We start from the raw sequence: 72,089 nt of genomic DNA on the forward strand, positions 1-72,089 counted from the left end.
TTGTTGGTTGACAGTCCTCCGCCAGATGTCACTGATTTAAACATGTTTGAGAAAGTTTTAATTCAGCTTGTGAAGCCCTTCTACACTGTGGTGCGGTTAGGTACTAAAACCAATTCCAACATGCAGGTCGGTACTGTTAAAGCTTTAGGGGAAGAGTAATTTATCTTCCAATACCCGTGGAGAGTAATTTGAAGATGATTCCCAAGACATTGCCCAAAAATCACGAACTGCATATCTTGGTTAATGGCGTTCCCACTGCGGACAAAAAGGTTTGGCAACAGGTTGTTTGCCTCGAAAAAGTGTTGAAAGCGTTCACTGTGCTGAAAAATATTAATCCTTTGTATAAAGACATTGATATTTCGGCAATAAACGAGGAATATATTTGTGGAACGCAAGAAATTGATGGAAATGAAAATTCATTGACTCCCCATGAATTACTGAGCGTAACAGATCCACTTGCGTTGATTAACGATGGATCTGATGCGGCGACACGCGCTTCCGCTGCGCTTCCAACAGAAGGGCCAGCGGATAGTCCTCACGACGTCCAACGTGTCCAAAACGCTTCGAACATGCAGGAGCTGGATAAAAATCAGTCTAGCCTTGCACCAGGCAACGTCTACAAAATTTTAACACAGCCCGAGGCTTTGTTGCGAAAACTTTCTGAGGATGAAGCCAATGATCTGTACGATCACTACTCTATTCATCCGGTGAACGTCCAACCACCGAAAGATTTATTGACCGCTTACCAAATGAAGCGCGTCGAAGCCGAGCCAGTTAGCACTTGAAACAAAAACTTGGAATACTTGAGCTTCGTTCATTTGTTCCCCAAGGGTCGCTACGGCAAACACGATGATAGACCATTTGGGAAATTAACTGAAACAGAGTATCGTTTATCTCGTCTTTTGAGCAAAAGTTCAATTTTTAGAAGAGATTTCGCCTATATGTTTCATTCTTATCAAGAATGCGAAATGAAGGCGATCTCTAGCAGTTTGAACTACGTTCTTCGTGTTAAAAAACCCATAGCAATTGCGGTTGAAAACTTGCTCAGTCGCGTTGAATCCGGCAATAAAGAACTTGAGAGTAATTTAGCCACTTTCTTGGGTCATATTCGAGGAACTAAGGACTACTGGTACAGGGTCCTTAGGTGCGTTTTGGCGATGATACGGGAATTTGGTCCTCCCACGTGGCTCTTGACTTTTAATCCGGCCGAATACGATGATTTGGAACTGCACGATCACTTGAGAAAAATTAATTCAGACGTTCCAAGAGTAGAATCGATGACGGTGGCTGAATTGTTGAATTTCGACCCACTTAGCGTCAATTTGCACTTTCACAACAAAGTGCGGTCGCTGTTAAACAACTTTGTCTTGTGTAAGCAAACTCCAGTTCTTGGCATGATAGAACATCATTTTTGGCGGGTTGAATACCAATCACGAGGTTTACCTCACTACCACATGCTATTGTGGGCCAAGGACGCTCCAAAGATCAGAACTTCTTCGACCGAGACTATTTTGGATTACGTGCAAAAACACGTCACGTGTTGGATGCCAAGCGCATCGGTAAGTCCGGAACTGCACCGGCTGGTAAAAAAATTCCAAACACACAAATGCACCTCCAGTTGTTATAAGAAGGTGAAAAATTCTAAAAAAGGATTGAAAGTGTGTCGTTACGGCTTCCCTCGAAACGTAACAAACGTTGCCACTATGAATTCCGTTAGATCAGTTACTCTTCACCGTAAAATGAAAAAGGTGCAGAAACGACTGTACGACTTGCCGAGAAAACAGCACGAAGTTTTAATCAATGATTATAATCCCGCGCTACTTTTGGCTTCCAAAGCCAACATGGATTTGCAATTTGTCGCTGACAAATCGGAAATAGTGGCAAACTATGTCACGGCGTACGTGACAAAGGGAGACCGGGCTGACATGGACCAAACTTTTGCCGAGTTAGGGCACGAAAGTTTGTCCAAAAGATTATTTGCCTATAGATTGAAATCACTGACTTCTAAGTCAGTAGGCATATACGAAGCTATGGATCTTATGTTTGGCCAAGACCTTTACAATAAATCCGACAGCACTAAATTTATAAACACAAACTTGAAAGAAACCAGATCGAGAGTTTTGAAAGGTTACAAGGAACTCGCACGTTTGAGGGAAACTGACCCCGAAAGCAAGGACACTTGCCAAAACGGGTTCGTCGACGACAAGTATCTGAATCGTCCCGACAGCTTGGAAAATCTTGGTTTGCGGGAATTTGGTCAGTTTTACGATTATGTGAAGCACTCTGAAGTTGCCGAGAAAAATGCGAGTGTAATCGTGTTGAAAAACAATCTGGGTTTCATGAGAAAGAGAATTAAGCCCTACATAGTAGAGCACTACATTCACGACCCGATAGAGGAGAAAGAAAAGTATTGTCACGCTCTACTGATCCTCTTCAAACCGTGGCGCGACGAAAATGAGCTATTGGGCGAGTTTGAAACCTACGCGGATGCTTTCGAAAACTCGCTTTCAGTGTTGAAAGACATGAGAGAATATCACGAGAAACTCTCGGTTTCCAAAGAAGTTGAAAAGAAACGGAAGGCTTCTAAAAAGGCGCAAGAGCCAGAAACCATAGTCTCGGAGATTGAAAGTGACGACGATGAAAATGCACTGCAAGGGAAGGAAATCATTATCGAAACGGAACATGCGATGGCTGATGTGGAAGCTGCCATGGAAATGAATTTCGAGACTGTTGTTGACAATGTGGCGTTACTAAACTCGGATCAAACGAGAATTTATGATCACATCATGGATCACTTCTCCCAAGAGGGAGAAAAATCTGGAAACAAGTGCCTTTTTGTGTCGGGACCTAGTGGCACTGGCAAATCGTTTCTTATAGACACTCTCGCCAACGTCGTAAGGCGACGCTTTCAAAATCCAGCTAGCTTGGCAATTGCCGCGCCAACGGGTTTGGCAGCATTGAATGTTAATGGCGTAACATTACACAGATTACTAATGTTGCCAGTAGATCATGGGCGTATCGCCGAATACCATTCCCTGAGTTCTGACAATATGAGCATTATGAAAGAAACTTTGGGAAATTTAAAACTGTTAATTATTGATGAAATTTCTATGGTCTCGTCGGTGTTACTGACTCACGTTCACTTGAGACTGAACGAATTTTGGGAAATGAACCAACCATTTGGTGGAGTTGTATTTATTCTTGTTTTGGGAGACTTTTTCCAATTGCCTCCGGTTCAAGGGAATCCCGCGTTTATCAAAATCACTTCCGAAGAAGCCAGACTCAGATTCAATTGCATCGGAGGAAGTGATCTTTGGAAGTTTTTTAAATACGATGAACTAACGCAAAATGTTAGACAAGCCAACGACCAAAGTTACGGCGACATTCTAAGCAGAGTTAGAATTGGAAATATTTCCGAAGCTGATGTTGCAACCTTAGAATCTAGATTGGTTGAGGGAGGAAGAAACATCGAGGTGGCTATGGAGCTTTTCATTAAGCTGTCCAATGAAGGATTTCAACCAACTTGTTTGATGCCTAAATTAGCCATGTGCGAAAAATTCAACTTTGAAATGCTGCGAAAAAGCGGCGAGAAAGTTGAAAGCATTCCTTGTCAGGATAGAATGGCAGACTGTGACAAAAAAATGAATAAAAACATTCTCGGGAGGCTGCAAAGGCTACAAAACGAACCGTCCAAAACGGGTGGTTTGGAGAGCAAGTTACTTCTTTGCGTTGGATGCCGAATAATGGTCAGAAGGAATATCAGTTTTGAAAAAGGCGTTGTAAATGGTACGATGGGTTTCGTAACTGGATTCAAGAAGGACGAACAAGGAAACGTTACTGGTATTTTTCTCAGAGTAGATCGCGAACCGAATAACGACGACGATATCTCCGATTTTTTAGTTGAGAAAATTAGCGTTAAATTTTTGCTCATGGCAAAAATTTACATTAAGCGCTCCCAGTTTCCCGTCATCCTGGCGTACGCTATTACGATACACAAAAGCCAAGGCATGAGTTTAAAATGCGCCATTATGGATTTAGGTCCGAACTTATTCGGAACGGGCATGGCGTACGTCGCTTTATCAAGAGTGACGACTTTAGCCGGACTCCATCTATTACAGTTCGATCCGACTAAAATTAAGGCGGATGGACGAGCCGCTATGGAGTACAACAGGCTTCGCAAAAAATATAGGCCAGATCTGCCTCTATTGAAAATAACGGAGTCAAAACAAAGCCAAGGTAGAAAAAGAAGTGCACCTACTCTATCTAAAAGCCTTTTAGAAGGCGAGGAAGAGAGATGTGACGATACGGCGCAGGAAATGCCAAAGAAGAAAAGGAAGGACCAACAGAGTTTGGATGGTTTTCCCGTGAAAGGTTTAAATAACGATGATCAAGTAACATGCTATTCAAATAGCGTTTTGCAACTACTGTTATTAGTGCCCGAATTAAGAGAATTGGTCAAATCTTACAACGGATCATTTGTAGAAAAACCAGTTTTACGCTGCCTCCATAACGCAATAAACGACATCGAGAGTTCTCAAGGTAGTTTTAGCCATAAAGGCTTGGAACTGAGAATAGCTGTTGGTAATCACTTTTCGCTAAATGAGCAACAAGATGCCAGTGAATTTTTGATGGTCCTCTTGACGACACTAAGTCAAGAAATGGAAGCCGATTACTCTAAGGCTCTAAAAGATCTTTTTTGGTCAAAGTCTCGAAACGTTACCAAATGCCCCAAATGTCAAGTTGAACAAAATTCGGAAAACATTGTTCAAAGCAACATTTTCAATATTCCACTAGAAAACCGAGATAAAATTGATTGGAAATCTTTAGAAAAAAGGATGAGATTAACAGAAATGCGATGCGTATTTTGTGATAATCCTACAATACAAGAGCGTGATGTATTGATATCCAGCGGAAAGTACGTATTTCTGTGTCTTCTACGTGGCGATTACAAAGATGGTCGACCAATTAAGATTTCGACCAAAATATCAAGTTTCGAAAATCAAAAAGTCACAATGAACAAGATGCTTTTTAAAACTAAAGGGGTGATTATTCATAAAGGTGAATCGTTAACCGAGGGGTATTATGTGGGCATTATGTGAACTTTGTGAGAAAAGACAACGGCTGGTACGAGGTCAGCGATACTATGATTAGAAAAAGAGAGAGATTCGTCAGTAACTTGACTGACGTCACTGTTCTGCTTTTGGAAAGAGTATAGACATTTTAAAGGGAATGATAAGCGCCCGGATTCATAAAAAAATGAACCCGTAGTAAACCCTAAAATTAAGTAACGTATCAGATGGTTTCACGTCCTGCCAGAGATGTACAGTCGCCGCAATTAAAAACTTTCTCTCTCGCGACGTCTTGTTTCAATCATAAGCCGCAAATTATTGATCTGATACAATGGGTATAAAAAAACGTATCTTATATTGTTGTTTCAATAAATTTTTTACTAAGCGTTTTTTTTCCACTCTCCACTTTCCATTTCCAACTGCTAAATAGGGGGTTTTGAATGATTGGGATGATTTTAAAGAGAAGGTGAACAGTTGAGCATAGCTCGTCCGAATTACCGAATGACATTCCAGTAAAGGGAGAGTGATGTTAATTGCAATTTTCTGAATACACGTCCCCCACGGAATCAATGCCTTGAGCCATATTTTTATGGATAGAGATCCCCTTTAATGTTGCACAAATATATAATCAACAATTGTGGAATGAAACTTCAAATTTTCCTCCGGTGAAGATATGGCCACGGGTGCGACATTCTGTTCCACTATGGTTCGCAAATGCCAGGGGGTGGAGAATGATTTCTATCTAGATTAGTGGGCGATTCTTGATGTCAGTTTCAACATAAGTCTGCACGAACGTTTGGTTGAAAACGGCGCATTTCGGAGAGAACCATCTAGAAATTCAATGGCCAACCAATTCCCTCAATATGTCACCCATTGAAAACCGCTTGGTGGAGGAAATACAGGTTCACTGAAAAGGAGAATACCCACATTCAAAGCATAGCATGGGTCACAAAGTGGTGCCTACATTTGAGGAAGTGGTTGTGTTCATTGTATTCAACTAATTGGGATTCGCCATAACGAAGATGACGAACCTTTCTCAAGAAACACTTTATTTACAATGCGAAATTAGCATTATACTAAAGTTCCACTAGTCTTAGCAGTGTATCCGATGGCAAATTATGGTCTTTTTGAGAATCAATGGAATCTGCTGAGCTGCACGAAGTATTAAATCCTTAAAGGTTAAGTAAGGACGCAATGTAGAGTGTGTATATATTTTATTGAGAACTACCCAACCAACATAACTAGTTAAATAAAGAATAAAGACACTTTGCTAATTACTATCGAACATTTATTCTTAATTATGAACATGGTTAGGATAAATACATTTATGCGTTTTCATTTTTAATTTCATTATGCGATTAATATTTGATCATCTTACCGTTGGCGTTTACAACCTGTTGCATTCTCTGCGGCATTGATGAAAACAGATTGTTTATATAATCGGGCCGCTCACCAACCTCTTCCCATGCGGCCTGGATGATGGTGAAAAGTTCGTCCTTATCATTGGAAATTATATTGTTCTGGGATACAATCCTTTTCATAATCGCCCAGACGTTTTCGATTGGAGATAAGTCGGGTGAATTTCTTGGCCAGGTAATTAGATCTATTTCCGGATGATTCTCCTTCAAATACGCCATGGTTGCACGTGACTTGTGTATACTCGAATTATCTTTTTGAAATATAAATTTACCGTCCGGAAAATGATTGTCTACAACATGAGGGAAAAACGTATGTTCCAATACATCAATATACTTATCGGAATTTAGGTGCCCTTCTATTCGTGCTAAGGTGCCAATTTCATGTTTTGAAATATAACCCCACACTGGCACAGAAAACCGTCCGCTATTCCGGATTGAATGAATGTTAGCCGCATCATATCGGGTCCCTTTCTCTCTCCACACTCTTACGTGATGGTCCGTAGATGAACAAAATGTTGATTCGTCGCTGATGACAACTTCATCCCATTCAAATGCTAGGCGTTCTTGTTCGTGCTCTGGTTTGAGATATGGCTTCTCCGCGGCGATACGACTGTGTAGCCCAACGTCACGTAATCGGTTTCTAATCGTTGTTTCCGACGCTTCCAATTCCATGATGGATTTTACAGATCGAACCGTGGTGGTAGGATTATTCACAACAAGAGCAGCAATAACGTCGTCTTCTTCTGCAGTGGTAAGGCGTGGAGTTCCAGGTCTTGGTTTGTCGGTCAATCGCCCATTTTCACCATAAGCGGCGATTATGAAAAGGATTGTATCCCAGAACAATATAATTCCCAATGATAAGGACGAACTTTTCACCATCATCCAAGCCGCATGGGAAGAGGTTGGTGAGCGGCCCGATCATATAAACAATCTGTTTTCATCAATGCCGCAGAGAATGCAACAGGTTGTAAACGCCAACGGTAAGATGATCAAATATTAATCGCATAATGAAATTAAAAATGAAAACGCATAAATGTATTTATCCTAACCATGTTCATAATTAAGAATAAATGTTCGATAGTAATTAGCAAAGTGTCTTTATTCTTTATTTAACTTGTTATGTTGGTTGGGTAGTTCTCAATAAAATATATACACACTCTACATTGCGTCCTTACTTAACCTTCAAGGATTTAATACTTCGTGCAGCTCAGCAGATTCCTTTGATTCTCAAAAAGACCATAATTTGCCATCGGATACACTGCTAAGACTAGTGGAACTTTAGTATAATGCTAATTTCGCATTGTAAATAAAGTGTTTCTTGAGAAAGGTTCGTCATCTTCGTTATGGCGAATCCCAATTAGTTGAATACAATGAACACAACCACTTCCTCAAATGTAGGCACCACTTTGTGACCCATGCTATGCTTTGAATGTGGGTATTCTCCTTTTCAGTGAACCTGTATTTCCTCCACCAAGCGGTTTTCAATGGGTGACATATTGAGGGAATTGGTTGGCCATTGAATTTCTAGATGGTTCTCTCCGAAATGCGCCGTTTTCAACCAAACGTTCGTGCAGACTTATGTTGAAACTGACATCAAGAATCGCCCACTAATCTAGATAGAAATCATTCTCCACCCCCTGGCATTTGCGAACCATAGTGGAACAGAATGTCGCACCCGTGGCCATATCTTCACCGGAGGAAAATTTGAAGTTTCATTCCACAATTGTTGATTATATATTTGTGCAACATTAAAGGGGATCTCTATCCATAAAAATATGGCTCAAGGCATTGATTCCGTGGGGGACGTGTATTCAGAAAATTGCAATTAACATCACTCTCCCTTTACTGGAATGTCATTCGGTAATTCGGACGAGCTATGCTCAACTATTCACCTTCTCTTTAAAATCATCCCAATCATTCAAAACCCACTATTTAGCAGTTGGAAATGGAAAGTGGAGAGTGAAAAAAAAACGCTTAGTAAAAAATTTATTGAAACAACAATATAAGATACGTTTTTTTATACCCACTGTATCAAGATCAATAATTTGCGGCTTATGATTGAAACAAGACGTCGCGAGAGAGAAAGTTTTTAATTGCGGCGACTGTACTAACATCTTAATTTTATAGAGGTTTAAAGGGTTCCAAAAGTTGCTTGCAAACCCTTTTAGTCGATCTCTCTTTTAGATTTTTCGTAGTCGTAGCGCATGATAGGTAGGCCTAAAGAATTTTCCCTTTCCTTTTTCAAGCAAGTTTTCTTCTTTTTAAAATGACGCGTGAAAAAATTTCAATTTGTTTTCAAGCTTAGAGGATAGGCAACTCTATCTCCGCTAATTCAATATATACTCTGTCTTGACAACAGACGAAACAAATACCGATTTTCAGTATTTAAAATCTCGAGATTTAAAATCCTAAAATCGGTTTTGCTTGCGTCTGTTGTCAGCACGTTCAGAACCACGTTTTAGATTATCCCTAACCCGCTCCAACATAGAGACCTAACTTTGCGCGTGCTGACAACCGTCGGTGGAACAGAGTATATATACTACAGGTCGGGTTGTTGAAAAGTCAAATGACCGAACGGCAGAAAAGCTATACCAAATTCCCCTCCGCGGGTGGGGGAAAAACTCAGGAGCTGGCCTACTAATCCGAATCGTGAACTATTGCAAACGAAATTCCTTATTTTCGGTGATTACGATTATTTGCGGTGGTTACTATAGTCTATCCCACTGATCTCCCCTTAAAAAAGATAAAGGTACGCCTAATCTTCAAAATTACGCATAATACCCACAAAACTAATTTGATTATGAACTAGCCAGTTATCCACCCCAAATAGCATAGTCTCTCTTGGCATTGCTTGAAGTCCGTTAACTCTCTTTTCAAACTAATCATTTGTTCAGAAGTTCAATCAGGTGAATTATGAAATAGTGACTTGCCCCTCGGGAAAATTCAACTTAACTTCTTTTGCTGGTATTGTATTGCTAAAATTTGTTTAGGTATGATTGTGGTAAATAGTTTCAAACTGGTCCATTGTTCAAACAACTAAACTTTGGAAGTTTGATGAATTGCGAAAGCTTAGCCGCGTTCCTTAAGTTAAGCGCCATCACTGCGTAAACCATGAAGCTATAAATCGCTCAGAAAAATGTGCTATTAAATATCATTGCAAATTATATATTTTTAACTATTACTGTAATTTTGCAAACTATTGCACTCTTAAAAATTATGATTTATTATCTTACATTAATTTTTTATTTCTAAAAAGTGGCTGATTTATTCTTCTTTATTTCACCTTCGTTAACCTTATCCCTCCACATAAAAGAAGGGAGTGTGGGTTCCGAAGAAGGAAATCTTCTCGACTAAGAAGGCACTCTCACCTCTCTAGTAATTTTCCCTCTAACCATAGTAGGTTTCGTTCTAAAGAAGGTAAACTCTCCTTCAGAGGCATGCGCCTTCTTTTCCAAAGAAGGGAAAAACTTCTTCTAAGGAGGGAAACCCTACAATTGAGGAGGGGGACCCCACTTCCAACCCTAGACCGTCCGCCTCTCAGAGTTACTCACCCCCTTCTTATATCTTACGCTTCCAACTCTTGGGCGGGTAAGGGAATGGTGAGAATTTTTGAAGCTCCTTATGAGAAGGTGAAGTTGGATTTGGTGGTGTCGCCCTCTGCATCAAAGAAGGGGAAGGTTGGTCGCGGGAAGAAATCGCCAAATTCCCACCACTGATAAGCTTGCGTCGTGATGCGCGTGATCGAGTGGGCTGTGATCAAAACTCGAGGCCGTTCAGGCTTGGGTTTCGGCTTCGGCATTGGCTTACATGAATGAAATGGGTGTGACCCAAAATCCCCCCAGCCAAAATCCCCCCGGACAAAATCACCCCAAATCATAAGTAACGGACAAAATCCCCCCAATGTAGGACAAAATCCCCCCAAATCATTATAACAAGACAAAATCCCCCCAAATCATTATAACAAGACAAAATCCCCCCAAATCATTATAACAAGACAAAATCCCCCCAAATCATTATAACAAGACAAAATCCCCCCAAATAATTAAAACAAGACAAAATCCCTCCAAATGATATTTAACGGTTAGGTTTGGTTAGGATAGGTTAGGTTTGGTTAGGTTAGGTTAGTAATATTTTATAAATCATTTAACAATGTTACGCCTTTTCCAAAATTTTGATGTTTAGCTTCATTGACTTCTCAAATAATATGCCTTTTCCAAATCATTACTGTTATGTTAGGTTAGGTTTGGTTAAGTTAGGTTAGTAATATTTTAAAAATCATTTAACAATGTTACGCCTTTTCCAAAACGTTACTGTTATGTTAGGTTAGGTTTGGTGAGGCTAGTAATATTTTATAAATCATTTAACAATGTTACCGCCTTTTCTAAAATATTGATGTTTAGCTTCATTGACTTCCCCAATAATATGCCTTTTCCAAAACATTACTGTTATGTTAGGTTAGGTTAGGTCTGGTTAAGTTAGGTTAGTAATATTTTATAAATCATTTAACAACGTTACGCCTTTTCCAAAATATTGATGTTATGCTTCATTGAGTTCTCGGTACAATTTCGGTATGAGTGAATAAGGTCAAAAATCATTTTAGAGCAAAATCAAGCACACCATTCGATAGAGCGTAAAATTTAGATCTAAAATGGCCGCCGCTTTTTTCAAATTTCCAAAAAAAAAGTCTTATCCACCAGAAGAATTGCCACCTTTTCCAAAATATTGATGTTTAACGTTAGGGTTCATTTTCACTTAAGGGCCGAATAGGTTAGGTTAGGTTAGGTTAGGCTAGGTTAGGTCAGGTCAGGTTAGGTTAGGTTAGGTTGGGTTAGGTTAGGTTAGGTTGGGTTACGTTGGGTTGGGTTAGGTTAGGTTAGGTTAGGTTTAGTTAGGTCAGGTTAGGTTAGGTTTAGTTAGGTTTGGTTAGGTCATGTTAGGTTAGGTTAGGTTAGGTTGGAAAAGGTGCCAAATTATTGGCCCTCTGATGTTTTCCACACTGTTTTTGACCTTGTTCACCTATACTGCAAAAAATGTTTTTGGTTTTTTTTTGGAAATTTGAAAAAAAGCGGGGAATATTTTAGATCTAAATTTTACGCTCTATCGAATGGTGTGCTTGATTTTGCTCTAAAATGATTTTTGACCTCATACCGAAATCCTACCGACTTCTCAAATAATATTTTATAAATCATTTAACAATGTTAGGCCTTTTCCAAAATATAAATGTTTAGCATCATTGACTTATCAAATAATATGCCTTTTCCAAAACATTACTGTTATGTTAGGTTAGTAGTATTTTACAAATCATTTAACAATGTTACGCCTTTTCCAAAACGTTACTGTTATGTTAGGTTAGGTTTGGTTAGGCTAGTAATATTTTATAAATCATTTAACAATGTTACGTCTTGTTATAATTATTAGGGGGGATTTTGTCTTGTTATAATGATTTGGGGGGATTTTGTCCTGTTATAATGATTTGGGGGATTTTGTCCTGTTATAATGATTTGGGGGGATTTTGTCCTGTTATAATGATTTGGGGGGATTTTGTCCTGTTATAATGATTTGGGGGGATTTTGTCTTGTTATATTGATTTGGGGGGATTTTGTCTTGTTATAATGATTTGGGGGGATTTTGTCCTACATTGGGGGGATTTTGTCCGTTACTTATGATTTGGGTGGATTTTGGCTGGGTTGATTTTGGTATACAATCGAATGAAATAGTGAGCTCAGATTGGGATAAGGTTGATTGAAGCCTTGAAGGCGATCGAAGGCTTGAAGGCGAAGCCCTTCAGGCTTGGGTTTCGGCTTCGGCATTGGCTAACAAGAATTAAATAGTGATATCAGTTTGCCATTTTTCAAACAAAAATTTCAATAATTTAGCCGAATACCGTGACATTATAATTAAAATAAGCCGGGAATTTTAAATTTTTCTCTCTAAGCCAAAATAAGCTAGATTGCACCGTTTGTATCAATCACTGTTGCTTTGTATTATGAATATATTATTTTCACCTATATCCAAGTGAAAACATTATCTTCACGTATAGCCAAGTGAAAACATTATCTTCACGTATAGCCAAGTGAATACATTATCTTCACGTATAGCCAAGTGAATACATTATCTTCACGTATAGCCAAGTGAATACATTATCTTCACGTAAGAGAGTAAGGATAGCCTTATAACCCGGGTTTTACCCCCCCAAGGGGGGAAGGAAGGGGGGGTAAAACCTGGGTTATAAGGCTATCCCTGGGGTTGGGGGGGAGGAGATGGGGGGGAATTGATGACGTCACGTGTTGTTGTTGGAGGGGAGGAGAAGGGGGGAATTGATGACGTCACATGTTGTTGGAGGGGAGGAGATGGGGGGAATTGATGATGTCACGTGATGTTGTTGGCGGGAAATTTGAATTGTTGAGCCACCTGGTGGTGGTTTTCTTGTTGACGTCACAGCTAATTTTTTATGACGTCACGTGGCTGGTACATGTAGGGATAGGCTTATGCTATTGTAGGCTTATGCTATTGTAGATCCTGGTTGGTTTATGCTATATTAGATCCTGCAAGATAGGCTTATGCTAGGTTATTCTAGGCTTATTATTATTACAATCAGATTTTATATCAAAAAACATTTAATTAGCGTGATAATAACATAAATAATTAAGTTAAATTAATAATAAATTAGTTAAATATTTAAAAAACCTCCTCCTTAAACTTGATTCAAGCCGTATCTGAAGATGTTTTTTTTCTATACCGGACTAATAAAGCGCCGTTGGTAGGAAGTCGAACCCTGGAATGGAAACTCAAATGTTGTTGAAACAACACAGAGCTGGACGCATTACCACCAGACAGCCACACGGTCTGTTAATAAGCTCCTTTTACACTTTTTTAGTCGCCGTACATGATTTTGAAATTGTTTAGCAATTTTCATATCGTTAATTTTTCGATTTGCGGTAAAAGCTTTTAGGAAAGCTTTCGTACTTTTCTTCTTACTTCTATGAATAAGATAGAGGGCGCTATACTGCCCGCAAACGCTACTTTCTAGCCTCTGAAGATGTCTTTTACCAAAAGTCCATTTTCTGCAGTTTAAAGATAAAAATCTTCGTATACTAGGCAGAAATGGCGGCAAACCGTAGCTATCTAAATAATACCCTACACGAGCTCCGTCTATAAAGACCGATACCCAGTGACTCCCCTTTTCATAGTGTTGATCTAAATTTATGATTAACGATGCGGGATATCTGGTAACCTTAGGTAACCTATTTGACGCGAAAACACCCAAAAAGTTGGGCGTATCTGATAAAGCGAGAATCAAGTCTACGGTGGTGGTTGCTGACATTTTTAATAATCTACAATTACGTTTTTATTTTTATCGATTTGAATCATGCTTTGAAATTCGGCGTATACAATGCAGACTGCGGCTTCGGGCAAAGGTTTAGCGAATCCCATGTCCAATCTTAATTGTCCTTGCTTAACGGGGTTCCAGTGGTTTGCTTCGCTAGCAGATAGGTCCGGTGTCAGATCAAAAGCGTAGAGAGTTAACCCGTTGGCAAACTCGTTGGGAGTAATATCGTTACCGTCGTCTTTATAATGAATACCCGTGCCCGCGAACAATGTTTGATAAGCTTGTATATACAAGTTTTTACCGAAATCAGGAGTCAACGATTTCGAAGGTATTTGCTCGTTATCGAGATACAGAGACAAAAAATTTAAATCCCAAGTTTTAAAGTTAAAGGGATTCAGAGTGTAACTGCCTTTGAACGCCGCGTTGGATACTATTCCAATAATGACGCGATTAGGCTGAGGGCCTAGATATATATTGTTAAAACTCTCGGTGCTACTTCCGGTAGAGATAGTTTTAGTTTTAAGTTCGGAGCGCGTGAAATTATATTTGGCAGTACCGTTATTAAGCGCTGCTTCATGCGCTAACAATATTTTAGGACTGAGTTTAACTTTACGTACCGCGAGTGCAGCGTCTAGTATCTTGACTTTACAGTTTTTGAGAGTGGCTGTTTCTTGGCACATTAAGGCAAACTCGTCCTTGTTGCGAGTAAACACGACTTTAATGTCCACCCCGTTTAAGAGATATTCGGGAATATTAAACACGTCACTAAACACGGGTGTAAAAAATTCAATCACGGCCGATTTAGCAGTTTTAGCCATTCGGGCGACGAAACCTTTATTTGAGAAGTCGTCGAACTTTCCGGCTTCGTCCTTTTCCCATCCGGCCATCATGAGGTGAGATGTTTTAGCCGCGGGTCCGTAATTTGAGACAGTTTCGATAAAAGAAGTGAAGGCGTAGTTTTGAGCGGCTGAAGAAACTCGGGTATTGTTCAAGAAAACATCGCAAGTTCTCCACAATGCGTGGGCAGCGTTGTTCACGAAAGCTACCACGGCGGCATCAGGAAGATCACTTCCATCTTCGTTGGTGATTTTGACTTTGTTGTAATGCATGGTGTGGGCTACACCGATGTAGTTATCTCCATTGCCCGAGATGAGGTATTCGAGGGTAGAGCTAACACCAATGGCCGCCAAGGGTTTGGCCCATTATTATTATTATTATTATTGTTGATGAGGCGGGGCTCACGCCCTAGCACCGATGCCAAAGGCATATTGTGCAACCTCCTAATCAGGCCTTGAATAGGCCCGTAGCCGCAGCGTAGCGAAGAATTCGCTCCACCGTAAAAGAGGAGACCCGCGAGGGCTCCACAGTGTGTGAATCAAAATGTTCTAGTCTAAGCGAGGCGAAGAAGTCGCACTCGCAAAGTACGTGAGCGGATGTTTCTTCCTTCTCCTGGCACGACCTGCAGAGGCGGTCGTCAGCAAGACCCATCAGATGGAGGTGCCTATTTAGCCGACAGTGTCCGGTCAGAAGACCGGTGGCCAGCCTAATATCCCATCTGCTGAGCGAAATTAGGTCTCTAGCACGAGACCTGCAGGGACCATTGACTAACTGTTTTGTCTGTCTCTGGCCATCCATGTCATGCCAGAGCTGGTTTTGTATGACAGTCATCCTGTCATGCAGGCTCCGTTTGACATGCCCGTAGGGGATGGGGACGGCCGGCTCCGGCCCCAAGAGCTTGGCCTCCGCGCCCCTTTTCGCAAATCTATCGGCTTGCTCATTGCCATAATAACCGCTATGCCCTGGCACCCAGTACAACAGAACCCTGTTGCAGGACGCCAGTTGCGCTAGCAGATCAAGGCAGCTACGCACCAGTTGAGAGGTAATCTGACACTGGTCCAGCGCATTCAGGGCGGCCTGACTGTCAGAATAGATCCTCACAGTCCGTCCGTTGTACCCTTTGTTAATGCAGTAGTCTGCGCAATAACAGATCGCGGCAATTTCCGCTTGGAACACACTAGCAAAGGTGCCCAGGCAAGCAGAAAAACCGACCCTTGTAGTTTGGCAGTAATAGCCGGCGCCAGCGCCGGAATCAGTCTTGGAACCATCGGTGAACCAAATAGTTTCACCCCCAGTGCCAAGAGGCAGCAGGTTAGTTCCCGACTGGGAAAGTGGATGCTGAATGGCTTAGTGAAATCAAAGCTGGTAACGGTTTTGTCAGAGCACATCGTTAACGACGGCTCAAGTGCAGCGTACTCCCGAAAGAGCTTCGTATGGCTGTAATCCCAAAGTCTTGGAACCCAACAGCCATTAATGTGGAGCCTGTAGGCCCCCATGACAGCCTCCTCCTCAATGAAAAGATGAAGAGGTAGCATGTCAAGAAGCACCTCCAGGGAAGCAGTTGGGGTCGATCTCATGGCCCCTGTAACACCAATGCAGGCAAGCCTTTGAAGCTTGCGCAGGGCAGCCTGCACCGTCTTCAGCCGGACCCTTGTCCACCAGACAAGTGCCCCGTAAGATAGTATGGGTCTGATGATCCCAGTATAGAGCCAGTGTACAGCCTTGGGGTTGAGGCCCCAAGTCTGGCCGACTGAGCTCCTGGTCCTCCAGAAAAGCATCTTGGCCTTCTTGATACACCGATCAAGATGCGGCTTCCATGTGAGTCTGCAGTCAAAGGTCACCCCCAGGTATTTTACCTCGGAGGACTTTGTCAGGACCTGGCCAAAGAAGGAGATATCATTGAACAGATCCTTAGTATTCTTCCTCGTAAACGGAACAAGGACAGTTTTATCAGGATTAACGGAAAGGTTAACCGCCTGACACCATTGCTCCACGCTAGAGAGAGCAGATCTCATAAGTGTGGTGACGGTATCCGGGAACTTCCCGGTAAAGACTATTGCTACATCGTCCGCATACCCGAAGCAGCTACAGCCCCCAGCACCCCCGAGTCTCTCCAGGAGTTCGTCCACCACCAGGCACCACAACAGGGGGGAGAGCACTCCACCCTGAGGGCAGCCCCGGCTGGTAGTCACCCCTAGAGAGTCCCCAAGGAGGGACGCCGACACCTCGCGGTCGGTAAGCATGGACTTGATCCAACGGCCAAGAGTGTCGCTGATGCCAAATCTCTTAACAGCTTCAGTAATAACCGGGCTAGAGACCTTGTCAAAGGCCCCCTCAATATCGAGGAAGACGGCCAGTGAAATTTCCTGAAACTCGAATGCCCTGTCCTGGCAATTCGTGAGGCCGTGAAGGGCCGTCTCAGTTGATTTACCTTTTTGGTAAGCAAATTGTGAAGAAGAGAGAGGAGTTACCGAAAGTACCTCGTCTCTAATGTACCTGTCCACCAGCTTCTCCAGGATTTTGAGGAAGAAGGAGGTCAGGCATATGGGCCTAAATGCCTTCGCCTCGAGGTAGGAAACCTTCCCGGGCTTGGGAATAAAGATGACCCTAGATCGCTTCCAATCACAAGGTATGTGACCGAGAGCAATGCAAAGTCTATAGATTTTGCATAACGGAGAGGCGATGTGGTCTAAGCCCTCCTGCAAAAGCCGAGGGAAGACCCCATCGGGTCCCGGAGACTTGTAGGGCTCAAAACAGTTGACAGCCCAACGAAGCTTGGGAATCGTAACAACCTGCCTGGCTACAAGCCAGTCCTCTCTCTTCGCCCTGTGCAGAACAGGGTATAGAGAGTCAGGGTTTGTTGGATTGATTTGAGTGGAGTCAGGGAAGTGGACCTCCAGCATATGCTTGAGAGTCTCAGCCCCAGACTTAGTGTACACACCCTCCTGCAACTTAATAGTGTTAAGACGATGTGTGTTGTCGTGCGCTAGGATCTTCATGACCCTAGCCGTGGCAGGGACATTGGAGACTTGCTCACAGAAGGTCCGCCAAGAGTCCTTCTTAGCAGCTCTAATGGCCCTGTTGTAGGTATTAAGGGACTGCCTGTATCCAGTCCAGTCTCCCGTGCGCTTGGCTTTGTTGAAGAGCCTGCGCGTGTATTTCCGAAGCCGGCTGAGATCCGCATTCCACCAAGGGACAAGCCTCGAGCGGTTAACGGTCTTGAGTGGGCAGTTCCGGTGAAACGACTCAATGATAGAGCTCTCTAAGTCACCAGCAGCCCTATCAAGTTCGTAAGGTGAAGTGAGTTTAGGGGTGTGACCATCTCCGTAGCGTAGGATAAGGTCTTCCTTATAGCCGGTCCAATTGGTCCGTTTTGGATTGCGTACCTCCGTCCCCGCCGGGACAGAGGTAGTCGCGACAGTAAAGCAGATGTGCCTATGATCCGACAGAGACGGCTCAGTAGACACATGCCAGTTAGACACGGAAGACGCGAGGTTTTCCGTGGCTAGCGTGAGGTCAATGACCTCCCTTCTATTAGAAGTAACAAAAGTGGGTTCATTGTTTTGATTAAGAATATGGAGTTTACAACCAACTAAATATTCTAGTAAATCATCACCTCTCCTGTTGCAGTCAGAACTGCCCCACGTGATGTGATGAGTGTTGGCGTCGCAGCCAATGATTAGTTTGTCCCCTCTCCTTTCACATTGATCGACCAAATTGATCACCTCAATTGTCGGGAGAGAGTCCGCGTCGTGGGCAAAGTAAGCAGAGGCGGCCGTGATAGTCAACTTGGCATTCCCAGTGGCCAGGACTAGCTTCACGGCCGCCGTGTCCTGGGACGTGTACAGCGGTAGAGAGATACAGCAAAGATCCCTCCGAACCAGAATACACGCCCTAGGTCTAGCAGCAGTATGGTCATAAAATAGTGACCCTGCCGCGTCAAGACCGAGGATTTTGCCATGGCATATCCACGGTTCTTGTATGAGGGCCAGATCAAGACCCTCTATAGCAAACCTCCTGCAGAGTACCGCAGAGGCCGCCTTACTATGGTGCAGATTGATTTGAATCGCACGTAGCGTCCCCATGGTCCCTAAGAGAGGGGTTCAGAAGGGACCTAGCTACACCTCATCAGTCCCGAGAGGGCCAGTGGCACCTCCCCCCCTGACAGGCAAGCTCCCAGTCCCAAGATCCTCCCCCTCACCAGGACCACTAGAACGCTCATCGGCTGAACCCCGAAGGGTCCCATCCGATTCTTCCAGTAGGGTGGACTCATCCATGGAAGAACAAACTTCCGAATGAGCCCCCCCCCTCCCCCTCTGTGCCTAGAGCGACGCCAGAGAGCTCCACAGCGAGATCCCCCATCTCGCTATTCCCACCCCCTGCCGCAGACTCGGCTACAGTGGTTTTAGTGGCTTCCGTGTTCTGAAGGAGTTTGAAGGAACCCTTGTCCACTCCAGTGTAGCCCACGAAGCCAGCATTCTTAATGGCGTCCAGCGAGGAGCCATCAATGGACAGTACCCAGTATCGCACTGCCCTGTCCACGTATGTCCGAATGCACTTCCAGTATTCGGTAGCAAAGCCATCGTTAAGGGCCTTTAGGCGCCGGAACAGCACCGCCGGCTCTTTAGTGATCTGGTCTCTGGTGCGGAACATTACCTTAAACGGCTTAGGGAGTTCGCTAGCCCTCATTACTGAGAGCACCGCATCCCCCACCACCGAGTCGGCTATGTTTTTCTTCAACCATTGACCAGTGAACGTATCCTCACAGGAGTATACCAGGGCCCCGGCCGTCAGGCTAAAATTCGCAAGGCGCGGTAGACGGCTCCCCGAAGGTATCCCATCCAGCGCCCCTAGAATCGCCTTCTGAATAGGGCCCACGTCCTCCTCTGTGATGGCCGCCTTCGGATAGCCTTTTTTAACAATGGCCATCTTCTCGGCGCTGGCAGCGGCACTATAGGACTTAGCCTTTTTAGCCGCTGCCTGCGAGGAACTGGGCGAGGGAGTCGAATCCTCCGTTCTACGCCTCTTCAAATGGGTGTCACGTGTCGCCGCACCCCCAGCGGGGGTGGAGACCGTTCCAGACCCAGATTTGGCCTTTTCCCGAGCAATCTGTCGTTTACGGCGACGTTGCACGGTGCGTTTCGAAGCCTGACCAGTCACACGCACCGATAAATCGGCACGAGTATCGCTGGATACAGGCCCTAGCGTAGTGGTATCAGTGTGGGTTCTGCCCTGAGCAGACCCCTGCACCGTAGGTTTAGTAGTTTTGGAGTTGTTTTTGTTTGAGGTTTCCATAAGAATCCCACGAGTAAGGGGGCAAGTAAACGGTCACCACCCGGCAGTCCCCCACCCGGGTGGAAGGCTAGATACAACGGGGTGTCGCCTGGTGCCCCGAGGGGACCGTTAGCGATACCGCAGTTTTACTTCCCCGGTACCATGCAGCCCTCGGCACGATGCCTCAACACCTTGGCTTGGGAAGGACGCGTATCCGCTCAGCCCACACATCGCAGTGGTTACCAGCTCTCACCACCGAGGAGGTGTGATACATCGCATTGATGAGGACCCAAGCTAGCGTGTGTGAAGTTAAGAACGCGAGCGGGAAGCCAAAGCAAGGGGGGGAAAGAGAACACCCCATCTAGCTTGCGTCCCCAACTTCGAGAGCCCATACACCTTGAGCATGTTCGACACTAGTTTGAATCGGCACAGGGGCAAAAATGTCCAATTCACTCTTAAGAGCTTGGAGAGAAAACATGATTTTTTCAGGAGCTAAATATATCGCGTGGCGTCTGCTTTGAATGACGGTGATAAACTGACAGGCGTTTAACTTTGCGTCTCTTTATCTTTAATCCTGAACCTTGCTGAGCAGCAGTCATGTTCTAATAAGTTTCCTGCAATCTCTTTTTCGCGGCACTTTTCACATTCTGACCTTGCATTACGTCACCAAGAATCTTTTGTCCCGTACTAATGGCTCTAGGTGCCAGATACTTTGCACCTCTAATTAATAAGGGGCGTGCCCTTCTAAATAACCCTTTCAGGGCGCTCCCAATTCCGTGACCTTTTTGGTGGGGGGTCCCGACAAATACTTTTGACACCCCTCCACCCCCTACCTGATCTAAATAATACCTCCTATACTCGCAACGAGACTCTAATGTTTGGGGTTTTGGCATGGTCTAAAGTGTAGTTTACAGGTCGACGTTCCAAACTCGAATGACGCGGCTTGGCCTAAACTATTCCTTATATCAATGTATATAGTATCAAAGTAACGTTTAGCAACTTCAACGTAATGGGGAGAGTTAATTGATTAAGTTAAAGTCGAACCGTGAGGTTTTTCGCTGTCGACGCCTACTATACGAAGTAGCGGGGCTACCGTATCGCCTATAAATTCATTAGCTACTATATCGGAATAAATAAACAATTGGTCGGGAATATAATAATTTAAATTAGCGGGAACAGAGCTTCTATACGATTGGCTGGTTTTATCTGAAGGGCAAGAGAAAGACGTACTTTGACCTTTTGGGGTTTTAAATCCTAATATGCTTTTCAAAGTGGGAGAAAGAGCCAAGATACCGTTAGGTTGAATAGTTAAAGAAATGTAATCAGAGAGGGGATCCGAATCAAATTTAAACTCTAACCGTATTGAAAGCCGTTTAATCCGGAAGCTATTTGTTTAAGGAGGGCTTCTAATGATTTGTAATAACCCCCAGGAACTATAAAGGCCTCGGCTTTAACAATAGGCTGTGATTTTCCGTCCCGACCTTTTTTATTTTCATGCGAGACCACCTGCACGTGACCTTCCTCACTGGGTATGTTAAAAAAGGACATTGGGTACAGTCGCCGCAATTAAAAACTTTCTCTCTCGCGACGTCTTGTTTCAATCATAAGCCGCAAATTATTGATCTGATACAATGGGTATAAAAAAACGTATCTTATATTGTTGTTTCAATAAATTTTTTACTAAGCGATTTTTTTTCCACTCTCCACTTTCCATTTCCAACTGCTAAATAGGGGGTTTTGAATGATTGGGATGATTTTAAAGAGAAGGTGAACAGTTGAGCATAGCTGGTCCGAATTACCGAATGACATTCCAGTAAAGGGAGAGTGATGTTAATTGCAATTTTCTGAATACACGTCCCCCACGGAATCAATGCCTTGAGCCATATTTTTATGGATAGATATCCCCTTTAATGTTGCACAAATATATAATCAACAATTGTGGAATGAAACTTCAAATTTTCCTTCGGTGAAGATATGGCCACGGGTGCGACATTCTGTTCCACTATGGTTCGCAAATGCCAGGGGGTGGAGAATGATTTCTATCTAGATTAGTGGGCGATTCTTGATGTCAGTTTCAACATAAGTCTGCACGAACGTTTGGTTGAAAACGGCGCATTTCGGAGAGAACCATCTAGAAATTCAATGGCCAACCAATTCCCTCAATATGTCACCCATTGAAAACCGCTTGGTGGAGGAAATACAGGTTCACTGAAAAGGAGAATACCCACATTCAAAGCATAGCATGGGTCACAAAGTGGTGCCTACATTTGAGGAAGTGGTTGTGTTCATTGTATTCAACTAATTGGGATTCGCCATAACGAAGATGACGAACCTTTCTCAAGAAACACTTTATTTACAATGCGAAATTAGCATTATACTAAAGTTCCACTAGTCTTAGCAGTGTATCCGATGGCAAATTATGGTCTTTTTGAGAATCAATGGAATCGGCTGAGCTGAACGAAGTATTAAATCCTTAAAGGTTAAGTAAGGACGCAATGTAGAGTGTGTATATATTTTATTGAGAACTACCCAACCAACATAACAAGTTAAATAAAGAATAAAGACACTTTGCTAATTACTATCGAACATTTATTCTTAATTATGAACATGGTTAGGATAAATACATTTATGCGTTTTCATTTTTAATTTCATTATGCGATTAATATTTGATCATCTTACCGTTGGCGTTTACAACCTGTTGCATTCTCTGCGGCATTGATGAAAACAGATTGTTTATATAATCGGGCCGCTCACCAACCTCTTCCCATGCGGCCTGGATGATGGTGAAAAGTTCGTCCTTATCATTGGGAATTATATTGTTCTGGGATACAATCCTTTTCATAATCGCCGCTTATGGTGAAAATGGGCGATTGACCGACAAACCAAGACCTGGAACTCCACGCCTTACCACTGCAGAAGAAGACGAAGTTATTGCTGCTCTTGTTGTGAATAATCCTACCACCACGGTTCGATCTGTAAAATCCATCATGGAATTGGAAGCGTCGGAAACAACGATTAGAAACCGATTACGTGACGTTGGGCTACACAGTCGTATCGCCGCGGAGAAGCCATATCTCAAACCAGAGCACGAACAAGAACGCCTAGCATTTGCGCGCGCTCACCTGCACTGGAGGAACGAATGGGATGTAGTTGTCATCAGCGACGAATCAACATTTTGTTCATCTACGGACCATCACGTAAGAGTGTGGAGAGAGAAAGGGACCCGATATGATGCGGCTAACATTCATTCAATCCGGAATAGCGGACGGTTTTCTGTGCCAGTGTGGGGTTATATTTCAAAACATGAAATTGGCACCTTAGCACGAATAGAAGGGCACCTAAATTCCGATAAGTATATTGATGTATTGGAACATACGTTTTTCCCTCATGTTGTAGACAATCATTTTCCGGACGGTAAATTTATATTTCAACAAGATAATTCGAGTATACACAAGTCACGTGCAACCATGGCGTATTTGAAGGAGAATCATCCGGAAATAGATCTAATTACCTGGCCAAGAAATTCACCCGACTTATCTCCAATCGAAAACGTCTGGGCGATTATGAAAAGGATTGTATCCCAGAACAATATAATTCCCAATGATAAGGACGAACTTTTCACCATCATCCAGGCCGCATGGGAAGAGGTTGGTGAGCGGCCCGATTATATAAACAATCTGTTTTCATCAATGCCGAAGAGAATGCAACAGGTTGTAAACGCCAACGGTAAGATGATCAAATATTAATCGCATAATGAAATTAAAAATGAAAACGCATAAATGTATTTATCCTAACCATGTTCATAATTAAGAATAAATGTTCGATAGTAATTAGCAAAGTGTCTTTATTCTTTATTTAACTAGTTATGTTGGTTGGGTAGTTCTCAATAAAATATATACACACTCTACATTGCGTCCTTACTTAACCTTTAAGGATTTAATACTTCGTTCAGCTCAGCAGATTCCATTGATTCTCAAAAAGACCATAATTTGCCATCGGATACACTGCTAAGACTAGTGGAACTTTAGTATAATGCTAATTTCGCATTGTAAATAAAGTGTTTCTTGAGAAAGGTTCGTCATCTTCGTTATGGCGAATCCCAATTAGTTGAATACAATGAACACAACCACTTCCTCCAATGTAGGCACTACTTTGTGACCCATGCTATGCTTTGAATGTGGGTATTCTCCTTTTCAGTGAACCTGTATTTCATCCACCAAGCGGTTTTCAATGGGTGACATATTGAGGGAATTGGTTGGCCATTGAATTTCTAGATGGTTCTCTCCGAAATGCGCCGTTTTCAACCAAACGTTCGTGCAGACTTATGTTGAAACTGACATCAAGAATCGCCCACTAATCTAGATAGAAATCATTCTCCACCCCCTGGCATTTGCGAACCATAGTGGAACAGAATGTCGCACCCGTGGCCATATCTTCACCGGAGGAAAATTTGAAGTTTCATTCCACAATTGTTGATTATATATTTGTGCAACATTAAAGGGGATATCTATCCATAAAAATATGGCTCAAGGCATTGATTCCGTGGGGGACGTGTATTCAGAAAATTGCAATTAACATCACTCTCCCTTTACTGGAATGTCATTCGGTAATTCGGACGAGCTATGCTCAACTGTTCACCTTCTCTTTAAAATCATCCCAATCATTCAAAACCCCCTATTTAGCAGTTGGAAATGGAAAGTGGAGAGTGGAAAAAAAACGCTTAGTAAAAAATTTATTGAAACAACAATATAAGATACGTTTTTTATACCCATTGTATCAGATCAATAATTTGCGGCTTATGATTGAAACAAGACGTCGCGAGAGAGAAAGTTTTTAATTGCGGCGACTGTACAAAACTTCTACTAGAGCAACCTCCCAGTTATCCCCGATCAGCTCTATAGCCTGGGGCAACTTGGTAGTGTAAGAGGAGGTCTTGTTGTTGTCATAAATTTTCATGCTAGCGTTGCTCGGTAGCGTTAGGTAAAAGGGAGACTGCATCTTTAGCCGGAATCCAAGAATTCATAGAAGGGGGATAGCCTAGCCACTTTACAAAGAGCTCCTTTTGTCCTCTCCTAGTCCGCTTACGAATAACTTTCTCGATCTTGTACGTCTCGGGTCTAGGTACCGACTGAAGTTCCATCCCGTAAAACACCCCCTTTATTGGTTCCCCGTTTAAATCTTCTAGTTTGAATACCGGAGGGCGTCTGTCAATTTTTCCCACTATTTTAAAAACCTCTATTGTGTAAGTTCGCTCGTACCCTTTTTCAAAAATCATCTTATTTCTACTTACTCGGACGTATTCGCCCACCTTTAATTTTTTCCCGTAAACTTTCCTTTCGCTAAAGTACTTTCCGTATACATTTTTAAAAACCTGAAGGACATTGGTACCAGTAACTTCCAAAGGAGTCATTTTTATCGCGGAATGCACCGAGTTATTGTAAGCATTTACCTGATCATCTAAAACATCTATATATCTATTGGTATTCTTTTCTGTAAAATACCTGTACATGCGTGACTTTAAAGTTTGATTTAGTGTTGTAAATTTTCCGGAAAAATAAAACGCGGAAAATTTTCCGGAAAATTTTCCCGATAATTTTCCGCAAAGAGGAAAATTTTCCGCTAATCGGAAAAATATAAAACTAGCAATTAAGTGAGCTTAGAGTCAATTTATCAAACTTTTGAAGATATTTCGATAGCTTCTTCAGTTTTGTTGTCCTGAGTTCGAAATTAATATAATAGATACATTTTAAAATAGAAACTGCAGCCTTTTTATATAATTGAATTACGAATTTAACTAATTACACCTCGCTGACTTACCAAATGTAGTTGCATATCATGAGATGACTCATTTTTCGTGCAGTTAATTTTAAAACTTTTCAATACAAGATGGGAAACACTTTTTGCACATACCAGATGAAAAGTAGCGTTTCATCCACGTTGCGTTATTTGCATAACATTGTTTACAATATATACATTCTCCTGTTAATTTGCCATCTTTAGTAGATTTATTAAAGTACCGCCAAATATTAGTGGTTGATTTTCCCATAATTTGTGACTTTAAACAGGGTTAACAAACAATTTTTCCCCCTCCGAATTCACCGAAAACAAAATAATGAATGTTTTGAAAAGAAAGGCAATTGAAAAATTTTAAAGTTTTAACTTTTTAATTAAGAAACCGGTAGCGGAAAAATACGGAAAATTTTCCGGAAAAATATAGCTCGGTCATTTTCCGGAAAATTTTCCGGGCGGAAAATTTTCCGCGGAAAATTTTCCGACTTACAACCCTAGTTTGATTTAATCTTTCTACCATACACGATTTTATATCGTCATTCTCAGTTGTAAAAAATATAACCCCTTTCTCTTTCAACTATCCTTGTAATTGGGAATTTCTAAAATCGGTACCTTTATCCGTCTGTAGCTTCCTAGGAACCCTTTCACTAAAGACAGACTTAAAAGCCTCAACCGTTTCAACACCGCTTTTTGATTTTAAAGGTACGGCCCAAGCTCTTCTGCTAAAGCAATCTATTACGGTTAATATGTATTTGTACCCGTCGTTGTACTTACTCAAACAACGCATGTCGTTCAAATCCGCCTGATATTGATCCCCTATGTTAGTTACAACCACCTTGTTTCTTTTAAACTTTCTAAAATCTCTGTTATGTAAAGTGTACGCGTCTTTTCCCTTTAACCAATCTAGTGCTTGTTTCTTACTAACCCCCTTTAATTTTACTGCTAAATATAATTTTTCAGCACCTCCGAAACTGGCGGGGTGGGAAGGGTTAAAGTAGATACCTTCTAAAATTTTGGAGATTTTACGTACGCTGCCCATTTCGGAGACTCGGTTTTAATTTTTTTAGCTGCTGCCTTGACACTAACTTTTGGAGCTCTAGTTCTTTTGATTTTAATTTGATTGAGTACTAAATACGAGGCTAGAGGGGAAAAACTGGAAAGTAGGTTTGTAAATGCGTAAAAACCTCTAGGTTTTGGGTCTTTGTTAGAGGAAGGCTTGACAAATTCTGAAGCTATATCTCTAATATTCGAGCCGGGTATTATTGCATCATTAACTATAACTTCCCCACTATCTGTCCACCTAAGCTTTTCAGGGGTAGTGGACATCTGATCAACGATACTTTGTACATGACCTATATATTTAAGGGGGATATCGTATAACCAAGCCAAGTTATAATAGTTGGATGTCGGTTGGGGGACCGTGGGTATAGGTTGCCTAGCGATAATATGTATGTTATTATATCTTTGTAGAGTCTGTTCGTATAAGCGCCATTTTGAAGCATCGTCTAAATCTTTACGAGCTAAAATAACATTCATTTCATTGTCCAATTCCGAAACTACCTGTTGTTGGGGGTGGGGAAAGGGGTCGTTTTTAAAGGTAGAGCTAGGGACAAGGACCATTTTCTGAGCGTACTGCATTTTTTACTGACTACCTCCTGTTATGGCGCCGATAATAGAGGAAACGAGAGGGAAAAGGAAAGAAAAGAAACTACCACCCTCCTGAACTAGTATATCACGTATAAGATATTCTCTTATTAGCAATTTTTCTAAGTTTTGCTGAATGCCTAGCTAATCTAGCTTTCTGACTTTTATTTAATTTAACGTTACCGTGTAAAGTATTTTCAACACACTATGAGATTGCGTCAATTAAGAGTTTCTTGGCGTTACGCAATATGATTCTGCGTTGTTTTCGAGGGGATTTGGCAATAACGGAGAGCAAATTTCTTTGCGACCGAACGGCATAAGGCATAGTGACTAAATGAAGAGATGGCTAAACACCCGTCTATTATTATAATTATTTGGGAATGTAAACTTCGCAAGGGTTGTCGGGAAATATTCCAGTCCTAAGTCTATGATTCTCGGGGCATCTTTGGTGTAGATCGAATAATAAATATCCGAAAGGTAGCGTCATGGTAGGCGTCGACAGCGAAACGCCATTTATCTGCAAACATTTGTCTAGCTATTATGGAACTTTGCAATTTGTCTCTAGGAGATTTCATAAGAATAAGATAATGAGCGTTCAAAGAAACATCTCTAGAGTCTTTGGATCGATGGAATACGTTTTGGACGATACAAATTACGCTCAAGTTGCGATGATGCGTTCCCTTGGTAAAAAGAGAACCAACTTCTCCTTTGTTCTCGGTCATCAAGTCATCAATGACTAAAAGGCAAGGCTTACCGCCTGTATACTCTCATAAATCTGGCATACCTTGTTTGAAAAATACACATTTTCTCAAACTTTCGAAAAAAGGTTGCCATTCAACGTAGAACCAATGTATTTCGCTTATATTAGGGGAAAACATGGCTTCCATATTCTCTAATATTTTTAAAACTAATTGAGTTTTCCCGCTTTGAGACGGGCCTGCTATCACCATGTTAAAAGGATGGTAGAAAGGATACATGACCTTACCCTTTGACTTTCAACGAACGAATGAGATAAAGATTGTAAAGTGTTTGTATATATATATATATAGATGAGATCGACACGTAAAATGAACAATTGCAAGTTCGAAAATACATGGGATATTTAAGGAAGCATTGACGGAAAAATTAGTTAATCACAGGACATTTCGCCGAGTCGAAAATCACTAATTGACAATATTGACCAAAAAACAATATGACTAGACTTTATATAATGACTAAATACATGCTGACTAGATAAATAAATAAATAAATAAATAAATATCACCGGGACTGCCTAGATAAATAAATAAAAAATAAATAAAAAATAAATAAATAAATAGATAAATAAAAAAGAGACCCCTCTCAGAAATAGATACTGTCGAATGTGCTCAAACTCGGTAACCGTAAGGTAGCGTGCGGAAATCTTCAATTAACCTAACCTTATCCACCACAGTTCTATAAACCTTGGACTGGTCGACACTTATTACAGTGTGATCAGCCTTTCGGCGTATTTGCTTGGGGATTGGTACTTGGATTGGTTCCGGCGGCGGTTCGTAAATGCCTATAAGCCCCATTAACCTATCCATGTTAACCAAATCTTTGGTGTTATGGTTAAGTCGGAACCTCTTAACCTTCATCTCGACGTCTGTCGAACCGGTATCAGGGTTCACTACTCGGTATGCGTAGTTCTTACATCCACCACTCGCATATTCTTCGATGTAGGCCTGGGGTCCGTACTTTTCAAGCTCATTGGTCATTTCACCGAGGAAATTCCCAGTTTCGATTTCGACGCCCCCTGGTGTGTAAACGTACAGTATCGAATCAGTGTCTATGTATAAAACAGACTCACCCAAACGTTCTAAGTAGGAATAAAGCTTAATCCGAGCCATGGCCGTGGTGTACGCTGCGATCGGAACACTGACATTTTTATTAATTGGGTCAATCTCGTTGATATAACACCACTTAGCAACGCAAATGTCGTCGCTAACTTGTATCAACGTCTTGACCTCAATTGCTGGGTCATAGAACAAGTTAAAGAACTTCTGTGGATCATCGAAGACGTCTACCTTGTCCAGCCGAGTCCTCTCACCAAATTTGCCCTAAAACGAATTCAAACACAGTTTGGCGATGGTACGCTTGCCAGCGTTCTTCTCGATACAGTTAGGATCAAGTTTTACCCCTTCCTTTTCGTAGTACTCGGCTACGTATTGATCCTTCTGCGCTTGGGCTACTACGTCAGAAGGCCAACCGCTACTCTCCGGTTTTAGCTTCAGAAAGCAGTTGACGTAATTGTTAAAAAGCCCGCCTGATTTAGTTACGGGGTCGTACTGAGATATTTTGTACGACCAGGCTTCATGGATTTTAACAACCACGTAACCCTTTCTAACCGCTAAATGGACTTCGTCCGCCACAAACGTCCCCCTAATAACTCTTTCCTCGTCGGAATGTGTGCAATCCCCCTGATATTTGTTTTCAGCGCACAGCTGGCACAGGGCAAAGCACAATTTCCCCCCGATCTTTTGGGGTAAAACTGGGTGGAAGAGGTTATGAGGGGGCAGGATATCCAGTTTAATAAAACCTTCAATCTCATTAATGGGTGGGAAGTTGTCTGTCAAGATCGTAGGGTGGCCGTAAGGTAGTTTGCCATATTTGTTACACCATGGATATAGACTATTGACGTCGACATATCGAATCTCCTCTCCCGGCTTAACCTTGTGATGAAGACACAGAGCGGAAGTACGTCCCCCGAAAAATGCGTTACGGGGATTAAGTGGTTCCCACGCATCGATTTGGACATGAATGGAAGAGAGGAAAGGTGTTCATTTCGGGCTTTTGCTCCCTCAGTTTGTGGAATACGCATTCCCACATTTCGATTTTCTTATACCCCAGCTCCCTAAGCCTCTTATTACAGTTCAAAGTATCAGTATAGCGGGAGTGTAAATTTTGGGTGACGTCACCATGCAAAACCAGGTCTCTGTTTAACGGGAAACAGGTTCTACACCCGTGCCATAAACAACCTTGGAATTGGTAGACGACCTTTTGATCTGCGCCAAGATCGTCTACTAGAAGCCCGTCGACTTTAATGTTCAAAATTTTAGGTTCCGAGCCATTAAAAGCCGACTTAATAATGACCCCGCGCTTATGGGCTTCCCACCTCAACCACTCTATGGCTACTTTAGACTGAGGGTCTTTCATTCTATAGCCATGAGGTGGAACAATTCCAATTGAATTTGGCGCTAGGTGGTCCTTCCTGAAAACGGCATTGCAGAGCCCGGCAATTGTCACGGCAGTGGTAAAAGGGTTAACGTCCGCAATCTTCTCAAAAATCTCCCTGTACTTTAAGCACCCCTCTCTTAAAATCCTAACGTCCAAACGGCAATAATGGATCAACTCTTCAACATAGTTGAAACCTTTTTTGGCTTCAACTTGTTCGTTTTACCAAGAAATTAAAACCGAACGTTGTTTTTCGGTTAGCCTGTCTGGCGCGTAAGATTCTAAAAGAGGCATGCTTTCCCTCAAGACATAATTTGTACTCGTAGGATCTTTTGGATCAAACACGTGTTCGGGAACAAAGTTCAAGAGCAAGTGGGGGAAATGTCCCTTATTTAAATTAGGGTCTAAGCCAAAAACGGATACAAAGCTAGATTAATGGGAGGGGAGTAGTAGGAACCACACAGATAGACATGGATCCAAGATGGCCGCCCTCCACCAAACTCAAACCAAACTTTCCAGACAAAAATTATGTTATTGTATGAGAAAAGCTTACCTGATATTTCCTGCCTTCCACCATGCTATGTCCAAACAAGTCTAAACCCAGACTTGTGTTATTTTGCAAAATCCCCGTTTGAATTTCCCGCCATAAAACCTCTAAATATGTCTGAGAAACAAAGTCAAATATACGAGTAAAGAATTTTTAATAACAATACCAAATAGTATATACAATAAGACAATCCAGATTAACAAGAATATAGATATAACAAAAAAATGGTCAATACTTCTTTTCTTTGAGTTGGGAATGATTTGTTCGGCATCCCCATAAAAAACATGTTTCACGTTGAATTCTAAATTAAAACTATAATTATTTACCGCCACTTCTACCGGTCAACAACGAGGCTTCTCTTCATTGGTTCTCAAAGATCAAAAGCCAAGGCTTGGGTGTTTTTCGCCACTTCTTGGTTTCCAAAATGTATTTATCGAGGGCCGCGTTGATGTCGTGAAATTGTTAAGTTTAAGAAGGATATCAAAGTCAAGACCCTACGACGAGCTTCACTGAAGAGAACGTGTTCCAACTGGTGCAAGGTACGCAGAACCTCATGCGGGGTTTGTGAGCGCACCATCTCCCGAAGAAAGTTACATTCGAGCCACTGTGGGGCATGGTCTTCTTGTCCAGGTCTGGTTGTTGGCGCCAGGACTTCTCCATCATTGCGGTGTCATATGCGTCCATACAACGGACCACCGCAATGAAGGTCGATTCGCATGAACCTGAATTTACGCAAGTAAATTCAGGAACGTGAATCGAATTTGGTCTCTTCTCAAGCTATGCCCGAGAAGAAACGGATGGAAAAATCGAATTTGGTCCAGGAGCGGTAGAGAAAGACATATTCGTAAAAATAGTACTGCACACGGTTAAACATTAAGAGCGTAGTCAGGCAACTGATAACTTTCTTTTCGAAACACGGCGCTTATATACTAAACTATCAAGGTCAAAATTAATATTAAAAGAAGTATTTTTTACCGACTCCACTCTTTAAGGTACTATTAAAGCCAGATGGCTTATATAATAATTGCATCAAACCGGATGGAACTAGTTTTTTTCGGCTTGATTACCCATCCGCGTAGATGTTTCAAGGGTAACGACTTTTAAACTTTAAGAATTTTGTCGTTTTGAGGAAAATAAAAGGAGTGTTTTTTAAGATTGTCCATGGCTCAATGGCTTGATTACCCACCTGCGTAGATGTTTCAAGGGTAACGACTTTTAAAGTTTAAGAATTTTGTCGTTTTGAGGAAAATAAAAGGAGTGTTTTTTAAGATTGTCCATAGCTCAATGGGAAAAGGCAGGGTTTACTAAAGTGATACCCAAAAGGTGATAAGTTCGAATCCTGGCCCGTCCACCGAGCTATGGACAATCTTTTTATGTATAAAATAGCGTTAGTGTAAGAAGTTGGGGTTAGTTGACAAACAGGCGTTAGTCATGAATGACGTTTTTTTTAACTTTAGCGTCTAATACGTGTCTAGATATATATCCAAACAATACCCAGTCAAGTTTTAAAAATTATTTGCATCAGCCGTTAAATTTGACTAGTGATTATGAAGTTGGGTTGGCGGAAATCATATTTCCAAATCATTGGGTGAATATAAGCGAAGAGTTTAACAAGTTTGAAATTCAGGTCGTAAATGATCCAAATCGTGACAAATATGCGGCCTGTTGAATATCAAAAAATAGAGATACCAGTCAATCGTTATGTTAAGACCAAAGAGTACGAACTGTTTCAAAATTTTGTCGAGCTTTTAAATGATGATGTAAACAGTCATCCGTATTTAAAAGGCAAATTATCTTTTAAATTAGTGAATAAATATAAAGACGGGGCCCTGGGAAAACAGTTAGATACAAACTTTCCCGTTTACCTGCAAGTTTTAGGAAAGGAAAACATACGGTTCAAAATACCAGCTGATTCCCCCTTGACCACATTATTTGAATTTAAGGAGAATAATTACGAAGATGTTCCCTATATATCCAAATATCCTGTATCAAAGCATGCTAAAAATATAAGTTTAAATTACACTAACAATTACGTGGAAATCGAAATTGATAATGTTGGAGATAGTTTTAAAAAAATTTGATTACAAGTACATTCCCAAGGCAGCCATTAAACGTAAAACAAGCTATGAAGTTCCGCCAATAAGAAAAAAACCTCAACTAGAATATAAACCTCTACCGCCATCTATACCTATTTTACCGCGAACTACTTCTTTTCTTCCGATACCTATTGCTACGACTGAACCCGTAGTACTTGTACAACCACAGCCACCCAAAATAACCCCTCCACCCAAAATAACTATTCCAAAACAAACCTCTCCAAAGCCTGACCAACCAAAGCCTTATTATCCTACATATCCGGGGCCTGATCCGTCTAAACCGTTACCTCCAGCTTCGAGTAAACCGTTACCTCCAGCTTCGAGTAAACCGTTACCTCCAGCTTCGAGTAAACCGTTACCTCCAGCTTCGAGTAAACCGTTACCTCCAGCTTCGAGTAAACCGTTACCTCCAGCTTCGAGTAAACCGTTACCTCCAGCTTCGAGTAAACCGTTACCTCCAGCTTCGAGTAAACCGTTACCTCCAACTTCGACTAAACCAATCCCAACTACAACAGCAAAGCCTACCTCCACTACAACAACAACAACTAAACCCATTTCCACTACAACAACAACAACTAAACCCATTTCCACTACAACAACAACAACTAAACCTATTTCCACTACAACAACAACAACTAAACCCATTTCCACTACAACAACAACAGCTAAGCCCACTACAACGACAGCTAAGCCCACCTCCACTACAACAGCAACAACAACATCTAAGCCCATCTCTACTACAACAACATCAGCTAAGCCCACCTCCACTACAACAACATCAGCTAAGCCCACCTCCACTACAACAGCTAAGCCCACTACAACCACAACAACAACAACAGCAGCTAAGCCCACCTCCACTACAACAACAACAACAGCTAAGCCCACCTCTATTACAACAACAACAGCTAAGCCGACTACTCCAGAAACCCCAAAGCTTCCAACCCCCGCTAACGAACCCCCGAAGATTGTTGCTTCCGAGTCTCCGAAAAGTCCAGCACCCGAGGCTCCAAAACCCTCTACCTTTGAACCACTTACCCCTACCCCCTCGCCCACGGAGGTTGAGGAAATATATATATTTCCAGACCCTTCAAAACCTGACTTACCGAAACCCGACCCATCAAAGCCTGACCTCTCAAAATCTCCAGACTCTACAACATCCTCTACTTTTGAGCTACCCATATTACCGACCCCCTCCCCACCACCGGTTGATGAAAAACCCTTGTTTCCGCAACCGGTTGATCCGCCAGAGAAAAAACCCGAGCCAATTATCTCTGAAAAGCCAATTAACCCTGAAGATTATCATAACTACACAGTATTGTTCTTACCTCAAACTATTTAAGCCAGTAAAACGCCAGAGAAAAACGCCGAAGGGCTTTATCGAGCCGTAGCCAACACTTTAGAAAAATCAGTATTTAAAAAAATTCAAGTAACATATCACACAGTAGATAATTGGGGTGATGCTATCGTGTATAATTTCAAAACACCGGAATGGGTGGAAATTAAATTTTCGCCCCAAGTAGCTAAATTGCTTAACGCTCACCCCGATAGATATTATTCCGGAAGACACCAGCTTGGTCCCTTGAGCATGACATTAGAAGAATATACCATAGACAAAGACAATGCATACATAGAATATCGAGTCAATAGAACCATAAAGCGCTATACCCCTGGGAAGAACCCTGGCTTTATTTGTTTTTTAAAGTGTCAGGCGAGTTTAGATCGACAGATGATTATAAGATTTATGATGATGTTGCCGAAAACCTCCAAATAATTGCGCGCAATTATGATCCTTTAAGATTGCATCAGGCCGAATTTAGCGTTATTAAGCAAGGAGCGGAACGTTATTTTAGAGTCTATTGTCCGGCAAAAATTGAAATGCTATTCCGAAAGGAATTGCGGGATATATTAAATTTAGAAGCTGAATACGTTGGTGGGACGTTTCTATCCACTAAACCTTTAGAGCGTAATTTCACACATTTCAAAACAACTAATGACACATACGTAAATTATCGCGTTCATGACTCACTAATGTATCTATTTACTAAGACTAGTTTCACAAAAATCAAAATACCTGCGGGCGAATGATTATATCGCGACAGGAGCGGTAATCCCCTTCTCTTTACATTTAAAAATTATAAACCAGTTATTGGGTGTTCAAGAATATATGCCTCGCCAGTATTTTAAAATGTACATTCTCAAAACGGCGGTGGAAGATAGATTTTATGTTCGTCTCGAAATAGAACCAGGTGTTCGCGTATCAATAGCTGGACCAATGGCCCAGTTATTTAACATTCCTGAAGAGGGAGAATTTTTTAAACTCAGTCATTCGGGAGTAGCTCTGGTAAATCCTCGATTAAGATCAATGACCCTGACAGCGAATAATAATTTTTGGACTAGCGAATACGATGTGGACAAATTTCCCGAAGACCCGAATATGTCTGACCAAGCCAGACGAGTTGATAATTTTGCATGCGAGATTCCTCCCGGGGTATATTATCATATTAGCGATGTTTTAAGTGCTATGAGCGAAGCCATGTCGCCTACGCATAGAAAAAGTCTTAAATTTACGCAGAATGTAGACGGAACCGTAACAGTATCAAAACTGAACGATACGGTTTCCATCTTGTCTCCCAAAACAACACCCGGACGAGGTCTTGGGAGATTGTTAGGTTTTAGTAGTAATCAGTTGGATCGGTATATTAATAACGAGACGTCGGATTACCCTGCGGATATCATGAGAGGCGTCGATGCCATGTTTGTCTATACCAATATTATCCGTCAACAAGTAGTGGGTGGGGGGCAAGCCCCTCTGTTACGCTTCATAAAATGCCAGCTTTCTCGCTGCTAGACGAGGAGAACCAGGAAATATTTAATAATATCGACTTTTATCCAATTTCAACCAGCGATATACAAGAAATTGAAATTGAATTGAAATCCGATTATGGGGAAAATATCCCGTTTAATTTAGGCAAAGTATATATTAAACTGTTTTTTAGGCGTCGACGTCAATAGAACTTGAGCGATGGTACCTAATAGATATACTCTGTATTTCCAAAGAGGATCGTGTCTTCCAGCTTTACACGCAAACGTTTTCCAATCGGGGGTCGTTTCATTGTTGGCGGTATCTTCAATTCTTTATTGCGCAAAATTACACCCTTTATTAGGCCGGCCATTAGTACTTTAGCGTCTGAAGCTGTGGATTAACGAGTAGAGTAATTAGCGATGCACAAATCGCCGGAATATCACCTCGCGAATCGATTAAAAGAAATGTCAAACAATCCATAAATTCCTTACTACATAAAGGCGTGGACCGGTTTGTCAACACTCTGAGCGGGACGGGCCGAAAACGAAAGAGGACTGCTAAAACAAGCCGGAGCAAACGTGTTGAGCGACGCACTAAACGCGATTTTCTAGACTAAATATGTCGACCTACGAAAGTGTTCTTTCCGATTTTGAAGTATTTGAAAAACCAGTGGTGAATAATAATATTGTTGGGACTAAAACGACTGCTCATTATCCCATTGCCCCACTAGCCAATGCTAAATATGTAGAATTTATCATTCCTCCCTCTAACATTTATCATGATTTGACTAAAACTCTTTTGAGATTAAAATTTCGCGTTTTACACGAGGACGGCTCGGCCGTTCCAGATGCGGAAAAGAAAGTCTCTGTAACAAATTTAATAATTGCCTCGCTATTTTGTCAAGTAGAATTATTTCTTAATGGCGTCGCTGTCCAGCAACCTAATAATATGTACCCATATATGGCCTATTTTAAAATACTTTTAAATTATGAACAAACGGCGGCCAATTCCTGGTTAACTTTTATGTTATATTATTTGGATACCATTATCGATCCGGCGAAGGCTTTAGAAGACGCCAATATCAACAAAGATGATAATGGTATAGGCCGTCGCGCTAACCGCGTGGCACAATCAAAGACGTGCGATGTAATTGGTGAATTATTTCTGGATATGTTCAAAACACCCAAATTCTTGCTAGATAATATCGAGGTCCGAATTAGACTTCATCGAAGCTCCTCGGATTTCGCTATTATTCACAATGAAACGGGTAAAAAGTATAAGATTGATTTAACGGAATGCACCTTGTTTACGCGCGAAATTGAGGTTAATCCCGAACTGCAGCTAGCTCACGCTCAGATGTTAAATTCGGGAATAAACGCTCGCTACGAAGTAAACTCTATTGTTATGAAAAATTTCTTAATAACCACCGGAACGCAAGATTTCATTAGGGACAGCTTGTTTACTGAGCAATTACCCTCGCGAACTGTAGTGGCTTTCGTTACTAATAAAAAATTTGTAGGGGAAGCAACTTCTAACCCCCTGGATCTCCAACATTTCAAACTCGATTTCATGCAATTTTCTTTAAATTCTCAAAATTATCCCGATATCCCGTTTACGCCTAATTTTGCCGACGATCAATACGTTAGATGTTACAATTCTTTATTCGAGGGGCTCGAGATATTAGGTCTTGACCGAGGAAATATAATTTCTTACGATTTATATAAAAAAGGCTTTTTTTTCGTTGTTTTTGATTTGAGTATAGAACATCTCGCTTCGTTAGGCTTAAATTCCATGCCCCAGACTGGAAACTTGAGATTATCGTTAAGATTTAGCTCTCCGCTAACCGAAAACGTCACGTGCATTGTCATGGCCGAATTTCCGAACAATCAGTTAATAATATCTAAAAACAGAGAAATTATTTATAATCACCCCAACGTATAAAAGACTAAAACTTTAGAAATACAATATCAGTCGCGCGTCAATATGCACCAAGTACACACCATCACGCCAAAGCTCGACATCTGCGTTGTCGAATCAATTGAACCTAAAATTTTAATTCAAAGATCGGATACGCGCACAAAAACTATATTAAAACCTAACGCTTGGTACGCTTTGTTTCGGTTTCAAAATGAACTCACGTCTTTTTTTGACGGAAAAATACCTCGCTATCATATTTGGTTGCCCGTCAAAGAGCGCATCAAACTGGAATGCTTCGTCAACTCGATAGATAAACGTATAATCGATCTTCGATACTATGAACGAGGCAGCGGCAGTCGTTATTTCCTCAACTTTAGTACCAGCGAAGGATTTAGCCTGAACAAAACAGGGTGGCAGACACTGATTGATTTAAAGCCGTTGATTGACGAGGCTCTCAAAGCTAAAGGGATAGCTGTCTGTCGCATGCGCGAATAAATTTTAAACGAGCTCACTACCACTTTGTTTGACGTCACTTCCACTTGCGCCAACGTCGAGTGTCGAAAACAAATATGCCACTCTCAAAGCTGCTCGGAATTTGACACAAATTTCAGCGATCGAGTCGAACGTAATTTGCACGAAGCGCTGCCTCAACTAGATCGAGAGAAAATTTTGCATCAATTTGAGACCGACCATGGATGGATTGGAGATCAAGAGGATATTTACGCTTATTTTGTCAACAGTTTTGCCGATTTAAAGAACGCCTTGATATATGGCTATTAAAAAATGTACTGATATATAGTATTTGTTTAACTGATATTGTTTTTTTATAAAATACCTTTTTGCGTATTAAATAAAGTTGTTTATTGGGAAACCATTTAGTCGTTATTTATACTTGTTAAGGCATGGACGCTAAAATTAGAAAAATATATTACGATGTGGCTAATCCGACCGCCTATGGGTCGCTAGCGAGGTTACAAAAAGCCTTACCGGACATGCCAAAAGCAAAATTAATCGCCTTTCTTAAGAAACAACCCGCCTACACGAAACACCGATTTCGGCGCTTCCGATTCAAAACCAACCAGGTGTACGCCTCAAGTATCGATGACGTTTTTCAAGCTGATTTGTTGGATCTACAAAAATTAAAACGTTTTAATAAAAATGTTCGCTATGTTTTGTGCGTCATTGACGTCTTAAGCCGCTACGGATGGACAGTACCTCTCAAAAACAAAACATCTGGCGAGGTTATCGAAGCTTTTAAAAAAATATTTCGAGAGAGGATCCCTTTAAAAATATACACCGATTACGGGGGCAAATTTAGTTCGCGCAACTTTGATTCCTTTTTGAAACGTCACAATGTGCAAATACATTTTGCCCGGAGTCAGCATGAAGCCAGTCTAGCGGAACGTTTTATTAGAACAATTAAGGAACCAATTTCCCGAGTTATTACGGCCACGGGGAATAAAAATTACGTTAAATATTTACCTTTAATTACTCGAGCTTATAATGAACGGGTTCATTCGACAATTGGAATTGCACCAGCTCATGTTAATATAGATAACGAATCAATTATTTTGGATAAATTGTACGGGAAATCTAACGGAATTAATCGATACGCACCAAGGTTTAAAATTGGCGACTACGTGCGTCTCTCTATAGCAAGTCGAGCATTTAGAAAAATTAGCTCGGGATTCACGTTTACTGACGAAATATTTCGCGTTGTTGACGTCATACCAAGGTCACCACCCGTCTATCGCGTAGCAGATTTAAAGGGGGAGCAGATTTTGGGTGTTTTCTACGGCGCCGAATTACAAAAAGTCTCGTTACCTGAGACGGGAGTTGTCAAGACTAAATTATGAACACTTCGCAAATAAACGCTCTTTTAACTTGCGACAAAAGAACAGGACCCTACTATTTAGGATGCTTTCCAGTAGATAAACTCCCTCCACATCCTAGGAGACCCAAATTTTGCTTCATATTTAATAATGAAGCAGCTGGAGAGGCCGGAGAACATTGGATAGGAATCTTTGTTAATAACAATACCGTAGAAATGTTTTGCACGTACGGAAATTCGCCGCGATACTATAAAGTTAATTTAAAACGATACGGGAAACGAGTTGTTTACAATAAACAGCAAATTCAACATCCATTCTTTCAACTGTGCGGCATCCATTGTTGTTTATACCTAGTGCTGAGGTCCGATGGAATTTCAAGGAAGACAATATTAGACACCATCTATGACCAGAATCTTAAACTTAACGATTATGTCGCTTTATTATATTTATGTTTACATTTAAAAAAACATGTACACAGATATTGTTCACAATAAAACAATTTTTTTATTTGTCTTAATTTTACATTTTATTATTTAATATCACGCCATTTATGGTGCCGTTGTCTAATTTCGCCAGATGGTACTAGCGGGCCTAAGTTCTGAAGTTCGTTTTTCTTTTTTCGAGGTTTTTTCTTTTTTTTTCTTCTGTTTAGCGGAGGCCGTCTCAAACAGGTTTTCCAAGTCCGTTAAATTTTCCGCTTCATCTGCTGCTAGATTCTCTTGTTCATCGGCGATTTCTTCTTGAAAAACGTCATCAGGATTTGCATAACCGTTAGCTCCTTCTTCTAGCTCCCTTTTTGGCGTAAAAAATGTCTTTTGCAAACGATTTGCCAGAACTTCAGCTTGCCGTTTCACCATATCTCCAACATAGGTCGGCCCAAATTGTGGGTAAAAATCATCCTGTGTTGGTGTCCCAACAGCCGTTTCGCTTTTAAAAACCTTTTGCCGAGGTTCGGTTTTATAACGGCTAGGTGTTTTGAACGAGCTGTCAGGTGTGCTTGTTGTAGCTGATGACGTGGCATAGCTCGGCCATGAAAATTGATTTTTTCGCGGCGGCGTTTTAGGGGTGGCCAGTAATGGCGGCGTGGTGACATTTGCCATTGAAGGACTAACGACCTCAAATTTAGGTAATGAAATTTGTTTCTCGATACTTAAATATTTCTTAAAGGCGTCTAAATATTTATATAATTTATCGTAGGCATTCAATGGCGATTTTAAAATATCCTCAATCTCTCCTTCCAAGGCGGAATGTTCTTGCGCAGCTGTTGAAGTTACGGCGGTCGCCGGTACAAGCACCATTTGTTTCATAGTTTAGCAGCTATGGCTTGGACAATTGATGGCAAGATTGCTGCAAGCAACGTCGTAAGAAAGCCACCTGATTGCTGCAACAACAGCTTTTTTTTTTGTTTTTCTGCGACAAGGTACTTGATCCGAGTTGTCTAATAATTTTCTTGTACTTTGCTAGCTTTTTCTTATGGTCTTTACTTAAAAAAATGCCTCCGCCCTTTAAATTCTTACAAATTGTCTGAATGCTCTTTAATTGAGGCGCGCTACTATTGTTTAAGAGGGTTCGCCGTTGTTTACAGCTAGTTTGACGCAAACTCTGTAAATAAGGGACAAATTTGGCAAACTTTGTCGAAGGACGCGCTACTACGAGACGGGAGCGTTTTCCTGATCGACGTTTAACGCGCGGCGCCATTATTCAAATGACAATTAAATTTAATCGACATAGACATACATAGGTGATTCGTGAGGTAGAACTCGCGATCTTAATCGTAAATTTTCCGGAGCTTCTTGTTTTAAATCAATTAACAAATAGCTATAGGGTTCTTTAGTGGCTAGTCTGTACGCATCCGTAATTCGCTTCGGGTTGTCTGGACTTATTTGTTGCGCTAGATACCTAATTGAGGCCACATCTCGAGGATTTTTCATTATTATAAAATAAGAAGAGTTTTGGGAAACAGTTGATGAGTAACAATAATGACCGTATACCCTAAATGATGCGACGTCACACACACTAAATCGGCAATATGAGCTTGTTTAAATAATTGACTGGCTAAATCGTCTAGTATCAAGTAGGAATCCCGGTGCGTCTCCCAAAAGTCCGGATCGGCCGTTGGCAAGCCTTGAATAAATTGAATTCCTGGAATCAATTGTTTTAATTTTTCGTAGTTTGGTTGCCAGGCCGCGTAGCAATAAATAACCTTTTTATGCGGAGGGTCAAACATAAGCTGATGATTTTGCAGTAAGTTATTTAAAAGAAAACTCTTCCCCGCTTGTGTCGGTCCTACAATTAGAAACTGGGCGGGTGTTTGGAACTTTAAAGAATGCGAGACTGACTCTGTTGGATTCATTTTGAATAATAAACATTTATTAACGTTGACATGTTATTTATAATCATTAAACAACATATATTTTAAAAAATAAACAAAAATATTATAAACAAAAATACAATAGACCCAAAAACCCTTAATAAACACAATTAAAAAAATATAAAATATTTAAACAATATAAACAAAACCCTTTTCACCCAAAAATCCCCTATTAATTAATTGTTTTTTAAAAAAAATCTTTCAAAGTCCGTAATCCGTTGCCGGAAGCGTTGGGCATTAAGGAAGTCAAAGTTCACGCGAGACTCGGAGGGTAGGATGTAAACACGCACTAAAGTAGAAACCACGACGGATTGATGCGCACGCGCACTTTTTCGTTTCCCGACCGCTCTTCGTTGGTGGCTGGGCACGTTTGGATCAGAGGGTCGCAAACATCCGTGCCCTCGTTGGTCGGGAAATCGGGAAACCCCTGACGCAGTGGTTTGTTGTTGCACGGTTTTTTGGAAACCATCGGACACGATGGACTGTGCTTCCGATGTTCCCTCGATGGATGGTCCGTGCAACGCCACTGGTACAAGGCAATACCGCAAAAGGCGCAGCGCGTCGTCTGTGTTTCTACATCTGCAAGATAGAAACCGTCTTTGGCCAGGGCTTCGATAGGAGCGCACGATTCCCACAAGCCCTCAAAAGTATGTCTCCGCCTAGCCTCGTAATTCATGCGAAAGAGATGTCGAAGCGGTTGTTGCCTCTTTGAAACCGTAAGGTCGACTGGTTGTCAAATCGGCGTTCAACAATCTCTTATTCGAGGTTTGGCGGAATTTTTTGGTGATTTTTACGGCCTCTAATTGCAGCTTGTATTTGTCCCGTTTAAAATTAAAAGGGACATTGACTGTTACTTCCTTTTCCGGATTCATCGCTACACTTTCAAAGGTTTCAAAGTCAAGTTTTTCCAGATTTTCTCGATTTAACGTCAACCCTTTAATTTTCTTGACTTCTTTTCCTTTGGTAGTGCGAAACGAGTAACATTTGGCACCGGTACTACAAAAGGAAGTTATATAATCACCGCCGAGTTCGTCCGCCCAGCAACCAATATGATTGCCAGTTGGAATGTCATACTTTCCCGGTAGATGGCGGTAGATTATGGAGTCGGTGTCACAATACAAAGCTGCGCGGTCTAATTGAAGCAGCATCTTGTTCAATTCGAGTCGCCCGTAGCAAGAGACGAAGCTCCCCACGATGGTCGACCCCAGTTTGTAGTCCGAAACGTAATCGCTTTTGGCTTTGTACGATAAGAGAGCGATTGAATCCGTAATTGGCCGTAAATCGACTAATTCCAGAGTGTAATCGCTCGCGTATCGTATCAATTCGTAATAATTGTTGATAAAGATGCTGCGAATCTTTCCCGTATTTAACGCCATGCGACCCCAAAGAGAATTTAAATTAATTTTAGCGATATTACGCAAGGAAGGATTTGATTGAATATCCGCCACCGTCAGCGAGAGCTTTTCATTCTTGTTTATATCGGCGATATACGCCTTTTTTTGCAGAGGCGTTTGCGCGTGAGCGGGAAATCCGGAATTCTTCACTTTCGAGGCGATAAAATCAGTCATGTACTGCGCGAAGAAGTATTCCGTTTTTGGATAGTGGTAAACTTCGAATATATCGAGGAGTTTATAACCATGCTCCATTGCGGCATAGACTTCGACCGTTGGCCAGACTGATTCAAACTCCCTTTCGTTGACAGTGTGATCGCAGATTTTCGCTCGCAATTCTAGACACGTGCGACAGAAGGCGTAGGCTAATTTACCACCGCTGCGAAAGGGAATTAAAGGGATGTGGAGATCTTGAGGGGCCAGCAAACGACAACTCATAACGCCAAAATACCACCCTGGCGATTTGTCAAAATCTCTGTTATAGATTATGGGGTGGCCGCTAGGGTACGGACAATCGCGACAAACTTTCGGGTACAAAGAAATAATATCCTTGTAGAAAATATTCTCCTCACCTTGCACGTGGCAGTTAAGAACAAAATTTTCCGTTCGTCCCCCATAGAGAGCGCTACGGGCTGATATTAGAGGTCGAAAAGTTAAACTTTTGCAGAAAGCCTTTGCTTCGGCGTTTTCTTTTAAAAGCTTAGCAAATTGACACTCAAAGATGGAGGTATATTCATACCCAACCATCTTCTCTTTAATAAACAACTCTCTATCTAGCGTGCGTTCGTACAGAAACCTGTTGCTGGCTTTGAGTTGGGTATTGTAGGCATTAAGTTTTTGGCATGGACAACCGTGAAAGTAGCAACAGTGGAAATCAAAGATTTTGGGTGGAGTTTGGCTATAGCCGTCGACTAAATTGCGACCCACGCGATATTCGCCCCCGTAGCTTAAAGCAGTGCGCATTTTTATATCTTCCGTTTTCTCCACCCAAGCGAGATATTTTAAGCTAATCTGACTGTGGTTAAATTTTGCGTTATAGCCGTTAGAAGGAACAATACCCATGCTGTAAGGTTTATAGTAATTGTTAAGATAGATAGTGGTTAAAGCACCCGCCATAGTAATATTTTTTAAGCAAAAGGGGTCTAATTTTGTTAGATCTAAGTAAATTTTTCTAAAAGCTTCGACGCCTTGTCTTAGGACTCGGACATCTTGAATGCAATATTTAATAAGCTCCTCTTTGATGTTGTAAATAGATCCTTCCATTGACGCGTACCAAGTTTGAAAATCTCGATAATCATTGGTCTCCATTTGAGCTACGTTAAAGTACGAAGCTTCAGGGATGACGCCAATGTAATTAAGATTTTCTTCGGTATAAAAATCAAATGGAAAGAATCCTTTCGCTACATCGTCGAGGCTAAACATGCTGGTGAAATTACGCAGAGGTTGACTAATGTAATTAAAGCTATCGAGGAATCTAATTTGAGGTCCCTCAAGATGAATCATTAGAATTTTACTCCCGTCAAAAATAACGGCAGGGGTGACGTGTCTATGAACTAGAGCGTTGAGAATTAGAAAGTTATCAAAAGCTTTCGCGTAATGAGCTACGACTTGCGTGTTAGTAAAGCGCGGTTGGTACGTTTTCCGTTTTTGTCCAGTCAAAACTACCTGCTCTACGCTAAATAATTAATTTAAAAATTGCTCGACGCAATTGGCGCCGTAAAAAATTTTAGTTTCAAAGCCAGCTTCAGTCTCGACGTCGCAAACTAATAAAATGGGGACGTGGATATAATTTCTAAGAATAGTCTCAATGTCGTAATAAATAAACCGTGAGGCTTTCATTTTTGTTTCCAAAGGCATAACAAAATGCTCGCCTGGCGGATGAACTATTTTACATTGAGAGCATTCGGGATTGCAGTCGTGATCCTCGCCCATCAGCCTCCCGGATTCTAAACATAGTTTTTGACTCGCGCAGGTGCCGTTAAGTAAATGAGTTTCGTAGCAGGTACCAGGGAAAAAGTAGCGGTGGCATTCGTCGCAACGTTTTAAAACGTCCTCGTTGGTTAAATGAAAAGCTTCTCCTTGGCACCGAAAACATATATATAGGGTTTTGTACCCTCGGGGCATTTATGCTCTTTTAACAAATTATATTTGTAAAAAGATTTCAAGCATAAATCGCAAGAAGTACAACCGCCCATCATACCGTGCCAAGTTTTCACAGGGTGGATATGGTCGCCAGTTTTTAGGAGATAGATAAATTTAGGAGCGCGGGGTCCTTTGAAAAATATGGTAAAATTATTCGCAGCATCAACGATTACGATCCGATAATGGGGAGCTAAATAATTTTGAAATTTTTGAATTTCTTCTAGAGTAACGAAACCTTCGGGGACGCCGGCTTTTCGGTGCAAGATTTTCGCAATATTACCTTGAAGGGTGCTATTACGTTTTAGTTTAAGGTAATTTTCCAGGTTAAAGGGCGGACCTTGCTTATTTTGTTGATAAAAATGGCGATCGGCCAGCTCTTTACCCAGAACTAAACTTCGAGCAAAACAAAGGTTATCATTGTTCTATATAAAAATAAATTGGTAAAATGTTTAACGAAATAATCCAAATTAACCAAAGTTCTATTCTTAATGGATTTGTACAATGTCCCTATATTTGCATCGAGGTTTTAAAAAATTATATCAAACTGAAAATCTTCCCCATTAAAGACAAAGTCCCGACTAGATTGCGTTACTCTATAGATTGTGCGCATAATTCGCTTAGTGGTGAATTTGTCAATTTTTATAAATTTAATATTAATGGGGGTCGTCAATCCGGGGGAGCTTAAAACAAATCGAACCCGATTATACCCGGAATTCTCGGTTACTAACTTGCGTATAACTTCGTTGAGAATTTTTTGAAAAATTCGAAAAAAATCTCTTGTTGGGATGTCATTCAAATTTTTGAAAGCTATACGCAAATCGATTTGTTTACAGTGCCACTTGCGACTCGTTTTGTCAATCTGCCGCTCAATTGTGTAGTACCGGTTTAACTGCGCGCGTTCCTCTCCCTCACTACCCTCCGAGTCACTCCCGCTGCTGCTGCTGTTGTTCATTTTTTAAATCTCTATCACAAATAAAAAGAAATTGGAAAAACGTTTTGGTTTACAGATTCATTGTTAAATAGATACATACTTTGCTGGGCGGCTGCTGCGTGGCCTCAGCGTCACACTTTACGTCTTCCACCAAACGGTGGAAAGCGTTCAGCAGCTTAACGCCGTCCCGGCTTTTAGCGTCAACGACTCGCTTGAGTCGCTTATGGGAACACTCCCAGAGCTTGTCGGCCTGGGCGTCCTTTATGTCTTTGAATTTGTAGACGCTAACGTCTACAAAATAATCGCCCTTTCGCGCTGGGATTTTTGTCTCGAAGTACTGGCCGTCGCTCCTCAGCCGGTACGACCCCTCAATTCCGTGGATTCCGACGACGTGCTTTTGCAGTACGTCTTGGACGAACGTCTCGTCGTCGGAATCGATCAGCACTTCTACAGGTTCCGGTTTTAAGAACTGAGGTATTTTATGGTGGCCGCTACTGGATCCTTGTCGAGCACCGGGCGACGATGGTGGTGAGTCGAATAAAGATTGGCTTTGAGGAAATTGACTCATGACTGCTAGTTTGATTGTGACAATCCAATGCCGATGCTCGAGCTTTTATACCCAAAATCTCAGGGCCATTTTTTTTAGAATACAGGCCCAGACATGGTTTTTTATAACACAATAGCTTTTTACTTTTATTAAAAGTTTAAAAAATATAATTATGTACCGATAAGCGATTTTTTAATTTAACCTAAAATACATTTTTAATTATAGAGTTGATACTAAAGATTATAAAGGGTGTTAGTATATGTAACAATATAAAAAATAACTCTAATAGTTCAATATTAATATATATTTATTTAGATTTAACTCATGTTAAAAAAACAATTTCTGTTCCTCCTAAAGTAATTACTTTTAACCTTCACTAATAAATTGTTTTTTCTTATATAAAGCGATCTCATGCAAATTATTCAAATTTAATGTCATTTAAATTATTTAAATATATTTATTTAGATTTAACTCATGTTAAAAAAACCATTTCTGTTCCTCCTAAAGTAATTACTTTTAACCTTCACTAATAAATTTTTTTTCTTATATAAAGCGATCTCATGCAAATTATTCAAATTCAATGCCATTTAAATTATTTAAATTATGTCTAGACAATTTTTTGCATACAAAAAAGAAACTTAGACCTTGGAAAGATTTCTAATTTTATGCCTAATTAACTTTTTGCTATTTATTGAATTTTAGAATCTTGAAAGTATTGGCTAGACATTATTAGATTTGACCAAGATAATTTATTATATAAACTCAGCATTTTCAAAATGAAAGTTATCAGTTGTTTAACAACGTTATTTTTCTTAAGACATAAACAATACCTCTTTAAAATGTCCTTTACCACCGCTCCTCGTTTACCCTGCCTGCCGGTCATCAAACTCCATCCGGCACCGCTTATTCCCCGTCGTGCCACTCCCCAGTCGGCCGGACTGGACTTATATTGTCCAGTCGATACTGTGATTGAACCTCACGGTATCAAAATTGTATCGACTGGGTTAGGCGTTATGCTGCCGGCGGACAGCTACGGCCGCATTGTTGGCCGTAGCAGCTTAGCGGCCCAAGGGCTGTTTGTCGCCGAGGGGATAATAGGTATGTTTATTAGATATTTTATGATGCCCAAAAGTATAATATTTCTTAACAATAATAGACGCCGACTATCGGGGACCCCTAAAAGTAATCATCGCCAATGTCGGGGAGACTCCCTACTCTGTTCAGCGGGGCGATAGAGTCGCCCAATTGATCGTCACGCCGGTTATATTGCTAAGACCGGTAGAAGCGGCGGTAAATATTTTTTAGTTTTAAATTTAGGGTTCAATGTGTAACACATTTTTTATGCTGTTTCTAGACTCTAACCCCGACGTCACGTGGCAGTGGGGGGTTTGGATCAACCGGTGTTTATTCTTTTTTTAATGGTGGTGGGATTTTTTTTATATAACTATTTTTTATTTTATATTTTATTGTATATATCATATGTTATTAAAAAACTTTATTCGTATATTTGTTATTCTTTTCAGACTTATAATTATAGGGTTATTTTCTAACTCCGCCCTAATTAGCCTATCCAATGAAATTATCTCTTTACTTACTCGCTGCCTAATAAGACAAGTATGAACCAATTAGAACTGCCGCTTAACTCGCTAGTATGTTACATATAGCACGTACTAGCTATTTAAATATCATTTGCTACCGTAACCCGTCCAATATGCTGTGTCTCATTTTCTTTTTTGTTTACGGGTTAATAGTCAACGTTTTGCTAACTCTTTACGAAATTGAACGGCGAAGTAAGAAACAATTGGAAAATAAACCCCGACGTCCTTCTACTGATCGCACTTCCGAGTCAAATAACAATACGGGGTCAACGTGAAAAAATGAACTCTTTAAAACATGTTTGTTTATCCCTGCTGGTTGTTGACTATTTTGTAATATATATTTTGTATTTATTTATTACGTATAACTGTACATCTTATAAAAAAGTAAATATCTGATGGCTTAAAATCTGTGTTTTATTAACTTTAGGCCTACAGAAAGCTGGTTCAAACCAGGATGACGTCAAGGTTGCATATAGCTTTTAGTTTTAGTTAAAGTTAAGAAGATGATGTCATGGGGGGTTGAAACTAACAGGCAGGAGCTCGGGCTAGTCCAGACTTGTCTGGAAAGTTTGGTGGAGGGCGGCCATCTTGGGGTGGCGGCCATCTTGGATCCATGTCTATCTGTGTGGTTCCTACTACTGAGGGGATGAAATTTAAACTATCTATAAATGTCAAATTCTCATATCGAATTTGCATAATCTTCGTTCCCGTCATTATCACTTGAGGGCGCCACCCTTTGAGGGCTAACATGGCTTTGTACATAAATTGTAAATCATAGCCCTTCGCATTATGGTCGATAACTGTTATTTTGGGAGAATTGTGGAATTCTTGAAGATAATTTAAAAAATCCAGAACAGGATCATTCCCGAGAACCACCCGTTCTCGAGGGCCGCAGGAGGCGCAAGTAAATAGATCAGATTTCTCGAGAATGCATTGATCACAGATTTTTTGAGAAATACATAAGATAGGAGTGTGTAGGAAAGCATTAGGGTTTGAAGGGTCTGGGGTATTTTGAACACATTCGAGATCATAAAATATAGTAACCGAAGGATGGGTCTTAGCTTTTTTAGCCACAGGGTGGGCTTTAGAGTCGGTAACCTGCATGAAACAATAGTGGGGGTGTGGGTTGAATTTATTACAGATGACGCAATAGACTTCCCCGCCGTTGTGAGGTGACTTGCGTTTTCCCATATCTATTGTTTTTGCGCAACGGGGGCAATTAAACACCCTTTGGCAGACTGATAGGGTTTTGCTTCCACTAGCGTTATGGGCTTCAAAGCATTCTTGCCCCCTAAAGTCGCGATGACAGGTCCCGCATCTAATTTCTCCCCCCTCGCAATCTTCGGCTCTTTGACAGGAATAACAATACTTGTTGCTAGCGTGGTTAAAGTCTTAGTTGTTATATCCCACAAGGCACCTTTCGCAGAAAAAATTAAAACTGAAGAGAGGGATAGGTTTAGTGATGACGTCAAAATGGTTTTGATAGTTAAAAAGGTATAGCCTCGGCTTTGGATTACCATCGGCACCCGGAATGAAATTTGGTTCACCGAAAATACGGTAGGGGACGTTTGATCTAACTGTAAATACTATTATTTGGTACTCAACCAAGTACGATTGAAATCGAGGTAGAGCACCCGCCCCCGAACATTCGTCTAATGTTATTTCCGCCGCCAGGGCTAATTCCTCTGCCATCTTCCTAAGCCTCTCCCCTGATTTTTTACTAATATCAGGACGGCATAGTGTTTTGAAATCTGCCTCGAGGCTTTTGTCAAGGGGATACATTGTATGATCCCTGTGTATTCTAGCAAAAATTAGAGCATAAGGGAGGCATAACCGATCGTTGTTCTTGATCTGAATAATGCATTTTTTCTCCCTGGCAAACGTCTCGAAGGTACAGATACCAAGGGCCTTGTAACGCTTGGCGCCTTGGGGCAACCTCATGCGCTGTATGTTTATTCCTATAGGACCGAGAAAAAACTTTGACCCCCCTTCGGAATTGTAAGCCTTATCAGCAACTACTTCTTATATAAATCCAATATCTATTTGGTCTCTTCTACTAAAACTAAAGTCCGCGGTATGAATGCCTGGATTACTAATGCTTGTCATTGAAATTGCAATCATGTCATCGGGTAAACAGTCGTCCAAAACGTATTCTAGGAAGTCGCTTACAGATTCGACGATGTTATTGTCAAATTGTACTTCCATTTCCCATCCATCAAGATTAAAATTGGGGAAGGACACTACCCCGCTAGAAATTACGTTTACACCTGGTGATGCAACCCCCTAACTGTCCTTCCCCCTAATCCATTGACTCATTCTGAGATGGAGCTATAGGAGGGGTAGTATAACCGTCCAAGAAGGAAACATCGTCGTTTTGAAACGCCTCTTCCAGAGGCGATAATGGAGGTAGAAGGCTATTGTTGGCACTAGACTGCGGGGTAATGTTAAACATAGACGGGGGTGTAGAATAGTTTGCCATAAACGTGTCATCGGCATTTATAAAGGCTATTTCTAACGAGTCTGGAAAGTCGCCTAAAATTTATCAACTTCAATAGGGAAATCAATTTCTACATGAGAGTTGGCCATTACGATAACTTAAAAATACAAATACCACAAAATACTAATACTAAATCTGAATAGGCCTAAATAATAATACTAAATCACAAAAATATACTAAAACACTAATGCTAAAACAATAAAACGGTAATGTACTTATAAAAAAAATGAAAGTACTTATAAAAATTGAAGTACTAGTAAAAATCTAAGTTAAAAATACTAAAACACTTGTAAAAAATTTAAAATACCAAAACACTTGTAAAAAACTAAGTTAAAAATACTAAAACACTTGTAAAAATTTTAAAATACTAAAACACTTGTAAAAAATCTAAGTTAAAATGAAAACACTTGTGAAAAATTTAAAATACTAGAGTCAAATACTAAAACACTTTTAAAAACTAAGTTAAATTTAAAATACTTGTAAAAAAATTTAAAATACTAAAAAACGTATAAAAACTAAGTTAAAAATACTAAAGCACTAAGATATGGGCACGGAATAACTCACAAGTTTTGTTTGGGAGCAGAAGATTTCTTGGCTTGCATCAACAGCGGTCAGGAGTAAACTGATGAGTAGCCTAGACTGATCCGCCCTTTTATACTTTCGTGATACAATTAGAAAAGAAAAATAGATCCCCCTCAATGTCATAAACATGTCTTAACACGTTTGGGCTAGTCATAAAACACTCTAAATATAAATTCCATTGTTAACATTACAACTGGTTCGACCACGCCCCTTTTTAAGGCCCTAAACCACCTGGTGTGGGGTCCAATTAAAGAATTGACAAAGTAAATTCTTTTGTTCAAGTTCAGCCCCTTTTAAAGGCCATAGACCTCTTGGAATGCCCCAAAAGGACGAAGGGAATAGATGCTTTTGTTCAAGTTCCGCCCCCATTTTCAAGGTCATAAACCAACTGGTGGGGTGGCCCAATTAATGAAAAATAAATTCCAATGCATCTAAGGGGCCCGAGGTCATTCACCCCTCTGTGGAACTCTTAAAGACCAATCTGAAAATAGGAATGATTTTGATAAATTTAGTTAGAATTTATTTCAACGCTTTAAACATTTGAAATGTTTTTTTTTTCAAATGACGCGTTTCGTGTTGTTAAAATATAATGTGTACGACTGTTTTCGTTTTGGTGGTTTATACAATTCCCCATGAATTCCTATGGGATTTTAGGAATTTTAAATGATCGTTTTCGTTTCTGTAAAATGTAATGTATATGTTCAAAAACGTTTTACTTTTAACACGAAATGTGTTGAGAAAAGCTAAGTAACACCCTACACTATCACCCCTGAAAAGGTTTTTGTCAACACTATAGTAGGTATAATAGTATTACAAAGAACAAATTAAGGAAAAAAATTATATTTATTACAAGTTACATTTCAAGTTTTTTTGACTGGTTCTAAAACTTTTAATAATTTAAAAAACGTAATAAGGTATGGAATATATTACAACAATAGGATCTAACTTTGATGTCGCAAAAGATCTTGAATAAACATTTCAATTATAGCTTTCTCGAGATTAACGCGTTTAATTCTTAGTACAATATCGTCATTCGGAGTAAGTGTTGTTTGTATGGGTTGGGTTGGCGGAATGACTTTTTCTTTCTCTCACTCTTCTTGAGGGACATCTCTGTACTTTCTGTTTGGTGGCAGGTCTTTAGTCAATGGGTTTTGGATGAATATAGGCATGTTATTTGTTGGTAATCTTTGAAGTAATGGTTAGTCTGCCTTGAATTTCTGATGCTTCTCGAAAACATTATCGTTAGGTTCCCATCCTCGTAGCGTTAAGTCACAAAAATGGCATTTAACAGCGTCCGTCCCCGAACTTAACTAGTAAAACCCATGACGGGCTAGTTCTGACGGTTTTCCAAACGTACTCGCAAATGCACCAAACGTTTCTAGACGTGTAATTTCTCAATTCATCTTATCCTGGCGGTGTCTAACAATCTAATGGGATCCGTACCAAATCAGACGCTATTTATACCCCAAGTAAGGGGATGAAAGGTTAGATTGTATGGATGCTGTTACTAAGCAGACGTTAATTCGCGAGGCTCTTTCAAAGCCAGGGAAAATAGTGGCCGTTACTTTCATCCTAGTAACTGTTATTTATGTTGAATTTGCATTTTGGTATTTTAAAAATATTACTTTAATTTCGGGTAACGCAACAAAGACATAACATGCTGAGACTTGTCAGGATAATGCGTTCGGGGCAAACACCTGGAAACAATTAAATGTTTCGTGGTAGGAAGAGTCACAAATAACAAAGCAATAAATCCGAAAATAGATTCCATTCATAACAGTACAACTGGTTCAACCACGCCCCCAAACCCATTAAAACACGTCTTTATAGTAAAAATAAAAACGGATGGTGATAAATTCTTTTGTTCAAGTTCTGTCCCTTTTTATGGCCATAGATCCGTCTGACCGTGGTAACGTATAAATAAAAAGCCGATGGAATGTCTTAACACGTTTGTGTGAGTTATAAATCACTCAGATTCCATTGATAACAATACAACTAGTTTAGCCACGCCCCCTTTTAAGCTCCTCAACCACCTGGCCAATAAAGGGCAATAAAAAAAGCATCAGTCAATATACCCTCAAGCTAATTATCAACCCCGCACTCAAGAAAATCTCACGATGAAGATCATTCAGTTGCCACCTTTGAAGCCGTAAAGACCTGTCGTAAGAATGTCCACCAAAGTAGGAGCTTACCGCGTGAACGCCCGTGTTAGACTAGGGGCTGAATGTTCTGCCGTGTTCGGGGTTAATGGGTACGAGCCAAGCCTACTTTTGACAATAAAGGACGGAACAATTCTCACCATCACGGAAGACGTTTTGAAGGAATTTATGGAGGAGTAGACGGAGATATATTCAGCTATGGAAAGTAGCGACTGGGGTAATTATCGTTACTTGAACTTGAAAATAAAAATAACCGTTATGGAGGGGAATATAGTATTCGAGGATGGCAACGTCTTCACTCTAACAAAGGCCGAGGCAGGGAAACTGAACGAGAAATTTAGTCTTATGAGATTTCACTTCAAGCTTTTAAATGATCAAGCCGAAGTTATTAAATGCATGTACGAAGCTATTGTAAAACGCATGAATGATATATATCAAACATATTATGTAAGTCGCGGTACTATGTTTCATAATGATTACGACCGGGTAAAAAATTTCCTAGCAGCGTGTATAGTTCCTTCGAGCATTTTCGAAGATTTTTGTAACTTGGTTCGTGACAAAAACTTGACGCGTAAGCTACAATTATATAATTTATTCTACATTTGCTTAAATAACAACGCGTACATTCGCGAATTAATTGGAATTGATTGTGTTCATTAAAAGTTTTTGACTAAAATTCTGATTCATAATTATAATAAGCCTAGAATAACCTACCATATGCCTATCCTTTTCAGGATCTACAATAGCATAAGCCTATCCCTACAGGTATCATCCAAGTGACGTTATCAAAAATTCGCCGTGGCGTCATACCAATACACTAAAAATAAATTCAAATTTCCCGCTAAAACCACATCACGTGACGTCATCAATTCCCCCTATCCCCCCAACACCATCACGTGACGTCATCAATTCCCCACCAATCCCCCCAACCCCAGGGATGTCCCTATAAACCAGGTTTTACCCCCTTGGGGGGAAAAAGGGGGGGTAAAACCTGGGTTATAGGGACATCCTTACTCTCTCTTGGCGATCAGCTAGTGTTACGAGAAACGTATAGCCTCCCTAAGGTGGGATCGGCCACCAAAGGTTTTCGCAATTGCGCTTTTTCCTTACTATTATAAGGGAAACGATTTCCATATATATACCAAAATTTTAAAAGAATCAGGTGAGAGGGGTACGCTTCAATTTAAACGTCAATATTAGCAAAGTTTGAGAAGATAATAGGTATAACTTTATTTTAAACGATTTAACTATTATTAATGTTAATTATTGAAGATTAATATAATTAAAAATAATTATATGTATTTAAATATTAAAGATAAACCTTTCGTGCAAAGAGAGAGATTATCATTGCCTCCTATATCTACCAAGGCCCGTGCATGCGATATGTTTCCTTCATTGCCTCCTATATCTATCAAGGCCCGTGCATTGTGATATATTTCATTCATTGCCTCCTATATCTATCAAGGCCCGTGCATTGTGATATATTTCATTCATTGCCTCCTATATCTATCAAGGCCCGTGCATTGCGATATATTTTTCAAAACAACAACAAAAATAGGAAGCTCCTCTCAGAAACAAAATAATTTCTTTTATATGTATATGAAATGAAAATATGGATAATATTGCGCTCCTTCTTTAACGCTATGAATCCTTGCCTGTCTATTAATATTTTACGTAGGAGTAATACGTTTTTAGGAAAGCCTAGAGAGGATAAACATAAGCGAGATTGTTTTGGAAAAAAATACTGCTTTCACTTATGCGTTTATACTCCTTGTTCCTGTTGTATAGAGTAATCATGATAAAAGCTTAAAAAAATACGAGAGGACAGACCTTTTTATCCTCTTGTTTTATTCTTAATAAGAATATAAAACATTTATTTTGTATTAAAAAATATTTTTTGGTGCTGAGATTGCTTTAGAAAAATCCAAACGGTTAGGCATTGGTAAAAAAGCTTCCACTATTGACTGAAATTCATCTAGGTATAAATAACAGTCAGACCAAAAATTTCAAAAATATATATTTTAAATCTAATCAGATACGCCCACCTAGTTGAAAATAGACCTTTTAAATTTGCGGGAGCCATTCTTGAGAATTTTTCTTTGCTTGTAGGTTGTCAATTTATCTACGAGTAAATATTTGTGTCAAATTAAGTGGTTGTAAAGAGCCAGCAGGTTTTTGCCGCTTCTTTTTGTGAGTATATGATTTTTGTATGTAAAATGGAGGAAGATAATGTTGAGAGTAAGGATGAAATGCGGAAGCCCAAAGCGCGGGAAAGGATGAGGGCAAAAAGGTTGCCGTTTTCATTGGATACTTAAGTTTATATAATCTTCTCGACACGGAGAGGTAATATTTTGGTTTTCCCATTTTGTCGTTTCTGGTAAGGCCAAAATTCCGAGATTTTTACCTCTCCGAGTGACGATGACGTCACGGAGAGGTAATGCACTGGAAGTGTGGGTGTGTGTGTCGGTGTGTGTCTGTCACACCCAACGTGACCGCGTTCGCAGTTTGCGTATCGGAGCAAAGGTGTTCCCAATTTCCGGACTGCATTGACAGTTCACGGAAATTTGGAAAATTGGGTTTGTCTCAGTTGGCTATTCTACTTGAGTTCCAGCACCACCAGTTTTGGTTTTCGTCCACTCCACATGGACACTAGTCTGTACTTGCTGGCTTCCAAGCACAACCATCTTCTGTTCTTCGTCAATTCCACATTCACACCAGCTTTTAAGCACCACCATCTTCAGGTCTTTGTCCATTCCACATGGACGCCAGTCAATACATTCTGGCTTCTTTTCCTTCATCATCGTTTGGTTTCAAGATATACGCCGCGATCCGCTAGGGTTACGAGGAACGTCTAGCCTCCCAATGGCAGGGCTACCACCATCGGTTCACGCGAACGCGTTTTTATCTATTATTATAATGGAAACGAATCGTATATATATCCCAAAATTTGAAAAAAGCGGGCAAGAGGGGTACCCTTCACTTTAAACGTCAATTTTAGCAAAGTTTCGAAAAATAATAGGAACAACTTTATTTTAAACGATTTATCTATTTTTAAAGTTATTTACTGGCGATTAAAATAATTAATATCATTTATATTTAATTAATTATTTAAGATAAACTTATTTCTATGTAATGACACAAGTGAGAGTTTATATAGAACGAGTATTGAAGATTGCATTCGATTCGAAACACTACACGCATATCAAAGTTAATATAAAGCGAGTAGGATGATAAGATCTCTTACAAAACGATAACATTTCCTTTTTGCAGAATATTAAATGGATATATTTTAAATATTTTTCGGCATTACGATTCTTTTAGTAGTTGAGTAGCTATAAAGCTCTGTTTCATCTTTTGATATTAACATTCTAAATTTGGTGTTTTCTTTTTAATTCAGCTTTACTACATTTATGTATAGTGTAAACGCAACTTTGAATTTCACTACATAATATGGATTTTAATACTTCGTCTCTCTATAAGTGTTGAAGCGATTGGGTCTATGAAATAAGATACCCTAGATTTAAACCAGAATTGACCTTGTTCCGTGTCCTCTCCTCTTACAAGAGGTGTTATCGGTTCAGAGTGAGCCGAAAGTTAAATACACACTTAAGTGATAGATATTAGGTCCTCATTAAAATTATGAGAATACACAGGGAAATGTTAAACGATTAAATCTTTACAAATGACATTCGCAATATCCCGCCAATTTGAGCTCCGTATTTCCGGTTTTTCTCACTGGCTGGTGGACCCTTGGACGAAGTTATACTGAAGAACGAATGGCAGCCCATTACTGCCCCCATTACTAAGGGACTAAACAACCAATGTAAAGCTAACTTCCCCCTTTTCAGCCCCAAAATGGAGGGGGGTTATGAAAATGCGGAGTCAAATCCCGGAAAACGCTAGCGCCATCTAGATAAAATAAGACTTTAGCTGCTTTCTCGTTAGAACGTTGATTCCCCCACTATCCGGTTTGCTACTATCTGCCGCTAGAAGGCGAATTAACAAGTATTTTTCAACCTTCTCCCTCTGCCATCCGTCCTTCGGTATTGGTTCGTCCATGGTGGACCTGTGTTTGGAAAGTAAATTCGTCTCGGCTCGGAGAGGTTTATTTTGGTTTCCCAACTTGTTTACCTCTCCCAGTGACGTAGATATACGCGGTGATCGGCTAGGGTTACGAGAACCGTCTAGCCTCCCAATGGCAGGCCTTCCACCAAAGTTTCACGCGAATGCGTTTTTATCGATTATTATAATGGAAACGAATCGTATACCCCAAAATTTGAAGAAAGCGGGCAAGAGGGGTACCCTTCACTTTAAACGTCAATATTAGCAAAGTTTCAAAAGATAATATGAATAACTTTATTTGAAACGGTTTAACTATTATTAATGTTAATTATTGAAGATTAAAATAATTAAAAATAATTATATTTATTTAAATATTAAAGAAAAACCTCTCAAGTACCGAAGTCGATTAAATCATTTTCTCCTCTATCTATCAAGGTACGTGAATTGCGTTAGATTTTTGTCTGTGTGTGTCCGTCCGTTGTTACTCTAGTGCGCTGCGTTAGCAGTTAAATTTGTTTTGATGTGTAAAAAAATCCTACAGAACCTAAATATTCATTTTTCCATAATATAACGTGAATATGTTGAAATATTTTTCGTAATTACGATGCATTTAGTACTTTTGCAGTTTTAAAGCTCTGTTTCATTTTGATATTCCAAGGACATTTTTAATATTGTTATTTGAAATGGCTGTTTATATATTACTTAAGCTATACTACATCTTTATATAGAATACTCCATTCTTTAATGATTTCGAGACGAAAGCTAAGGCCTGGACTCTGTCGGTTTAATCAGGTATTATCCGTAAAAGGCCTAGTGAACTAAAGAGTAAACAATTGAGGCCCTATGGTTTTGATTTTCGTGTCTGTAATGAAGAGACATTAACGGTTCAGTGTGAGCCGAAAGTTAATTACACGTTTAAATAATCAGGTTTAGATTTTATAATAGAAGAAAGCATCTTGGTGACAACTAGATCAGTGAGAGGGCTAATTGTTATCGGGTTATAGTTTTGAAGTTTTCATTCTTATTATGGTGCGCATTGACTTTCAGTGCGTCTAACCATAAGTCAGCTTTGTTGATATTTAACGTTAACAGTCATGTTGGCAAATTAAGAAAATCGTTGAGGTGAAACGAGACGGTAGTGTTTATACTGCTAACCAGTTCTAAGAGTATATTGTTAACATTTGAGGCGTTGACAATTGGGCTTTTCAAACACATAAAGGTTATATCTCTCCCTAATTTATACACTTCATTTTCTGTTTTTTCCCATTTACTGATTTAAATGTGTCCAAGACATATCTTTATTTGATGTAAATGTCGTCTGCTTTACTGCATATTCGCTATGCTTGGAATACTGCTTTAATAATTCGAAAATTTTTACTTCAAAAAAGAGAAATAATTCTATATCTAGGTTAATCAGTTTGTAGTAGTAGTCCTCTTGACTCGGAGAGGTAATAATTTGGTTTTTCCAACTTGTTTTTATATCTTTTGCTTTTCTTACAAAGTAGTGCGTAACTTCGAAATTGACCAGCTGGGTGGTGCTAAGTTTAGTATTTGTAGTTTCATTTCCTTGTCTGAAACTTAAGTTTTTCTTTCATTAGGCTATCCAATTCGTCCAGATCAGAGCATTTATGGCATTCTGACACATCTTTTTCAAAGGGTCCAATGGCAGTGACTAGTTTACTTGCAACAGCATCTTGAACATTTTCAAGTTTACGTTTGCCATAATTCAAACGCCTATCTTTTATCATCCGGCTTGCTTCTAACGGAGAACATCCCAGCAATGAAAAGCTCTGATTTAAAACTTTCTGAGCATGAAGTTGTTCAGCGGATTCTAAATCCTCATCGGGTGTAAGTGCAAAATTCTAGCATAACTCCTAGTTTGTCGTACAATTGCTGCTCTGTGAATTCTGTTCAGATTTTACTGGTTGGTGTGCGGCACAGGTAAGACAAATTTCCAAGTCAGGTGTGATGGCTTTTCCAGATAATTTGGACAAAACATCAGCGTGATCAATTGTAATTTCCCGTATTCCTTTTTTTACCGTCTTATTTTTGTGAAGGTTAAATGGATCACGGCAACGTTTTTGGAAAAATGAAAACTTGCTCAATAATATTTTCTCATGATGCAAACATATGGTGCATTCTATGTTTTCAACTGACTGGCCAATTCCCCGGAACAGGAGTCCTCTCGATTCTTGCGACAATTCGTCAAGACGAATTAATCCGATTTTTCCGTTTGTGTAGTTAATTTTATGACAATCGAATGAATTGGCAATTATATAGCCAACTGAACAGCATTCTAAATCTTTTGATTGGCTAGTGGAAGCTTCAAGATCCATTGTATTTTAGCTTTTACATCAATAAATACGTTAGCTTTCACAGAAATCCTCTTTCGATATACTGAATTTCCCGCGTTTAAGCAGACTACACGTTAAATGCACAGGGCGGGAAATAAGTAGTAAACATTTGGCGCAATCATGAAAAAATAATTTTGAAAAAATGCCGAAACTAAATATTTTATTTTTGATAGAAAAAATAATTTCTCAAATACCATATTTTAGGGGTTCTTTTGCATGCGTATAGGGATGATACACCTATTTTTCAAAGAATTTCAAGGTAGTCCTTTTTGTCAATAAATTGTTGCGTGACACCCCCCCCAAATTGGTTGCTAACTCAAAGGTTTGAGGCGATGGCGCCAAATAAGTAAGCACTTCATTTTGATGAGGGATACCAATTTTTATAGTTTTAGAACTATTACCGGTCGAGATATCAAAAGAAATGAGGGAAAGAACGCAAATTTTAGACAAAATACAATAAATTTCAAAATTGCATTACTTTCAAATTCATAATAATTGAAGGAAATAACTTTGGGTAACTTAATTTTTTAGGTGTATCTACCCACAAAAAAAGTTTCATTAAAATCCGCCATTAGTGAGCAGCGAAACGTCGAAAATGGAAATAATGACCCAAGTAATCTATGCAACATTACGCCGTTCACATTTAGGGCTGCCAAGCCGGTGAGTGCGGCGATCGCGACGCTACCGGTATTTTTAAAGTGGCATCTAACGACGTTGGCGATAGTAGCAATAAGAAAGGACTTTCCAGTGCCACCAGATACAAAGTAGCAGAAATTTTTACTTTGCGCTCCCTCTTGGGTGAAGTGATCCATGACATTGTCATAAAGCTTTTTTTAATCAGTGTTGAGTAACGCAACTTGGTCTAGTGCCATGCCCTCGAAATCAATTTCCATTGCGGCTTCGACATCGATCATCGCATTTCCTTTTTCAATGACGATTTCTTTCCCTTGAAGAGCATTTTTATCGTCATAGCTTTCTGCATCCGAAATAGCGGAAATCTCTTTAGCTTTTTCGGAGGCTTTGCGCTTCTTTTGAACTTCTTTGGATACCGAGAATTTCTCATGGTATTCTCTCATGGGTTTTAGCGTTGATAATGAGCTTTCGAAAGCTTCAGCGAAGGTTGCAAACTCGCCCAAAAATTCAGTTTCGTTTCGCCATGGTTTGAAAAAATAGGTAGAGCGTGGCAGCACTTTTCTGGTTCCTCTATTGGGTCGTGAACGTAATGTTCTATTATGTATGGCTTAATCCTCTTTCTCATTAAACCGAAGTTATTTTTCAACTCGATTACATTTTCAGGTTTTTTGGCTACCTCCGAGTACTTGACGTAATCGTAAAAGAGGCCGAACTCTCGCAAGCTTAAATCTTCCAAGCTATCGGGTCTGTTGGGATAGTTATAGTTAGTTTTTGGGAAATGTCTTCGCTTTCAGGATCAATTTCCCTCAAGCGCTCAAGATAATTGTAAGCTTTCAAAACTTTGGATCGGTTTTCCTTCATGTTAGTGTTAATAAACCAGTGCAAAAATAGTAACTATTTCTTACGAAAGTGCGTCGTATACAAAAGGATCCATGACCAACTTAAGCACAGGGAACTTAAAATACCACGTTGAGAAGAAACATCCCAAATATAATACTGATCGCGATTATCAATGGTGAGCTGCAATAGCTAATACCTATAGATGAACATAACCTCTTAAAGTTCGGTTATTCAAGTTATTCTAGGTTGTCGTCTTTAGTTTAAAAAGTTGAGCTAGTGCTGGTTTTAAAATACTTAAAGATTACATATAAAGGCATAATCTACTCAGTCTCTTTTTAATTTATTTGATATACACGTCTTAAACGGTGCCGGCTGGCCTGCATTGGGGCACGGGGGCCATGAGATCGACCCTGGAGATACCCCTTGATAAGCTTCCTCTTCATCTCTTCGTTGAGGAGGAGGCTGTCATGGGGGCCTACAGGCTCTACAAAAATGGCTGTTGCGGGTACCCAAACTTTGGCATCACAGCCATACCAAGCTCTTTTGGGAGCATGCCGCACTTGAGCCATCGCTGACGATGTGCTCTGACAAAACCGTTACCAGTTTTGATTCTACAAAGCCATTCAGCACCCACTTTCCCAGTCGGGCCGAGTGGACTAACCTGCTGCCTCTTGGTACCGGGGTTCTAAGACTGATTGCGGACTTGGTGCCGGTTACTACTGCCAAACCACAGAGGTCGGTTTTTCTGAGAGTCTGGGCACCTATGGAAGCGTGTTCCAGGCGGAGATTGCCACGATCTGTTATTGCGCGGATTATTGTGTCAATAAAAGTTATACCGGACGGACTGTAAGAATTTATTCTGACAGTTAGGCCGCCTTGGAAGCGCTGAACCAGTGTCAGATCACTTCTCAACTGGTGTGCAGTTGCCTTGATCTGCTTGCGCGACTGGCAGCCCGCAACAGGGTTCAGCTGTACTGGCTATTGGTCACAGCGGTTATCATGGCCATGAGCAAGCCAGTAGGTTTGCTAAAAGGGAGGCAGAGGCTAAGTTCTTGGGACAGGCGCAGTTCCTCCAGATCCCGTACGGGTACGCTAGACGGAATCTGCAGGACAGGTTGAGCGTCATTAAGAATCAGTTCTGGCATAATATGGAGGGCCATAGACAGACGAAACAGCTAGCTAATGGTCCCAGTGGGCCTTGGGCTAGAGACCTTATTGCGCTCAGCAAATGGGATATTAGGCTGGCCACCTGTCTCTTAAGTTAAGAAATTCAAAATTTCATACTCTATCTCGAGGGATAATCAAAGGCTCAGTGCTTCTCAAGTACTACAAGCATGATCAGCTTCCTCCTCACACCGACAAACTCGAATGGTGGAAGGTATAGACCTGGTTAAGGTTAGTATTGTCGTGGAATATTATCATAACAAGCTGTACCATTACAGGTCAATAAAGAAGTTTATCCAACGGTTCCAAAATGGCAAGCGAATTTTTTTCACTAAAATTTCAGTTGCTTTTGAGGGACATTTTTCTGGTGAAACTTACCGAATTCCAGAGAAGCGTTTTACTATGACACCAGACAGAATTTAATATATCACTAGTATATAATAGTGGTGGGAACGGAGTATTTTTATTAATACATTATTAATGTGAAAAACCAACAATGTTTTTTCGAAATAAATATGTATAAATTCACTGGATGTTTGAGCAATTACCTTGCTAAATAGTTATGAAGAGCAACTAGAAAAGTAACTAACGAGGCATTGTTTGCACAATTGTGACTTCGAGGGACATGTACAAGTATCTTAAGATGGCTTTTAAGTACGTCTGTAATTGAGAATAGTACTTTACTCGTCCTTTATAACTTCAGATTCTAACCATGAACAATGACACAAAATTCAAATATCATAAAGTTATGACTGTACTCTATACTTGTTTTAACATCAGATGTTGCAACCAGGTTCATAATTGTATAATAGGCAAACAGACTTATCTCAATTATATTATTGCTTTGCAGTGTTTTAGTTTAAACGAACGCTATAAATTGACTAGTTTTGATGTTCAGTTAAGAAAAATTACCCTGTTACGTAATATGTAAGCTTATCTATACGTAATGTAACTTACTCAACGATTATCCGAATGGATACAGTTGATTGATATGGACTAGCAAACCGTACTTTCCTCTCCGAGTGACGTATGTCACGGAGAGGTTCTAATTTCGACGTGTCTGTCTGTGTGTCTGTCTGTTGCTATTGACTTACACCCCAGGGGACCGCGTTAGCAGTTTTCAAATCGGAGCAAACGTTTTCCCGAATTCCGGACCGCATTTACAGTTCCCGGAAATTTGGAAAATTGTATTCCACTTACCATAGCTATTACCTGCCACCGGTACTGTAGCTTAATTACCTGCCACCGGTAATCTAACTTAAAAACCTGCCACCGGTAATCTAGCTTAATTACCTGCCACTGGTAATCTAGCTTAGTTACCTACCATCGGTAATCTAGCTTAATTACCCGCCACCAGTAATCTAGCTTAGTTACCTACCGTCGGTAATCTAGCTTAATTACCCTCCACCGGTAATCTAGCTTAATTACCCGCCACCGGTAATCTAGCTTAATTACCCGCCACCGGTAATCTAGCTTAATTACCCGCCACCGGTAATCTAGCTTTATTACCCGCCACCGGTAATCTAGCTTTATTACCCGCCACCGGTAATCTAGCTTAATTACCCGCCATCGGTAATCTAGCTTAATTTCCCTGCTGTGGGTAATCTAGCTTAATTACCCGCCATCGGTAATCTAGCTTAATTACCCGCCACCGGTAATCTAGCTTAACTACCCGCCACCGGTAATCTAGATTAATTACCCGCCACCAATAATCTAGCTTAATTACCCGCCATCGTTAATCTAGCTTAATTACCCGCCATCGTTAATCTAGCTTAATTACCCGCCATCGTTAATCTAGCTTAATTACCCGCCATCTTTAATCTAGCTTAATTACCCGCCATCGGTAATCTAGCCTAATTACCTGCCATCGGTAATCAGGGGGGAGGATCTTGGGGCTGGGAGCTTGCCTGTCGGGGGGGAGGTGCCATTAGCCCCTCGGGACCGATGAGGTGTAGCTAGGTCCCTTCTGAACCCCTCTCTTAAGGACCATGGGGACGCTACGTGCGATTTAAATCAATCTCCACCATAGTAAGGTGGCCTCTGCGGTACTCTGCAGGAGGTTTGCTATAGAGGGTCTTGATCTGGCCCTCATACAAGAACCGTGGATTTGCCATGGCAAAATCCTCGGTCTTGACGCGGCAGGGTCGCTATTTTATGACCATACTGCTGCTAGACCTAGGGCGTGTATTCTGGTTCGGAGGGATCTTTGCTGTATCTCTCTACCGCTGTACACGTCCCAGGACACGGCGGCCGTGAAACTAGTCCTGGCCACGGGGCATGCCAAGTTGACTATCACGGCTGCCTCTGCTTACTTTGCCCACGACGCGGACTCTCTCCCGACAATTGAGGTGATCAGTTTGGTCGATCAATGTGAAAAGAGAGGGGACAAACTAATCATTGGCTGCGACGCCAATGCTCATCAAATCACGTGGGGCAATTCTGACTGCAACAGGAGAGGTGATGATTTACTAGAATATTTAGTTGGGTGTAAACTCTATATTCTTAATTATCAAAACAATGAACCTACTTTTGTCACTTCTAATAGAAGGGAGGTCATTGACCTCACGCTAGCCACGGAAAATCTTGTGTCTTCCGTGTCTAACTGGCATGTGTCTAATGAGCCGTCTCTGTCGGATCATAGGCACATCTGCTTTACTGTTGCGACTACCTCTGTCCCGGCGGGGACGGAGATATGCCGGTAAGCGGCAATTTGGTCTCGCCGTTATGGTCTCGCCGATTTGGTCTCGCCGTTTTGGTGCTGGGACAAATGGGTCTCGGGACAATTGGGTCTCGGGACAAATGGGTCTCGGGACAATTGGGTCTCGGGACAAATGGGTCTCGGGACAATTGGGTCTCGGGACAATTGGGTCTCGGGACAAATGGGTCTCGGGACAAATGGGTCTCGGGACAAATGGGTCTCGGGACAATTGGGTCTCGGGACAATTGGGTCTCGGGACAAATGGGTCTCGGGACTAATGGGTCTCGGGACAATTGGGTCTCGGGACAAAAGGGTCTCGGGACCTAACCCAACCCAACATTGTTTGGGGGTAAGAAGATTATTTATATGAGTATTAAAAGCCCGCCTCTTACCACGAACAATTAATTAGCAATAATAGAAATATTTTGGAAAATGTGTCAGATAAATTGGGTCTCGGGACAATTGGGTCTCGGGACAAATGGTTCTAGGGACAAATGGGTCTCGGGACAAATGGGTCTCGGGACAAATGGGTCTCGGGACAATTGGGTCTCGGGTCAATTGGGTCTCGGGACAAATGGGTCTCGGGACTAATGGGTCTCGGGACAATTGGGTCTCGGGACAAATGGGTCTCGGGACTAATGGGTCTCGGGACAATTGGGTCTCGGGACAATTGGGTATCGGGACAAATGGGTCTCGGGACCTAACCCAACCCAACATTGTTTGGGGGTAAGAAGATTATTTATATGAGTATTAAAAGCCCGCCTCTTTCCACGAACAATTTATTAGCAATAATAGAAATATTTTGGAAAATGTGTCAGATAATTAATAGGAGAATATTTTGGAAAAGTGGCAGCTAATTAATTGGAGAATATTTTGGAAAAGTTGGCAGCTAGTTAATAGCAGAATATTTTGGAAAAGGTGGCAGCTAATTAATAGGAGAATATTTAGGAAAAAGTGGCAGTTAATTAATTGGAGAATATTTTGGAAAAGGTGGCAGCTAACTATTAGGAGAATGTTTTGGAAAAGGTGGGAGCTAATTAGTAGGAGAATGATTTTTAAAAGGTGGCAGCTAATTAATAGGAGAATATTTTGGAAAAGTTGGCAGCTAGTTAATAGCAGAATATTTGGAAAAGGTGGCAGCTAATTAATACGAGAAAATTTAGGAAAAAGTGGCAGTTAATTAATTGGAGAATGTTTTGGAAAAGGTGGCAGCTAACTATTAGGAGAATGTTTTGGAAAGGGTGGGAGCTAATTAGTAGGAGAATGTTTTGGAAAAGGAGGCAGCTAATTAATAGGAAAATATTTTGGAAAAGTCGGCAGCTAGTTAACAGCAGAATATTTTGGAAAAGGTGGCAGCTAATTAATAGGAGAATATTTAGGAAAAGGTGGCAGCTAATTAATTGGAGAATATTTTGGAAAAGGTGGCAGCTAATTAGTATGAGAATGTTTAGGAAAAGGTGGTAGCTAATTAGTAGGAGAATTTTTTGGAAAAGGTGGCAGCTAATTAATAGCAGAATATTTTGGAATAGGTGGCAGCTTATTAATAGGAGAATATTTAGGAAAAAGTGGCAGTTAATTAATTGGAGAATATTTTGGAAAAGGTGGCAGCTAACTATTAGGAGAATGTTTTGGAAAAGGTGGGAGCTAATTAGTAGGAGAATGTTTTGGAAAACGTGGCAGCTAATTAAGAGGAGAATATTTTGGAAAAGTTGGCAGCTAGTTAATAGCAGAATATTTTGGAAAAGGTGGCAGCTAATTAATAGGAGAATATTTAGGAAAAAGTGGCAGTTAATTAATTGGAGAATATTTTGGAAAAGGTGGCAGCTAACTATTAGGAGAATGTTTTGGAAAAGGTGGGAGCTAATTAGTAGGAAAATGTTTTGGAAAAGGTGGCAGCTAATTAATAGGAAAATATTTTGGAAAAGTTGGCAGCTAGTTAACAGCAGAATATTTTGGAAAAGGTGGCAGCTAATTAATAGGAGAGTATTTTGGAAAAGATGGCGACGAATTATTGGGACCATTGCTTTGGAAAAGGAGGCAACTAATAAAGTAACCAAATAATCACGAGACCAAACCGTCCCGAGACCAAATAATCACGATACCAAATAGTCCCGAGACCAAATAATCACGGTACCAAATAGTCCCGAGGCCAAATAATCACGGTACCAAATAGTCCCGAGACCAAATAATCACGATACCAAATAGTCCCGAGACCAAATAGTACCGAAACCAAATCGGTGAGACCAATTAGTCCCGCGATCAAATCGGCGAGACCAAATTGTCCTTCTCCGGAGATACTCAATCCAAAACGGACCAATTGGTCCGGCTATAGGGAGGACCTATTTCTACGATACGGAGGGGGTCACACTCCTAAACTTACTTCACCTAAGGATCTTGGTAGGGCTGCTGGTGACTTACAGTGCTCCATCATGGAGTCATTCCACCGGAACTGCCCAATTAAGACCGTTAACCGCTCGAGGCTTGTTTCTTGGTGGAACGCGGATCTCAGCCGGATTCGTAAAAACACGCGCAGGCTCTTTAACAAAGCCAAGCGCACGGGTGACTGGGCTGGATACAGGCAGTCCCTTAAAACCTACAACAGGGCCATTAGAGCTGCTAAGAAGGACTCTTGGCGGACCTTCTGTGAGCAAGTCTCCAATGTCCCTGCCACGGCTAGGGTCATGAAGATCCTAGCGCACGACAACACACATCGGCTTAATACTATCAAGCTGCAGGAGGGTGTGTACACACAGTCTGGGAGGTCCACTTTCCTGACTCTACTTTAATCAATCCAATTAACCTCGACTCTCTCTACCCTGTCCTGCACAGGGCAAAGAGGGACGACTGGCTTGTAGCCAGACGGGTTGTCACGATTCCCAAGCTTCGGTGGGCTGTCAACTGTTTTGAGCAATACAAGTCTCCGGGACCCGATGGGGTCTTCCCTCTGCTTTTGCAGGAGGGCTTAGACCACATCGCCTCTCCGCTTTGCAAGATCTACAGAATTTGCATTGCTCTCGGTCACATACCTCGTGACTGGAAGCGCTCTAGGGTTATCTTTATTCCCAAGCCCGGGAAGGCTTCCTATCTCGAGGCGAAGGCATTTAGGCCCATATGCCTTACCTCTTTCTTCCTCAAAATTCTGGAGAAGCTGGTGGATAGGTACATTAGAGACGAGGTACTTTCGGTAACTCCTCTCTCTTCTTCACAATTCCCTTACCAAAAAAGCAAATCCACTGAGACGGCCCTCCACGGCCTCACGAATTGCCTGGATAGGGCATTCGAGGTTCAGGAAATTTCACTGGCTGTCTTCCTCGATATTGAGGGGGCCTTTGACAAGGTCTCTAGCTCGGTTATTACTGAAGTTGTTAAGAGATTTGGCATCAGCGACACTCTTGGACGATGGATCAAGTCCATGCTCACCGACCGCGAGGTGTCGGCCTCCCTCCTTGGGGACTCTCTAGGGGTGACTTCCAGCAGGGGCTGCCCTCAGGGTGGAGTGCTCTCCCCCCTCTTGTGGTGCCTGGTGGTGGATGAACTCTTGGGGAGGCTCGGGGGTGCTGGGGGCTGAAGCTGCTTCGGGTATGCGGACGATGTAGCGATAGTCTTTACCGGGAAGTTCCCGGATACTGTTACCGCACTTATGAGATCTGCTCTCTCTAGCGTGGAGCAATGGTGTCAGGCGGTTAACCTCACCGTTAATCCTGACAAAACTGTCCTTGTTCCTTTTACAAGGAAGAATACTAAGGATCTGCTCAATGATATCTCCTTCTTTGGCCAGGTCCTGACAAAGTCCTCCGAGGTGAAATACCTTGGGGTGACCTTTGACTGCAGACTCACATGGAAGCCGCATCTTGATCGGTGTATTAAGAAGGCGAAGATGCTCTTCTGGAGGACCAGGAGCTCTGTCGGCCGGACTTGGGGCCTCAACCCCAAGGATGAACACTGGCTCTATACTGGGATCATCAGACCCATACTATCTAACGGGGCACTTGTCTGGTGGACAAGGGTCCGGCTTAAGACGGTGCAGGCCGCCCTGCGCAAGCTTCAAAGGCTTGCCTGCATTGGTGTTACGGGGGCCATGAGATCGACCCCAACTGCTTCCCTGGAGGTGCTCCTTGACATGCTTCCTCTTCATCTCTTCATTGAGGAGGAGGCTGTCATGGGGGCCTACAGGCTAAACATTAGTGGCTGCTGGGTTCCAAGACTCTGGGATTACAGCCACACGAAGCTCTTTCGGGAGTACGCCGCACTTGAGCCGTCGTTAACGATGTGCTCTGACAATAAGCCATTCATTCAGCATCCACTTTCCCAGTCGGGCAGATTGGATTAACCTGCTGCCTCTTGGCACTGGGGGTGAAACTATTTGGTTCACCGATGGTTCCAAGACTGATTCCGGCGCTGGCGCCGGCTATTACTGCCAAACCACAAGGGTCGGCTTTTCTGCTTGCCTGGGCACCTTTGCTAGTGTGTTAAAGGCGGAAATTGCCGCGATCTGCTATTGCGCAGATTACTGTATTAATAAAGGGTACACCGGACGGACTGTGAGAATCCATTCTGACAGTCAGGCCGCCTTGAATGCGCTGAACCAGTGTGAGATTACCTCTCAACTGGTGCGCAGCTGCCTTGATCTGCTAGCACGACTGGCGTCCTGCAACAGGGCTCTGTTGTACTGGGTGCCAGGGCATAGCGGATACTATGGCAATGAGCAAGCCGATAGTTTTGCGAAAAGGGGCGCGGAGGCCAAGCTCTTGGGGCCGGAGCCGGCCGTCCCCATCCCCTACGGGCACGTCAAACGGAGTCTGCATGACAGGTTGACTCTCATACAAAACCAGCTCTGGCATAACATGGAGGGCCAGAGACAGACAAAACAGTTAGTCAATGGTCCCTGCATATCTCGCGCTAGAGACCTAATTTCGCTCAGCAGATGGGATATTAGGCTGGCCACCTGTTTTCTGACCGGACACTGCCGGCTTAATAGACACCTCCATCTGATGGGTTTAGCTGACGACCCTCTCTGCAGGTCGTGCCGGGAGAAGGATGAAACATCCGCTCACGTACTTTGCGAGTGCGACTGCTTCGACTCGCTTAGACTAGAACATTTTGATTCACACACTGTGGAGCCCTCAAGGGTCTCCTCTATTACGGTGGAGCGAATTCTTCGCTACGCTGCAGCTACGGGCCTATTCAAGGCCTGAATACGAGGATGCACAATATGCCTTTGGCATCGGTGCTAGGGCGCGAACCCTCCTCAACAACAATAATAATAATAATTTCAAATCGGAGCAAACGTTTTCCCGAATTCCGGACCGCATTTACAGTTCCCGGAAATTTGGAAAATTGTATTCCACTTACCATAGCTATTACCTGCCACCGGTAATGTAGCTTAATTACCTGTCACCGGTAATCTAACTTAAAAACCTGCCACCGGTAATCTAGCTTAATTACCAGCCACTGGTAATCTAGCTTAGTTACCTACCATCGGTATTCTAGCTTAGTTACCTACCATCGGTAATCTAGCTTAATTACCCGCCACCGGTAATCTAGCTTAGTTACCTACCGTTGGTAATCTAGCTTAATTATCCGCCACCGGTAATCTAGCTTAATTACCCGCCACCGGTAATCTAGCTTTATTACCCGCCACCGGTAATCTAGCTTAATTACCCGCCATCGGTAATCTAGCTTAATTTCATTGCAGTGGGTAATCTAGCTTAATTACCCGCCATCGGTAATCTAGCTTAATTACCCGCCACCGGTAATCTAGCTTAACTACCCGCCACCGGTAATCTAGCTTAACTACCCGCCACCGGTAATCTAGCTTAATTACCCGCCACCGGTAATCTAGCTTAATTTCCCGCCATCGTTAATCTAGCTTAATTACCCGCCATCTTTAATCTAGCTTAATTACCCGCCATCGGTAATCTAGCTTAATTACCAGACATCGGTAATCTAGCTTAATTACCAGACATCGGTAATCTAGCCTAATTACCCGCCACCGGTAATCTAGTTTAATTACCCGCCATCGGTAATCTAGCTTAATTACTCGCCACCGGTAATCTAGCTTAATTATCAGCCATCGGTAATCTAGCTTAATTATCAGCCATCGGTGATCTAGCTTAATTACCCGCCATCGGTAATCTAGCTTAATTACCCGCAATCGGTAATCTAGCTTAATTACCCACCACCGGTAATCTAGCTTAATTACCCGCCACCGGTAATCTAGCTTAATTACCCGCCATCGGTAATCTAGCTTAATTACCCGCCATCGTTAATATAGCTTAATTACCCGCCATCGTTAATATAGCTTAATTACCCGCCATCGTTAATATAGCTTAATTACCCGCCATCGCTAATCTAGCTTAATTAGCTGTAAT

At 41.1% G+C, this 72,089-nt stretch overlaps 1 protein-coding gene across 1 annotated transcript; it reads left to right on the forward strand.

The window, feature by feature from the left end:
- The first annotated feature begins 31,801 nt into the window (after window positions 1-31,801).
- LOC149632402 (uncharacterized) lies at window positions 31,802-34,844 on the forward strand. The gene is made up of 3 exons (XM_089851078.1): window positions 31,802-31,837; window positions 33,424-34,254; window positions 34,746-34,844. The coding sequence occupies exons 1-3, from the start codon at window positions 31,802-31,804 to the stop codon at window positions 34,842-34,844; spliced, it is 966 nt and encodes a 321-aa protein (XP_089707204.1).
- Window positions 34,845-72,089: the final 37,245 nt, after the last annotated feature.

Source organism: Phalangium opilio, unplaced genomic scaffold, assembly GCF_054372755.1.
Source record: "Phalangium opilio isolate 3A_F unplaced genomic scaffold, DU_Popi_V2 ptg000100l_1, whole genome shotgun sequence".
NCBI lineage: Eukaryota > Metazoa > Arthropoda > Arachnida > Opiliones > Phalangiidae > Phalangium > Phalangium opilio.

What these genes read in the sequence shown, in the direction of transcription:
- LOC149632402 (XM_089851078.1), top strand. Translation starts at nt 31,802, where the DNA reads ATGAAGGTCGATTCGCATGAACCTGAATTTACGCAA. An exon ending in ATGAACCTGAATTTACGCAA is followed by an intron (nt 31,838 to 33,423) that starts GTAAATTCAGGA and finishes ACCTCTCCAAAG; the next exon opens with CCTGACCAACCAAAGCCTTA. An exon ending in CTACCCCCTCGCCCACGGAG is followed by an intron (nt 34,255 to 34,745) that starts GTTGAGGAAATA and finishes TCACCCCGATAG; the next exon opens with ATATTATTCCGGAAGACACC.